This window comes from Eretmochelys imbricata, chromosome 21 (assembly GCF_965152235.1).
Source record: "Eretmochelys imbricata isolate rEreImb1 chromosome 21, rEreImb1.hap1, whole genome shotgun sequence".
NCBI classification, from domain to species: Eukaryota; Metazoa; Chordata; order Testudines; family Cheloniidae; genus Eretmochelys; species Eretmochelys imbricata.
The window spans coordinates 2,600,198-2,672,286 of record NC_135592.1 but is presented as its reverse complement, the minus strand read 5'-3'; the positions used below and the strand labels follow the sequence as shown (position 1 = coordinate 2,672,286).

At 42.8% G+C, this 72,089-nt stretch overlaps 1 protein-coding gene across 1 annotated transcript; it reads left to right on the top strand.

Annotated features, from left to right (window-relative positions):
• Positions 1-22,312: 22,312 nt before the first annotated feature.
• On the top strand, positions 22,313-56,608 carry CTTNBP2NL (CTTNBP2 N-terminal like). Its single transcript, XM_077839359.1, has 5 exons — positions 22,313-22,430; positions 33,802-33,909; positions 51,001-51,231; positions 54,126-54,233; positions 55,139-56,608. The coding sequence occupies exons 2-5, from the start codon at positions 33,811-33,813 to the stop codon at positions 56,606-56,608; spliced, it is 1,908 nt and encodes a 635-aa protein (XP_077695485.1). The 5' UTR covers positions 22,313-22,430; positions 33,802-33,810.
• The last annotated feature ends 15,481 nt before the right edge of the window (positions 56,609-72,089 follow it).

Sequence of the window (72,089 nt, the reverse complement as noted above, 5' to 3'; positions counted from 1 at the left end):
TGATTTCTGCCCAGATCGCTGGATAGTCATGGGATAGTCGTGCTTTTTAGTCCCTGCTAAGATGGAGAGGAAGAAAGAGAGGGCTCAGAGATAACTGAGCAACATCAATGTGAGCAGGGAGGGAAGACGAGATGTTCAGGATATGCCATATTTAGCTGAAGGGAGCAATGGATGTTCATGAAGGAGTCATCAGTGCAAAGACATAAGCCAGGGCAGAGAGAGATGCGAGGGCCAACAGCACATGCCTCATGGGAAACTGTGACTGACGTAGGTCATAGGCATGTTTCACACAATGTAGGTTTAAATATTTAAAGCAAAAAATATAAGCCACAAAGAGAAACTATGGCTGACCACGGCAAAGAAACCAATATTGATATTCTGGGGCTGCAGTCAGTTATGTCAATGGTATCTGAGTACACTGGGAAATAAGAAAGAGAAACTTTTTTCCAGGTTACTGGGCAAAATAATGAAATACACATTTGAATAACCTTCAGGTACAGCATCTGTCCTCCAGGTATTTACTCAAGCTAATAAAATCCCTTATTTTAGGTAATGAGATGGCAATAGCTGTTATTCATGCAAACGGGAGCCACTTGGTTTTGAATCATTCAAACAAAAATAGCAAGATGGAAAAGCAGGAATCCAATGTATTTCAAGCAGAAAATCAAAATTATAAATCCCACTGCCTGTGAGCATGTAATAATATAGGCTCTGTATAATTAACTAGCTTAAACTGCAAACCTTAAACTGTTGGTTCTAATCAAGATGTAGACAGCGCCTAACAAAACACAGGTAACTATGAGACTAGTTATTTAATATTTTTAGGGATCAGAATAGCTATAATTTTATCTATAAAGCATGCTCTCCTAGAGCCTGGGACTGTGAGCCTGTGTAATTCTAAACCATGGCATGACTCCTTCTCTCCCTTACATCCATTCTGTTTTACCTTCTGCTCCCAGTCCTCACAATGAAATTCATCCCTGCGCAGTGGGTCAGCATCACAGCCAGCCACCTCTCATGTTAGGGTCTCAGTGAGACACACATGGTGTGCAGGCTATCTGCACAAGGATCAATCACACCCAATAAGTTCAGTCCTGCTTCCATTGGAGTCAATGGCCGGAGAACCAGAACAGGCTCAAGTGTACGAGAACAGTGTTTTGCTTTTGTACAGTATCTTCTGGGCAATTCAATGAATTTTACAAGCATTAAGGAGCCTAATCCTGTTCCCACTGAAATCTACAGGAAACAATTTTGCCATTGGAGCAGGATTGGGTCCTCCTCACAGTCCTATGGGATAGGCATAAAAACATTAAATTTCAGAGATCGAGAAACTGAGATGGGGAGAGGTTAAGTGACTTACCCAAGAACGGGCAGTGATCCGTGACAGAGCTCAGAATGGAACCCAGAGCCCTGACTCCCAGTCCCCTATTCTAACTACTGCCTCACTTGATCTCTTTTACTAACTGCAGTGTCACTCAAAGAAGCAGAGGGGCAGTATGTTTGTTACGACCAACAGACTGGATCCCCAGCCCAACTAAAAACAGCAACACACACAAGGTTAATGTCCAAAATCCACCTCCTTCCTGGGACTTCCTTTGTTCCGAGCTCAGAAATAACAAATGTCAAACCATAGCCACAGCTTACTCTGGAGTTGGCTGCTTGTGGGATTTATCCGTCAAGACCTCCTGTTGCATCCTGAGCTCGACTCTCCACCTTTTATCTACTGGGTTGGAATTTAGGAACCCACTTGGTCTGGTGGCTGAGATGAATCAGCAGAATAGTCCTGCATCTCTGGGCAGGGTGCCAGAAGCTGGCAGTTACCGGCTGCTGACTGCATATAGAGTGAGTCCTCATCTGTCCTAGGTAATGACCCTTATCAGTTCAGTTGCAACTTGGCCATCCCATACTAGTGGCTTGCTATGGTCTTTCAGGCGGTGGTGCTCATCTGTTTGAACTATTGTGGAAAAACACCTCAGGGAGGGTCTGTTCTCTCCAAGATGCCTATGCGCAATTCCCATAAAGAGACCCCTTCAGTCTATAATAGCGCCATTTAATTCAAGAAATACAGAGCAAGTCACAGTCCTGTATTTCTTCTTCTAACTTTGCAGTGTTGGAAACTCCCAGAAACAGCATTCCAAAATGGACCAGTGCAAAAGGGTCTTTTGCCTTTGCCAGCGCTGCAGTACGTGCAAGTGACTGCCTAGAGTCTGGAAAACCAGCAGTCCTTAGTACCATCTGTCCTCTCATAAACTCGGGAGATATAGTATGGCAACATTTAAAAAAACAGATGGAGAAGATGTCATTACAAAGTGTGCATGCTACACCCAAATGATGTCTTCCTGGACGGCAGGTGTTCCACCATCGGCCTGAAAAATGCTACTTATCAAGAAATGGCCTGGAAATTACCACGTTGGACACAATCACACTGTTAACTTTCCGCGTTTTTTATCGTTTTGTGAGTGTGACAGAGTAGTCTGCCCCTTAAATGGAGTAGTGCTTCATGGTCAGCCCATACTGGCAAAGGACCCCTTAAGGGTTTGAAAGTCCAACAGAGATCTACAAAAGGAGCTATGGGGGATACGGAGAGAGAGAAGCCGTCCTGGAAATGAGTGGTGCTTGGGAACAGATCCCATCACTGTGTCCTTAAGGGCCCAGAGCAAGGAGTCTTGCAGAGAGGGTAAGGCTGGCTTCAGAGTCCTTTCCTCTTAAGCTAAAGGGAAATCTCTAGTCATTATTGTTGCATCAGGATTTTAACCTGTTCAGCTTGAGCTGCAAACATTCCCACCGTCACTCCTGACTGGGGTTTGAACAGCATCCATGTCAAGGCAGTGGTTTGTTTGGATTTCGTTTGCATTTACAAACTGCCTTACAGAAGCTTTGTGTACACTTTTTTCTCTCTGAATATCTGCAGGCTTTGTCAGGCTGCTGTCTGTGGGGGGGGGGGGGGTGTTGGGATAGGTTGCAAAGTAGAAGTCAGGGCATTTGTCCAGTTTCCCTGGCTGGCTGAGCCTACACCATCTGGCTTAACTTTGGATCACTGGAGCAGCACAAAGCAGTCGGAGCATACTTAACTCTGGCCTTAGATTTGGACTTTTCAATATCCTACAAGACTAGCAAGCCACACTCACCTGCCTGTGAGATCCAGCAGATGGGCCAGGAGGTGCAGCTCTGACTGAAATATACTTGGGGGTGTCTTCCTTCCAATACCCTTCTCAAGTGAGTTATAGGATAAAGCAGCTACAGGAGCAATTTCTTCCTGAGGCAGCAGCTACTTGGGTTGCCCCTTAATGAAAGAACAGTTTGTTTCTTTGATACACTGCTCTAAATAAATGAATATTTCCGTTTTAATAAGCCTGGACCTCTGCCACAGAGTGTTACCTTATTCATTCTTTTAAAAAATGTATGTAAACAAATCTCAAGTTTCTGTGAAAGTAGGGGAACAACTTAGCATACTGATGCAATTCCAAAGCAGAAGCTTTGTCTGATTTCAAAGCAGAAGAGGGTGCTTGAAATACAACTGAATTAATGCGGAAGGAGATGAGTTTCTGTGGAGTCCCATCAAATAAAATATGCATATTTTATTCCCCTTTCATCATAATGGTAATATACAGGGTGCAGGGAGTATTAATAATTCCAGCAGTATTCTAAGTGGGTGAATGGGGCCTGGACACTGCAAAAGGTGTCTGATTAGCATACTTAGATCAGTGTTGTAATTAGTGTGAGTTCGCTTTCCAGGCTTTAAAACTTCCTAGTTTTACATGGACCATACTATTGAAATCTGAAGCTTACAGGAATAACTCTTGCTGGTTTCCACTCATTCAGGGAATCTCTTTGCTCACTGAGCTGCATTGACTATTTGATTTAGATGGGAAGGTTTACTTCGTGTGCCTTGGATGTGTTCCAGTCCAGGCTGGCATCTACAATGTGCAGAGTTGAACAAGGAGATGAGGGCTAGATCCAAAGTTCACTGACATCAATGGGAGTTTTCCCACTAACTAGGATGAGCCAGTGGTTAGGACTCAGGTGACATGGGTTCACTACCCTGCTCTGACAGACTCCCCATGTGACCTTGGGCAAGTCACTTAGTCTCTTTGTGGTTCAGTTCTCCTATCTGTACAATGGGGACAATAGCACTTCCTTACATCATGGGTTTGTTGTGAAGATAAATACACTCAACATAAGAAAATAAGAATGGCCATACTGGGTCAGACCAATGGTCTGTCTCGCCCAGTATCCTGTCTCTGACAGTGGCCGGTGCCAGATGCTTCAGTGGGAGTGAACAGAACAGGGCAATTATCAACTGATCCAGCCCTTGTCATCCAGTCCCAGGTTCTAACAGTCAGAGGCTTAAGGACACCCAGAGCATGGGGTTCCATCTCTGACCATCTTGGCTATTAGCTATTGATGGACCTAAACCTCACTGAACTTACATAATTCTTTTCTGAACCTAGTTATACTTTTGGCCTTTACCACATCCGCGGTAATGAGTTCCACAGGTTGATTGTGTTGTGTGAAAATATACTTCCTTATTTTTGTTTTGTAACCTACTGCCTATTAATTTATTGGGTGACCCCTAGTTCTTGTGTTATGAGAAGCGGCAAATAACACTTCCTTATTCACTTTCTCCACACCAGTCAGATCTCTGCTCCATTGTTTCTTTTCCAAGTTGAACAATTCCAGTCTTTTTAATTTTGCCTCCTTTGGAAGCTATTCCATACACCTAATCATTTTTGTTGTCCTTCTCTATACTTTTTCCAATTTATCTTTTTTGAGATGGGGTGACCAGAACTGCAAGCAGTATTCAAGGTGTGAGCATACCATGGATTTATAGAGAGGCATTAGGATATTTTCTGTCTTATCTATCCCTTTCCTAATGGTTCCTAACATTCTGTTAGCTTTTTTGGCTACCTCCACATGTTAAGCAGATGATTTCTGAGAACTATTCATGACTCCAAGATCTTTCTTGAGTGGTAACAGTAAATTTAGACCCCATCAATTTGCATGTATAGTTGGGATTTTGTTTGCCAGCGTGCATTACTTTGCATTTAATCAACATTGAATTTCATCTGCCATTTTGTTGCCCAGTCGCCCAGTTTAGTGATATCCCTTTGTCACTCTTCGCAGTTAGCTTTGGATTTAACTATCTTGGGTAATTGTATGTCCTCTGCAAACTTTGCCACCAAACTACTTATCCCTTTTTCCAGATTATTTATGAATATGTTGAACAGCACTGGTCCCAGTGCAAATCCTTGGGGGATCACACTATTTACTTCTCTGTGAGAACTCTGACTATTTATTGCTATCCTTTGTTTCCTATCTTTTAACCAGTTACTGACCCATGAGTGGACCTTCCCTCTTATCCCATGACAGCTCACTTTGCTTAAGAGCCTTTGGTGAGGGACCTTATCAAAGACTTTCTGAAAGTCCAAGAATGCTATCTCCACTGGATTACCCTTTTCCACACATTTGACCTCCTGAAAGAATTCTAATAGATGGGTTGAAACTATAGTAAAGAACAGAATGATCAGACACATAGCTTAATATGATACTTTGGAGAAGAGTTAATATGGCTTTGGTAAAGGGAAATCTTATCAGTTTGCCTTGTACTGAAGTTAGGTTTACTGGCCTGTAATTGCCAAGATCACCTCTGAAGCCTGTTTTAAAAATCAGCATCACATTAGCTATCTGCGAGTCAGCTGGTACAGAGGCTGACTTAAGTGATGGGTTACATACCACAGGTTTTGGCCTGCCTAATTATATTTTTGACTTGGCAGCTTTTTTGCTTTTCTGTTTTCCTCACTAGGATTTGAATTCCAATTTTTAAAAAATGTCTTTGTCTCTAGCTGCCTCTCTTACTCTATTTAGCCAGGGTGGCTTTTTATTTTTGGTCCTCTTACTGGGTTGTTTTTTGTTTTTTTATTTGGTGTATGCATATATTTTGAGCCTCTGTTATGGTGTTTTTAAAAAGTGGTCATGCAGCTTGCAGGCATTTCATTCTTGTGACTATTCCTTTTAATTTCCATTTAACTAGCCTCTTCATTTTTGTGTACTTCCCCTTTTTGAAGTTAAATTATGCTGTGGTGGGTTTCTTTGGCATTTTCTCCCCTTACAAGGATGTATACATTTAACTATATTGTGGTCACTATGACCTAGAGGTTCAGCTATATTTTTGGGCCAGATCCTGTGCGCCACTTAGGACTGAATCAAGAATTGCCTCTACCCTTATGGGTTCCAGGACTAGCTGCTCCAAGAAGCAGTCGTTAATGATGTCTAGAATATTTGTGAATAATCTCTTCCCCAGTTCTGTCACTGAAGAATGGTGGCCTTCCTTTTACTTAGTGTAACCTATGTTAGATCACCCTCAGGCTAGCTCACAAGTAGGCAAGATAATGGCCTCCTACTACTGGGTGCTAATGGAATTTCTCCTTTAGCACAAGTGGTTGAAGTCTGTGTTTTGGTGCAAGTTCAAACCCTGATGGCATCCTATGGCAGGGGGGTTAGGTTAGGATCATATTCCACAGTTTGTTTATCTCATTGTGTATCCCCCCCTTATGAAAGGAACAATCACAGCTGTCAGAGTCCAGTTGTTCACCAATTTCTGTAACAAAAAACAAGTGGTGAAAGGTGAGCTCCAAGCAAGCATTTGCCTGGCTGATGTTTGTAATAGCAACAATGGCTGTCAGGAGGGAAGGTCCTAGCAGGATGGCAGAGGTGTTGGCAGCCCAGTATTGGGGGAAGCTTTCAAAGAGAGAAGAACTAATTTATTTACTGCTTTTGCCTATTGCTATCATCTGAGCTACGGCACAGTTCCCATGTTTCCCTCTTCTCTACTTAGAGAAATGATTAGAAAACGCTTTCAGCAAGCCCACCTTATGGGCAGTAGAGAAATGATTTGTTCTCCAGACTCCCTGCCCCCCTTAGTTTTCATGCTTTCCTCTTACTCTTTTTTCTGATCTTCCAACTGTGGAGGAAAGGAAATCAATCAGGGTCCCAGAGTCTTAGCAAGTGATTGCCCAGCAGTGAAAGCAATTTCCAGCTGTACTGAGCATGGAGTAATTCAATGGGTCTGAGGCCATGGGCTGTTATTAGATGGGGGTCATTTCCTAGCATATTACTGTTCTCTACCACTCTTTGTGCCCCCAATCTGGTTTCAAGCATGTAATATAGTTGTAATAAGAGCCCAGTATGGTGAATAAAGTGGCAAACAAACTCCACTGCCTTATCAAAGCATTCAATCACAATCTGAAATTTGTCCACCAAGCGAACAGCTCACGGAGTTCTTTGTGCATTAAATTACCTAAAAGGACTAGGGAAAGAAAAGAGGCAAAGTGACATTCCTTCCTTCTGTCTGTAATTAATATTGTATTTGTAGCAAGAAGGGGTCTGGCAAGACCACGGTCTGTCTCTGTGCATGTTTCCTATGCAGGCACTCAGCCAGGAAGGGTTGATGTGGGAAAGAATTCAATTCCAAATGCTTACAAGTAAAGAAAATGCAATCCAATACTGCAGACACATCCATTCCCTTGCCTATTCCTTGAGACCTTCGCATTTTTTCTTCTCCCGCTCTGCTTTGAATAGAACAGTGCTCAATCTCCTGGATACATCTTCTCCACGCAACAGCTCCCAGTCATGGCTGTCAGCTGTAGGGCCTTTGTTGTTAATGCATAACTTGAATTAATTGCAGGCTGTTGTGTTTTTGTCTGTATCACTGCAATGTTTATTTAGACATTAATTCTGAGAAAGAAGTTTTTTAAAAGTAGAGATGAATTGCCAAGAAAAATGATAGTCTGATATCAGTCTGAGCACAGAAACAGAGCTGTGTGCTGTACACAGTAAGCTCAGCTGTCTCATCTCCTGCCTTTCTGCAGGGTTAGTCAGAAATATTATGGGTCCCAGATGTATGCCCATGACTGCATCTATCCCATTATTATTACAGTAGCATCTAGAAGTCTCAGCTAAAATCAGAGCTCCATTGTGCGGAACATTGCACAAACAGGTAGCAATAGACAGCCCCTGTCCCAAAGAGCTGGCAGATTAAATAGTCAAAATTAGAGCTGGGTGAAAGGTTTCTTGTTTCACTGGCAAACTGAAAACTGGGGAGAAAAAAAATCTGTTTTTGGATTGAGCAAAATATTTTCTTTCTGACCGAGTAAAATTAAAGGAAATTTATATAGCAAATGTCATTTCAAACTGAAAAATTGAAATGTTTGGAAAATGTCAAAACTCTTTCTATTGATTTAGATTTGTAAGGTTTTTTTCCCCTCCCTAAATGAAAAATTGGGTGAAACTAACATGTATTCACGAAACTTCTCACTGTTAACAAATCTACATTTTTCACCTAAAAAAACCCCCAAAAAATTTATGCAAAATTTTGTGCCCAGGTCGAATGAAGAAAGACGAAGGAAGGAAGGAAGTATTGTCTTCCCGAGGGGCCACAGAGATGTTAGGGCTATGTTTTCAAGAGACTCAGATCCCAATTAGTCACCAGAATTAAATGGCCGGGTTTTCCAAAGTATTCAGCACCTCACAACTTCACTGTCACGTTTATGGTCAAAAGAGCCCAGCCTCCCAGGTGCGTTTCTCTTTGGGAAGCCTGGCCATAGGTGACTTGCTTAAGCTCTCACAGGGAGTCTGTGCTAGAGGCATGGATTGAATCCAGATCACCCGAGTACCAGTCCAGTGACTAACTATAAAACCGTTCTTCCTCTAAACCCTCATAATCTGAGCCAGGTCTGTATTTTAACTCTGAACCCTGAAGCGCTGTAAAAAGGTGAGTTGATATTTCACTCTATGGTCCTCTTCCCTCTCAGTCAGTAAGGACTTGCTGTCCAGCCTGCCATTATGGGTGCTGTACTGTTGGCGATTAGGGTTGCCGATTTTGGTTGGACGTATTCCTGAAGGTTTAATCACATCACATAATCTTTACTCCAGGACAATCGTGGAGGGTTGGCAACTCTAGGAGATGCTGTCTCTTGGATCAAATGTAATACCAAGGTCCTTGCCACGGGCACCATCCGTAAGAATAAGGGGGTGGGTGTTAAACTCTAATGTCCTGGCCAAATTCCAAGTTGGATAGTTATGTTGTTTACCTGTGAAACTGAAGGAGGAATTAATTGGATATGGTATTTTTCTTTACTGCCGAGTCCGAAACTCTTGCTGTGTGCTCTTTTAACCAGCTGCTGTGTTTCACCCCAAATATGGCTGTATTTGAATGATAGGTGAAATAATTCTTCTGTAGAGAAAGTGATCCCCTGGGGTTTGCAACGCTGGACTGAATCCTCAGATGGTATACGCTGGCACTGAAATAAATGGAACTATGTTGAGTGACCCCACATGAGGACCTGGCCGATTATGTGAATGTGAAATAGTATGTGCTGTGAAAACCTGAGTGTCTGAGCAATTATTGAACACATGCTGGAACCAGTTTCTTTAGCTTCCAGAATCAAACTCATTACTGTAATGTGCTGAGGGATATTTAAGTATGAAGAACAACATAGTCTGGGATATGTAAGTATCAAGATACAAAAAGCAAATTCTGTTCTCTCTGTTTCTTTATATTTGTGTGTGTATAAAATATGCATACACTTTAGTTTATACTCTTATGTATCAGAGGTATCAACTTAGTTCTCTGAGATCTTTTATTTTTTTCATATAGAAATATTAGTTATAAGATCAAAGTCGCATTATGTCAAAAACAGTCCTCTGGTAACAACAAAAAGAATCAGTTTCCCAAAGGAGAAATGCTCCATTTTTGTGTCATAAAAATTACAAATAAAGCATTTTCTATATTACTTCAGAATATGATGGCTGTTAAATCTTATACAATATAGATAAGCCTTACTGAAGTGCTGAGAAAGCCTATTCAAATATAGCTAGGATGGTAGAGAGTAAAAGAGGAATGCTTAGCAATTGAAGTTGAAAATTGCCTGATTAGAAAATAGTTTCTCGGAGCATCCTTGGCATTGTACCATTTTTAGCTGCACTAATACAGCACAATCCAAGATTATCAAATAATATTGTGTACCTTTCATCCAGAGATCTCAACGCAATTGGCAAATATGAGTGGCATTATCCTCTGAAGACGGGGACATTCAGTTTCAGTGACTCAAGTTATTAACGGGTCAATTGACTTGCTAATGGTCCGAGGTCTCCTAAATTCAAGTTCCCGGCTGTAATCCCTAGACCACTGTAGCAGACACTAAGAGGAAAATGAAGCAAAAGGTAGAGATCGCATTTGGCCACCTATGTGCATTACATGATATAAGGCAGGTTTTTGATTAATAAAATTAGCGCTGAGAAAAGTGCCAGGCCCCTGGAGGCAGATTTCCTCTACGAACACAGACACAGGGTAGGTGGCAGCAATTTATTTTCCCCCAGCCTGTGTGCTTCAGTCCTGTCCTGGAGTTTGCTCCTTTTGTCCTTTCTGTCCTTGGCCTGGCTGCTGAGGCTGCCAGCTCATTCTAATTAGGGACACCTGTCTATTAGCAACTGGACTGAGATTTTGTCATCCTTCTGTCTCTGACAAACCACACCAATTAATTCACCTTGGCTGCTGAAGGGCCATTAGATTCAAGCCAATGATCTAGAATGAAAAGCTCCACATCCCATTACCCTTCCGCCTCAGCTATCCAATGGCCAGCCAAAGCCTCATGTAATGCAATGTACGAAGGAAGGAGTCACAGGGGTAATTTTGGTACTGTAATGTTCACAGGAGGGGATTTTATTGAAGAAAGAGTGCAGAAAGGATTCACGCTATTTGCACACGCAGTTTAGAAAACAAAATTAAGGCAGTGTGTGTTTACATCCTCTATATTTTTGTATAATGCTTCATGCCTATTTCCTTGGTTGTAAATGGACTCGTCTCAGTAAGCTGCCAAATAAAAAGGGGGTTTATGGCTCCTTTTGAGTATTGACTTGTTTAAAAACAAACAAAATCCCAAACATTAAAATCAAGGATGAATTTTTAAAGGCAAAGTGAGGTTATAACTCCTGCCTGTAAAAAGCCATACAGATTTTATTAGGCTGTTTTACGTTGTTCCCCAGTTTGAAGGGAAAGAAACAACACACAAGCACAAAACAAAATGTTTTCATTGTGGCAAAATTTCTGGAAAAAGACTGACGATCCTGTGCTAATGCAAAGAGCCTTCTGAAGTACACATCCACATAGCAGAAGAAACAACACACAGGTTTAAGGATGGTTGTCATACAGTATTTAAGGAGATAAAATATATAATGCTCATGAGGCAGCTCTGGATATCTTCTCAGCTAGTTTCTTGTTTCAGTGGTGTCACAGCCATGATAAATCAGTTCCTTTCTAATTGTTTGTATTCATGTTTTATTCCCTTTTGTTTGTGACACCTTCTTAGAAGCTGCTTTTTTACCTGTTTTGTCCTCTTCTCTTGGCACCTGATGTATTTTGTTAATTTTTTCAGTGCAAGAAAAGCCTAAACTGTCTGTCCTGTTTCAGGGTGCACTGCACTGTGATCCTCTCTTCTGGTCCCAGCTGAGTGCACCCCTCCAGGTCCTAGGCCTCAAGCCTTCATATCTCTGAGGCAGAATCCTGCGTTTCTCCCACTCCTTGAGAGGACCTGGAGATACAGTACCCTGTGTACCAGCTGGGCTAACCCGTCAGGTCCAAACAGTCTTGGTACTTGTGGTTCTTCCTTGTGGGAGCTAAGACCAATGATGACAGTGACCCAAAACAGCTTTCTTAAAATAAAGTATTGTTTAATCTTAACTGTAGGAACAAGGCCAGGCATAAGAGAAGACATTTTAAAAACAATAAACAGTCTACGTGCATGTCTATCTTATCTAAAGCCTTAGATAGGCCTATCATACCCCTGATCCCCAGCCTCTGGAGTCCAGAAGTCAGTCTGTTCCCCAGTAGTCTCAGCCTCCCATTTAAATCCAGCCAAAATCCTTTGTTGTTTCCTCTGTCTTTACAGCCTGGTTAAACCGGTCCAAGTTGGACTTCAAAGCAAAGGACTCAGCACTTTCTCTTATCCCTTGATGTGTTTGTCAGGAGATGTGAATATCAGAAACCCTCTCCCCCTGCCTGGCTGGCTGCATTTCCTGACAAACCTGCTGATGAATTAATATAATAGATACTTCCCGGTCAAGATACAGTATTCATAAATTACAGGCAGCTCCAAATCAGTCTCATCGTCCCATCTTCTGACATCACCAGTGAGGTCAGCAGAAATGTGCACAATTCAATTATTACAGCAAAATGTATTAATAGAAAGATGGATATGCTTCAAAAGTTTTAGAGGCAGGTTTAGGATGCTTCTCTGATGTATATAAATCCTTAATTAAAAGACATTCCTTTCCATCCTAAGTCATTCTTCCTCTTAGAAGGTTACATTCTAAAACATTAGATGGTTGCATCTAGTGGTTAGAGCTGGGATGTCAGGGACCCAGGCTGCCTGGGTTCTGTTCCTGGTTCTGCCAATTATTCTATTACTTCAAGCAAGTCCCTGAAACACTCTGCATCATTTTAAGCTTTTGTAAAATGGAGAGGATATTTATCTTCCTAAATGACCTTTGAAAACACCATGCATTCCTGGGATGAAAAGGACTTTGGAAATACACAGAATTAATTATCAGAACACTACACTTAAAGAAAACTGTTTATCCTGATCAATTACTCTTACTCCAAAAAAAAAAAAAAAAAACATAACAAGTAGTGTCTGGGCCAGTCCTGTCTCCTAATGTGAACAGTCCAGCAGGAGCCCAATGCATCGGAGCCCCACAAGGAAATTCACTTCTTTTTTCCAGTAGTGTGTCTAGTTCATTGAAAAGTTCCGACACCGACAGAATGAAGTTTAAAATGAAATTTGTGAAAATGCCAAGAAAATCCATTTTTCAAGCAAAATACTGTCAATCTACAGCCCTTAACTAGTAAGATCTGAACTGTTCTCACACTGAGTCTGTTATGTTCGATACCCACAATCAGTGTTCCAATAATGTCCCCCATTTAGGATCTTTATCTTTTGTAGGGTGTATGTGTAATATAGATACAGATATAAAGAATCGAATCCAAATGACATAGCAAAGTTTGTACTAAGTCATTGCATGATCATCCTGCTATAACCCTTGTCCTTCCTTGCCCCATCTCCTCCTTACTGTTTATCACCTTCACTCATTGGGTCACACTTAAAAATCTAATTTGCATGCTCTCTGGGGCAGGTGCCACATCCTTTTAGGTCATCTGTGAAGTGCCCAGGACCCAGCTGGGTAATATACAAGCTAGGTAATAATAGTGTGGCTAGTGCATTCTCTGTACAGCCCTGGGTGGAGAGGTACCTTCCATTTCTGGAAGTCTCTCTGCAAACCCTACTCTTCCTGAACTGCTGGTTTCTTTTCATGAGACTGTGGAGAAGAGAGCAGCTGGATGATTTTCTCTCCTTCCTGCAATACTACCTATTCATGTGGAACACATTGCTGCCTTCTCAGTGGAGCTCAGAGGATGCCTGGAGTTTCACCTGGAAATCATTAAAGTCATACTCCCAAGTTTGCTATGCAGCTCACATGAGAGCCTGTCCTTGAAGAGGTACCTACAGTGTCACCAGCACCGTTCCACATTTTGGGATTTCTGCACATTAACAATCAAACATAGTAAATCTGTAGCAAAATTGACCTCCCTGGTGAGACCCATCCCAACACAGTCCAGGCTCTGGCTTTTTGGCTGCAATATCATACATGTGTGCACAGAAGGATGCTGCTAGAAAACTTTTTTCTTTCATGTGCTTTAGTTTACTAGGTTTTTAGAATAAAATTACACATTTCTCCTTCCCTGAGACCATCTAGGACACTTCAGAGATTATCCCTCTCCAGATGTTTGCTTTTCAGCTGTACTGGCTTCACCAAACCTTCTTTTCAAGTCCCAGAACAGAGAAGCCTTTGGTGCCAGATGTTCTGTGACATAATTCATGCTGATAAGACCTTGTAAGAGCTGAATACATGGCTAGTCAATTATCAGCTGCACATAAGGCCATTCTGAACAAAGGTTGCTTTTCTCATTCTGTTGCTGAGAATTGGATTGGACGCTAAGGAGAACATGTTTGCAGCATCAGGGAAAAAACAAGGAACCAGCAGGAGCTGCCACCCAGAAAACATCTGCCAATTTTGAAAGCAAAGCAATTCCTCCATGTCATTTGCGCATTCAGATATAGTCCGTTTATTGTTTGACTTGTTTACTGTTTGTACTATGGTAGCACCGAGGAACCCCGTTCAAAGAGCAGGTCCTATTGTGCTAGGCTCCATACAGACAGGTAACAAGGCAGCCAATCTGAGATTGCTCTGGGATTCCCCTTTGCTTCCCTCATGTCTACCTAGGGAGGCCTAGACATGATGTCACCCAGGCACCTGCACAAAAGCTTACAGCATACCGTGAGAGATGCATCCTCCCTCACACTTGCACTGAGACCAATTCTCCCTTCCTCATCACTAGGAACCCAGGTTGGGATCTCAACTCCAACCATCATATACCGGCTCCTGACGCTGTACACAGATCTCTGTGTTGGCCCAAATCTATGGTGTGTAATTAGCACAGTAATACACAATGGATAGTTGCAAAGGGCATAGTGTTTTGGCTGGACACAAAGAACAGGGAGACTAGCCTGGAAGCAAGTTAATAATATACTTTGCACCTCTATGGTGCTTTCCATCTGAGAGTCTCGCTTCACCCCACTCCACTGCCTGGAGGAACAGATAAGTGTGATTGTGCCCATTCTGGTGCTAAGGAAATCAAGACAGAGAGGTCAGGTGATTTGTCCCAAGTCACCCACAATGAGGCAGTGACAGCGGTAAGATTAGAACCCAGGAGCCCTGGCTCAGTCCCTGCTCAAACTACTAGACCACATTCCCTCTTAACATACAACACCAAGAGTGAACTTAAAATAAGTCACAGGTTTCAGAATAACAGCCGTGTTAGTCTGTATTCGCAAAAAGAAAAGGAGTACTTGTGGCACCTTAGAGACTAACCAATTTATTTGAGCATAAGCTTTCGTGAGCTACAGCTCACAAAAGCTTATGCTCAAATAAACTGGTTAGTCTATAAAAGAAATCATGTTACCTCCTGCAGATACAATGTACATCAAAATCCTCTCAGTCATAAATGCCCTGTAACTAATTTGGGTTTCAACAACCATTGATTCTGTGAATGTTTTTGTGAGGCAGTTTTAAGGACAATGAAAATAGCAATACAGAGCCTCAGCTCCCTCCAGAGAGTGCTAACAACATGACCAGAAAAGAGCAGGTGGGGAACTTTATTTGAAGCTGATGAGTGCCCTTAAAACTCTACAACAAGGGTGGATAGATGGATGCTGTCCATGCAGCAAGCACTCTTCACACTGCCATCCTTCACCATCATAAAAAACAATTTTCTGGAGGTTATAACGTGGGCCAGAAAAAATGATCTAATATGAAAGATGATGGTATTGCAGGACACTGCTCAGTAAACCACATAATATCAAACCAAGGTGATACTCCACAAGTTTGCTTTCCTTCTAGTGTGACGTTGGCTAGAACAGGTGATACAGTAATCAGGGTCACATAACTACACCAAATAAATAAATACAAGCTTCTAGGACTAAAAAGCATTGGAGTGTACAGGACACTCACTGCCTATCTCATGCCCTCTAGTGGCTTGTAACTTCTTGGGAAAATATGTTAACCTTTCTCCTTTTAATGTTTTATTTTTCTTTTTGCCAGTGACTTTCTGGTGAAAGCTGTTGGATTGACAGTCCAGGAAAATCAATGCCTCTGTTTACCCACCTGGCTTCCAGAGACACCTGGGCATAAGAGTGGAAGCTTCCCCGTCCTGCACCGTTAGTAGGGACATTTCGGCATGCACTATGGTAGTGTGAATAAGGTGCAATACAAGCTTTCTGACACAGGATGGAGCTGCATTCACACAAACAGGGCCAAGGCCTCAGAAGTGGCTCATAGTTTTGTAAGTTGATGAAATACAAACCTGCCATGACCGAACCCAGAAGCTGGCCAATCAATTAACCAAAATTAGCTTCATAATGAGCTTTGAAACATCTAATGGACACCCTCTTCTAGCTATGTTCACTTCTAGGGATGTTGGCTTCCTTTTCCAAAAGCCTTGGGAATGCTTTTCTCCTTAATGCCTCCTGGAGCTGCCCACCTTCTGCACCTCCACGCTGGCTTTGAGTGAACCTCAATAATACACACTCAGAGCACATTAACCATTTAAAGAGGAAGCTGCTCCTTTCTCCAGCCATCCGTCTTGCTGCTGCTTGGTCTTTCAGCTGAGAACTGAGTTGTGTCACTTTCATAGACGACATCTCCTTTGTCAGGCTCCATCCTGCACTTACAGGAAGTGGTGGTCTAACGTAGTCAGTCTTTTCTAGCTCGAACTTCCTTAATTTATGCTGCTCCAATACCAAACTTCTTTCTCTTCCCCCTTTTTGTCTCTGCAGGGGATGGCAGACTTCCGTCCCCCTACTAACACAGCCTGCCTACACCTCATTGATTTCTCCTCTGCAAATCCTCCCTCACAACCCACCTGTTCTCCCTGGCCTATAAATCCTCCTATCCATCTCATTAGTTGGAAACAGTCAGCACTCACTTCCACATGGACTGAGTCTTTGTTTCCCAACTCTAGCATCCTTCCACCTACTCTAGCACGTCACAGCACATGTGAGAGGCCATGTGGTTTTGTGATTCAAGACAGAACTGTGAGGCAGGAGACTTGAGACCAAATTCTCAGCTGCTGTATATGAGTGCAGCTCCATTGCCTTCAATGAATCGACACCTGTGTACACCTGCTGAGGATCTGACTCATGGGTTCTGATCCCAGGTTAGATACTGACTTGTTTATGTGACCTTGGGCAAGTCACTTATCCCACTCAGTGCCACAATTTCTCCTTCTTTAGAATGGGAATTATTATAATTGTTGTTTATTTGTATTGCAGTAATGCCTAAAGGCCCCAGTGCCATTGTGCTAGGCTGTACACACACAACAGAAGGATGATCTTTGTCCCCAGAAGTTGACAATCCTAAGACAAGAGCCAACAGATGGATACTGACAGACAGACAGCACCAGATTGCTGTGAGATTATGATCAGTGTGATAAGCAGTGGTCTTAGTGTACCATTATAATAGTAGTAGAAATAGGTGAAATATTTTTACAAATAGTTTATTTGCCGAAAAATTGCAGGTGCGGGTCAACTGAAACTATTTGTGAATGCAGGTCACTGAACCAAAAAATCAATTATTTGCTCAGCTCTAAATAGTGGAAACACCAATACCTACTTCCTGGGAGAGGTCATGAGTCTTAATCAGTGTGTGTTTCTGAAGGGCTCTGAGATCGCTGACTGGAAGGCACTATAGACGTGTGAAGTGTTATCTTCACTGATACCTCTTACCAGACAGGACAGCCTGAGCAGTAGGGCTGCCCATTTTGGTTGGATGTATTCCAGAGGTTTCATCACATGACAATCTTTAATTAAAGATTAATCTTTAATTCCTGGAGACTTCAGGACAATCCTGGAGGGTTGGCAACCCTATAGCAGTATTCGGTAATACTTGCGCATGAACAACTCTGTTCAGAAATAAACACATTGTACTTCATGAGTTATAAGGGAGAGGAGTCTAGAATGGCTGAGGATATATGTTGTTGCTAACACTGTCACTGTATAATTGAGCACTTCTCTGTCTGTCACTTTTATCACCGAAGAATTATCATTCTGAGCTGCTGTTTTCACTAGCCTTCCCTGTACTCTGCACCTTCTGTTTAAAGATGCTGCTGCTCTTTCTTAGGAAATGCCTCAACAGAATTTATGTTCATAGGCAATCACAAGCTCCATGTTCTAATGTCATCAGTGTAATAGTAACAGTAAGGATAGCCATTAAGATTTATTCTCTGACTTCCAGAATCTAGTGAGTAACCAATTCCTCAGCACATCTTACTGGAATATCAGAGACCATGCAGCACTCTCCATAGAAAGGCTCAGTTCTAATTCTGATGACTGTGTGGGAATCAGCACTGATGGCAGTAACCCCCGTTCCTCAGAGAACAAGGAGTTGAGACAATCAACTCATAAATCAAGGAGACCACCACTCTCACTAGGAAGGCAATAGGGTCTATGTGCTAAAATAGCAATCCAGAAGCACTCATGGGTTCTGGTTTTCGTGTTGTACTGGCTAAGAAAACTCAAAAAAATGCTTTGTCTCCTATTACCCATCTGCAAAAGGGGGACAGCAATATTCGCTTCTTTGAGCGGTCAGTGCTGCATGGTCAATTAGTGCTTGTAAAGGATATTGAGATCTTCAAACAGATAGCATCAAGAATCATGAGCATTTTTTCCACTGAATGCATCCAATGAAGTGAGCTGTAGCTCACGAAAGCTTGTGCTCAGATAAATTTGTTAGTCTCTAAGGTGCCACAAGTTCTCCTTTTCTTTTTATGAGAAGTTGAGTCATCATGAGATTTATCAAGTCACACTGCACAGCAGGATATACACCACCACCCTTTTCCAAGTAAAATCTCAGTGCACCAATAGCATTAAATACCATAGTATGATTTGATGTGACTGTAGAAAATAAGAGACAAACTTAAGATTCTGTAGTTTTTCAAAGAAGCTGACGTAAAACCCCAGACTGGGGTTTTATGTCAGCTTCTTTGTAAAACTACAGAGTCCTTCTTTTCAGATGCCCCCATCACAAGAAAACCCGATTAGTGATAACTGGGTTTTTGTTGGGAGTCTGAGCAGAAGTGCAAATGACTAAATGGGCTGCAGAAACTGACCTCCTATTTCACCTCTACAGGTGGACCTTCTATATCAGTCTTGAGGTTCACTGTGTAAGGGAAGTTCATGCTGACAAAAAGAATGGCCTGTAATTAAAGTGCTGGACTTGGGACCAAGGAAATTCCCAGCTCTGCCACAGATTCCCTGTGCAACCTGGGCCAACACAATTCATCTCTCTGTGCCTCAGTTCCCCATCTGTAAAATGGTGATAATATTCTTTTCTCCCACCCTTTGTCTCGAAGGGGCTGTAAGGCAGGGCCAGGACTCTTTTATCCTGTGAACGTACAGCATTTAGCACAACAGTGCCCTGATCCCAGCTGGGTCTAAGCACTAATGTAATATAAATAATAATACAATTGTTTCCCTCTTGGGTTAACAAAGAGAAGCTAAAAGTCCACAATCCTTGGGTAGTGTAAATAAGCATAGTTCCATCAACTTTGGCTGAGCTACACTGCTTTACAGCAGCTGACGATCTGTCCCTTTCTCCCTAAGAGCTGTTTACCTGAACACAATTCTCATTAAAAATAAAAGGATCAGTCACTGGTTTACTACAGTTCTTCACTACAAAGGAATTGCTGCTTAGGACGATTTAGAAATTGCTTTGTTTTAGACAAAAGCTTTGTTTCTTTTGTTCTAATTTTGAGCTTTCAGGTAGGGATTGTCTTGTACAGTGCCCAAGTGGTAAATAATAATAATAAATACTACAACTAGAAAACCAGCCCAGCTACAAAGTGGCTCATGGAGCATGTGATTTCATCAGAACAAGTTTCTTATCATGGACTAAAACCATTCTGGAGTACTTCTAAAACAACAACAACAAAATAATCCATGTGAACACTCTCTCTCTTGGGAATCAATTAATGTGATAGAAAGAAAGGCTTAAACTCCAATGAGTGAGTGGTTTGCTCCAGGAACTGAGCTGACAGATGACTAAATTCTCATCTTATTTACCTTTCAATTTGTCCTGTACTCTTCCTATTAGAATTAGGTTTGGCAAAAATACAGAATTTTTTCTGCAGACAACACCTGCTCTACATTGCTTTCTTATTAGAGAGGTAGTATTTGCATAACCGACGTTTTAAAAAAAAAAAAAACAACCCAGGAAAGATGCTGCTCAGTGTGAAGGCAATTTCTCTGTTGTCACTGTCATCACTCATTTTCTTCACTTCAGAAATAGTTACGTTATTCTGTCTAAGCAGCAAAGGAAAATTGTATCTTTCCAGTAATAATGCATTACAATAACAACACATTTAATTAGAGGTTTGTGAAATGCTTTAAAGATTATAAGGTCTGGGAATGTAAATTATTACTTTTAATTTTTCCTGGTGTCTTATTTAGGATCTCAAAGCACTTTTCAAACATGAATTAAGCCTCAAAACTCTTCTGCAGCAGGTATTATGACTCTGTGAAAAGCACTATAAAAGAGTGCAGTAGCATCATTATTATTTTACTAATGAGAAAACTGAGGCACAGAAATTTTGACTTGCCCAGCATCACAAAGTGAAGCCCTGGAAGAGGTAGAATTTTAACCAACATGTCTAAGATCAATCCACTAGGGGCTGCAAAGTAATAAAATTCCATCTTATTTTTGTATTATGGTAGTACCAAACAGATCTCACCATTGCCGGACAACCAACAAGGGTATTATATATAAAAGCCTCCTTGATTTATCTCATCTGTATCAAAGCAAGGAGGCTTTTCCAAAGAAGCTGGAAGACAACTAGGGACGGCTTGCTCAAGTATGGCCTCTCAAGAAAGTGTGGAAAAAACATGGCATTTCAAAATGTACGCAGGTATGACTAGCGAAAAGCATAATTTTTTCCATAATGATTCAGGGATGTGAATCATGGTAAATTAATGCTGCTGACAAGAAGAAAACTGAAGCTTTTGAAATGTGGTGTTGGCAACAACTCTTGCTATCTCCTGTATGGGGTGGGGGGCGGAGGAAGACAAATGCCTATATTAGAAATATTATTTGAGAGAAGCAGATCCTGATGTCAGAAAGAAAAAGATGCAAACTTATGTATTTTGGTCACAACAGCTGCAGAGATTGAAACTTGCAAAAGTTATTATGGAAGAAATGATAGAGGATCACCCTAGTAGGGGACAACCAGCAAGGAGATGGATGGATGATGGTGTGCAGCAGATCAGTGAGGGGACAGCTGCTGAGCGCTGTAAATTAGTGATGGATCATGAAGGCTTCTGAAAATTCTGCTATGATGTCACCACCAGTCAGACATGACTACGTGATTTACTTAGTCCATAGAGGGCCCAACCATGACTGAGATCCTATTTTGCTTTGCACTGCACAAAACCAAGATGCTACCTGTCCTAAAAAGCTTACAGTCTAAATATGTGCTCAGAATGCAAAATCAGATGATGTCTTAGCACTGTGATAGAAGTGACAAAACCTTGGGGAGGGGGCTGACCTCTCGTTTGAGGCTGCAAGAAGAGTGCCTGCCTGGAAGAGAGAGGAGCCATCCTGCCTTGGTGCTTCACTTGCGCCATCTGACACCGGCCAGGCTTCCTCCCTGTACTGGCCTGAAGGAACCAAACAAGCAGAGCCAGCCTGAGGACTACGCCAGCAGTGGGCTGCATTATTGATATGGCACACGGTCAGCACCCAAGAGGACCAGGGACAGCTGCCCCCCTTCCCTACCCCAGGCTGGGGGCAGCAATGGGGAAGTTCCTACTCCCGTCCTTTCCCACCCCCAGCCTGGGGGCAGAGACAGGGAAGTTCCTCCCCCCTTCCCTGCCCCCCCCCGTCCTTTCCCACCCCCAGCCTGGGGGCAGAGACGGGGAAGTTCCTCCCCCCTTCCCTGCCCCCCCCCGTCCTTTCCCACCCCCAGCCTGGGGGCAGAGACGGGGAAGTTCCTCCCCCCTTCCCTACCCCCCCCCGCCCTTTCCCACCCCGGCTGGGGGCAGAGACGGGGAAGTTCCTCCCCCCTTCCCTGCCCCCCCCGCCCTTTCCCACCCCCGGCTGGGGGCAGAGACGGCGAAGTTCCTCCCCCCTTCCCTGCCCCCCCCCGCCCTTTCCCACCCCCGGCTGGGGGCAGAGACGGCGAAGTTCCTCCCCCCTTTCCCTGCTCCCCCCCGCCCTTTCCCACCCCCAGCTGGGGGCAGAGACGGGGAAGTTCCTCCCCCCTTCCCTACCCCCCCCCCCGCCCTTTCCCACCCCGGCTGGGGGCAGAGACGGGGAAGTTCCTCCCCCGCGCCCTTTCCCACCCCCGGCTGCGGGGGGGGGGCTCCGAGCCGCCCCGCCCCGGGCACTGCACGGCCTGCGAACAGCGCCCCCCCAGGGCCAGGGCCTCCGCCTGCAAGCCCAGCCTCAGACTCCGCCCCCGGAAGTGACGCGTCAATCACAGCCCCGCGCTCTCCTTCCAGGGCCGCGAACAAAAGGGATTTTCAGCCCCGCGCCCCGCCCCTCTGCTCCCAGCGCCGCGCCCTGGTTGGCTGGCGGCGGCCCCGGCGGCCGGCTCCCCGCTCCGCCCCGCTCTTCCGCTCGCTGATTGGCTGTGGGTCCCGGGCGGTGGGGTCGGCGATTGGCCGGCGCGATGTCAGTCGCAGCGGGGCCGGGCGGAGGCGCCTGGATGGGGCGCGCGGCCGGCTGGTAGCGGCGGCGGGTGCGGAGCTGGACGGGGCCCCGGTCAGGTCAGTGTGTCGCCTGGGGGGCGCTGCCTTCGCCCCCAGGTCCGCGCGCGCCCGGGGAGCCGTTGGGGGGCGCGTGACCCCCCCCCTCCGGCACGCTCCGCCGGTTGGGGGCGGGCGCCGGGCTCCGAGGCGGGGGCGGGCGCCGGGCTCGCGCCAGGTGCCCCGGGGGGGAGGGGAGTTAGCAGCTGCTCCTGGCGCGTGGGGGCCGCTGCGGGGGCGGGACCCTGCGCCGTGGGAGCCGCTAGCGTGCCCCAGGGTAGCGCAGCGGTCCCGCTTTGAGCCCGTGTCCGAGCCTTGGGCGGGGGTTGTGCCGCTCCCCCCCCCCCCAGAGCAGGGGCGGGCAGGACAGCCCCCCGCGCGTCCAGCGCCGGGCACGGGGCTGATGCCTCCGGCGTTGCCGGCCAGAGGGTATCGACTGTCTGCTGGTTTTGCAGGGGTGAAGCGGGCAGCCGGGTGCGTCGGTACACAGAGCTCCTGGGGGAGCTTGCGCACGCACCTCTGTGAAAATTATCTCCTGCACGGTGTACCAAGCCAGGGTCCCTTCGTTGTGTGATTGCTGTGCTTTCGTTGTGTGTCACGCGGAAACAGTCCTCGCGGCGTGACGGTTTCTGGAGTTCGTTCACTCATCTCTCCTCCATGCAAACACAAACACTTTTGCAGTGGGAAAAGAGAACGGAATAGAGGACGGTCCATAAGTATCTGAAGGACGGATACACCGTGGGGTGGGGGAGAACTGCATTTGTGCAAAAGGGTTTCCCGTGGACTGCCATGAAGAAAGGAGTTCTTCAGGCTGAAGTGTGCGCCTCTCCCCTCTTCCCCAAGTTCAAAACAATGAGAGGGACATGGAGTGGACTTCCAGAGGAAGTAATGTTGCTATTGTTTTGGCCCATCTTAAACTAGACTAGACAGAACACTAGAGAATGTAGAGAAAAATATCTCTCATCAAGGCTGGATATAGTCTTTGGAATCCTGAATGTTATAACCCAGAGTATGCAGAGAGGTAGCTGAGTTGGTCCCAGGGTGTTAGAGAGAGAAGGTGGGTGAGGTTCAATAAAAGATATTACCTCATCCACCTTGTGTCTTTAATAACTCAGAGTAAAAGTTCTTGACATCTGTAGGAGGAAGTGGGTTCTTACCTGGAAGATGGAGCAGAAGCTAAAAGTGAAAATCATAAAAGGTTGCATAGTGGCATCCTATGGAGAGAAATGATAAGCAAACTAATAAGAGAGCAAACAAAGGCAGCAGGTTCCTATCTTCAGATACTGAAGATGTTGAACTGGAACTGGCCTCTCTATGTTACAGGAAAGAGGCAGAGACAACTTAACAACTATTGGCAAAGCAAAGATAGGGGCAAACTGGTAGCAGACGTGCATAGGCACATGTCATTCTGAGGTATGCATCTGATGAAGTGAGCTGTAGCTCACGAAAGCTTATGCTCTAATAAATTTGTTAGTCTCTAAGGTACCACAAGTACTCCTGTTCTTTTTATCATTCTGAATAGAGATGCTAAAATGGCCATCACAAATCCCTCACCCTGCAGTAAAGCCATTAACAGGGTTATCAGGGCTTTAAAACGGTGAAATTGACTATTCTTTCTCTGTGTAAAACAACAAAAACAACACCCAACTTAAAGCTGTTATCTTCCAAGCCTTTTCTAAATAATCTGTCTCTAATTTATTATGTAGATATTTAATAATCTTTGGTAAGAAAACTTAAGGTTTTTGCCTTTTTTCTTATCTACAATTTGGACTGTGAAGCGAAAGTTAAAAGGTTGATAACTTATGTGTGTTTTAAAAAAAAGCTATATTTTTGTGGATTCTCCTAGCAATTCTTTGTTTGCGTGTTGCTGAAACATGAATTTGGGGAGATAAATAGGCAACAGGCCACCTATCCTTATGAACCAGTTTTGGGGCGTCTAGATTTGACAAACAATCCGGTCATCTTTTTTAAAATTTAGATCAGTCATTTTGGATAGTTCCTTTTTAGGTGTCTCCAAGTTACACAATCTGGTCTGTGTGCACAGTATTCATGAACCAGTGTTTGACATCTCCGAGAACAGACTCTGACTCAGAGGCACAGTAGATGTCATGAAATTTTACATCTTTGGTGTGTAATGGATGGAGTGCTGGCTGAGGCTCTAGCTGACACCATTGCTGGCTATTTCACAGACCAGTATTGGAATTAGCTCTGAAAATCCTCTCTTCTCTAAGTGAAGGACAGATAGAGTCATGAAGAGTATCGGTCAGGGAATTGCTGACAGAATAAAGTAAGGAACAGAAATGTATCTAATTAAGTCTCAAAAATTTACCAGACGTTTACTAGCCTTAGAACTAAGCCTAATAGTGAGAGGTTTATACAAAAGGCAAGGGTGGGGAAGCGCCCTCTACGGGCCAAGCCCTGGAGTAGTGCCTCCATGAGAAACCCAGAACTCCTGCTCATGAGGAAGGGGAGGATATTGCTTCAGGATCTTGGCTATTGCAAGAAAGTGAGGAAAAAATTCTCTGCCACTCTACTCTTTACTAGTCTGCTTTTATGTGTGGATCCTCTTCTGTGAGGAACACACGGCCTACTTCTCTTTCCTTGCTTAGTAGGTTTTATGCTACAGGTATGACATCCTACATCCAGTTAAACTTTCCCCAAGCATGAAATTGACATGAATCTTGAATTTCTCCCTGCTATTCAGAACCATCAGGGCTTCAGTGAAAATGGCTTTGGTTTATTAACTACTCTGCTGTTGCTCAGCAAGGCTTCCAGCAGCAATAGAGTCACTGGAGCTGTCTGTGCACAGACTCAGGAAGACAAAATTTTATCTACCAACCTCTGAAATGTAAACCACATGTATCTTTGCAAACATTCGGGCTAGAAACATAGTGCCCCATGCTATAAGGTGCTGAACGCATCTGAATTCAGTTGGTGTTAAAGGTATTTAGGACTTAACAGTGTCAGGCCATATATGTATGTAGCGGCAAGAAGACGTGGATTTTTCAGGCTCTTTATCTAAACATTCGTTTTTAGAAGAAAGCTCTCTAACCTGAGATGATTGACCCCAGAAATGTCTGGTCAGTCCATCCTTAACACAAACATGCTTCCGTTGTGCATTTTAAAAAAGTTTTGGTCTTAACTGGCTCCCAGCCAGAAAAAAGTTTTCATGTGTTTGTGCAAAGCATCTTAGTTTGAAGGTGGCTTATTTTGTGTTTGTATTTGACTTAAAGATATGTATTATTTGGCTTTTAGTCTTGAGTCCTCTTCCAGAGCTTTTGTCTGCAGAGCATTACCACAGCACAGGACAGAGATTAGGGGATAGTGGAAATGAATAGGTGATTTCCTTTTTCTTAAATGAAGAGATTTGCCACCCAGTGATGTAGCTGGAGGATTTCATATACAGGGGTTTTGTGTGTGATATTTGTAGTCTGTAGTTCTAGAAAACAGAAGCATATAGTTCAGGGGGATTTTAGGGATGAGTTTGTCATCACAGTTTAAAGAATATTTTAAGAATAACTTGGTGTGGGGAACTTGTTATTTTGGGAGAGGGGTTGCTTTGTTTTTCTTTTCGTTTAAATCTTTCACCATCCCCCCCAAATAACCCTAAATACTACTCATTTTAACTTAAAATTCTGTTGTGGTTTTGGCTTACTGCCTAATACATTTGAGGAAAGACAAGAAATTAGAGAGAGTGGTATGCCTGTTCTTGAATAGTTAGCTGAAAGCACAGATGCAATATTCTATATACAACAGCATATTTTTATTTTGCTGATTTACAAACTATCCTTTCAGGTTCTTGCATGGCCTCTATCGCTGAGGTATCTGAACGCCTGTGAACTTCTGAAAATATCAGCCCTTTTTCAGTTATGAGGAGTTAAAATGAGGCTTATTCAGAGTTGTAGACACAGAAGCATTGTTGAAAAACCAGCATATTTGTAGCTATAGCGTATGAAAGGACAGGAAGTATCCCCAGTCATTAGAGGAAAATGCCCACTTCTGTTCTGTGTAAGATATTGCAAGGAAAAGCACAAGACACATGAGTCAAATCCTTTAGAGTATGTGGACTGTCTGACAGATCTCTATTACATACTCGGCTGTGGTGTGGTTAGGTTCTTGTCTGATTAGAACACTGGTCCCTTGGAAGTCATGGAGTATGTCATCAAGCTCTGTTGGAGTCAGTGGACCAGATTCTTCTGTTAGGCTAGGGACTTCAGATTTACACTCATGACTACAAACAGAATGTAGTAATAATAATCTGTGCAGGTATTATGCATGATTAAATATATTGAAATACTCCTATTATTTGGTAGCGTACCTCATCCTTTCCTCCAACAGTGTATGCTCAGAATAATTAGATTGAATATAAAACCAGTTTCAGATACATCTGTAAGATTATGTTTAAGTATTTATATTTAAAATTTCTTTTAATATTTATTTTTTGTCTATTTCATGTTAAATTCTGGAAAGTAGGTTATTTTAAGGGAAATATTGACCGGCTCAGAAGAAAATGTGCCATAAGAAATGTTGCTTTCAAGTATTAAAAATTATGTTTCTGCTGAAAAAAGCATAGCACAGCTAAAAGGAAGTTTACCTTTAGACAAACAATAAGCAGTTCTGTTTGTTTAAGCTCTGAAGTTTTGATTACTGTCTTAAAAGTAAAGGAGTACTTGTGGCACCTTAGAGACTAACCAATTTATTTGAGCATGAGCTTTCGTGAGCTACAGCTCACTTCATCAGATACTTAAAAGTGTAGCAGACCTCAGACTCAATAAAAATATTTATTCTGTAAGACTAAATACTATGTAGTTTTTGTGGTTTGATCTCTGTGTGTTCACACAGGTTAACATATTGCACTGGATGTGAACTGTAATGTTCTAATTGTTATTCCTAAGTATTGTTTTTAAAGTTGTAACTGGAGCTTTTTATTTAGGAATATAGAGGTACTCGGTCAATTCTCACCAGTTGCACATGAAAATCTACTTGGCAGGATGAATGTGTGTGTGGTATTAACAGGGGGAAATTGTGCAGGGATAGAGAGGGAACAGTCCTCTGAATAGCATTTAGAGGGAGGAAAATTAGAGAACTTAACAATATAAAGGACATGCCTAGAGTGACCCAGGATAGGATTCAGATAGACAACGGAATTTATTGGTGTAATGGCCTCTGAGTTATTTTTTTGATTCAGAGACATCTGGTGTTCTTGTGAAATTGGGCACTAAAATAAATGGGGTTGACTTTTAGTTCTTTCTCCTTCCCCCCACCAGCATCCCTCAAGATAAAAGGGCTAGATAGGTTCCATTTCTAAATGTGCATGGGTTCAGCGATGTGGGATCTGCAGGGTGTCATAAGTGACCTTTCCCAGTGTCTTAAAACCATAGTAGTACAAGTGCATTTTTTTCAAAATACTGTTTTAATTATGTCTGTCTTGTGAGATTTTCATTATTAAGACATACAGCATGGCTGGGTGAACTGTGCTCTGAGTACAGTTATCGCTTGCTTGTATGTGACTTGTTGCTGTTAGGCTGTATGTGTGTGTCCACCATCTCAAAGTATCTTGAGCTTCATGAAGTTGAAAATTAAAGTGCAAGCCAGTATACATACTGACTAGTTTATATAGCTTGTACTTTTGGTTTCTGTAAATAGTCTTACAGGAGTGTTATGAAGTGCTTATTTAGAATAATATCTTTGGGGGCAGGGACTCGGTTCTTTAGCACTTTGTAAGTGTATGGTGTTATAGAAATAGGACATGCTTTGGTCAAAGTATTACCATTTTGAATTATAAAGGTTAGCTCTGTGTTCTGATAACTTAGAACATATTGGATAGCCACCGTGCTTATGGCTGCAGGCAGTGTGAACTCCCCTCTTATTTGTACTTAAATCCAGTTTGTGAGCAGTGGTGGCAAGCAAATGCACCATAGTAGGAAACTCTCACAGCTTTGCAGAGGATGTGCTGATTGTGAGCTAATGCAGAAATAGGCATAATTCTCCATGTACTGCTGATAAAACAGATGCTGGGTTTCCATTTTTTCAGCGTGAAAATTGATGTTCAGAATAGTGCTAAATGTAGTAGTGTTAGTGCAGTTAGTTTTGTCACCTTTAGGACCTCGAAAATTACAGGGGAAAATATCAGCTTTCTTCAGTGATAAAAGAAAATATTTGTCTTATTTTAAATTTACATCTTCTCTTCACTGAACGAATACAACTTAATAGTGAACGTCTCTCAAAATATGATTTGATACTATTTCCTGTAAATATTGATTCAGTCTTAACCTTCATAAATTAGTCTGTGCAAGAACTGACTCACTGTTAAAATTAAGTCATGCATTTCCTGGGCAGATAGGATGTTGAGATTTAAAATCTGTCCATGGCAGTCATGCAGTTCATAAACTTAAAAGTGCCTACTTAAGCATGGTAAATTTTAAAAACTGAAAACAAAGCCAAATTCCCTGCTCTGGTCCCAACCTGTAAAATTAATTCTAGATAGTGATGGGAGTTGCTTTTTGGATGTTATGATTCTGTTCTCTGCTTCCGTTTATAAATGGCACTACACATTTTCTTTCTTCCCTGTACAAAATAGCTATTATAACTAGGCAGCTATTTCATAGACTAGAAGTGACATAATTGTCAACCAAACAATTCCAGGCATGAAAGAGGTGTCTTGTTTCTGGTCTTGCACAACTATCTCTCTAGAAAAGTATATTGATCAGTTTACAATTCTCCAGCAATTGTCTACTTACAGAATAGTCGTTAAGAATGCAATGTCTTATTGAAATGGGAATCTAATCAAGTTCATACAAATATGAGTCTCCTAAACTGGAAAAGCAGTAGAAATTTTAAGTGTAGATAATGAGATAAAATTGAGTACAAGAGGCTGCATGGCTGGTGGTTGAAGCAGAAGACTGAGAATGTGGATTTCTGGGTTGTCTTTCTGATTCTGCCACTGTTTGAGGGATGTTGGGAAAACACTTGATGCCTCTTCTGTAAAATGGAGGTGAGGCATACCTCACAGATGAGCTGAGGCTTTCTATGAGCAAGATTCACTGGGCTCCTTTGATGACTACAGAAAGGGAAAATATTAATTATATTATGATAAAATACACTAGATCACTAATGAACTTATTTGCTTTTTTTTAAAAAAAACGTTTTAAAAAAAATTAGATCAGTTTTTAGGTTTCTACTGATTCTTCTGTCAAAGGCATTTCTTTTCCAGCCTTGGCAGACCCTAGAATATTCCAGATTCTGGCTTCATGGCCAGCCAGCCTATACAGCAGAAGGAATGGTACATGTTGGAAGCCTGTCCTAGGGTGGGGGAACATCCAGGTTCCTGTGCAAAAGTTTATAGTTAAATTCTAAACTCCATGAACTCTCTTATACTAAAGAAAGAATACATTAAATGATTTAGTCTCTGCAAAATATCATGCAAAGAAACCTGGATGTATTACGGATGTTCAGACCATAGAAAAAGAACATGTCTACAAGTGGTTCCTGTGTCTGATTTATAGGGTGGAGTATGCCTCAGACAATAGCACCTGAATATGACCTCCCAGCAAAGTCTATCTGAAGCAATTGGAATAAATGTGGTTGAAAACTGTCTTGTATTTTTGAAGCCACTTAATGCAAGATGACAATGCCAAGTAACACTAAGCTTAGAAAGAGACCAGGGAACAAGTATGTCTCCTAACATGTGCCAAACTTAGTCTCAAGAATGTGCTCAAATGTCTGAAAATGGGCATATAAGCAGTCTAATTTCATTGGGAATCCACAGACGTTACTGATTAAGGATTAAAACTGCATGGGAACAGATTAGTTTTTGTAAAGGTATATTCAAAATGATTTGAGTAATTTCCTGACGATAACTTGGTCTGTAACTTGTTTGGAAGTAGTTTTCCCTTTTTCAATATTTTAATTTTGGGATGTTTGTTTGGATGCACAGCTCAAGTGGATGGTGTGGTGTTACTTGAGTGTGTGAGAATAACATTAATTTCAAATTTGCTTCCTTCAAATGTTGGTTCAAAATCTACTGTTTTGGTGATCATCCCTGCAAAGTAATTTAATTTCTTCGAATACTTGTGGAAAACAAATATGCAGAGGAATGAACTCAAAGCATATTTGTTTAAATATTCAAACAGATATTTAGAGAAAAATTGTACTAGTCTCCCAGCTCTAGTGGTAATGAAGATAGAGCAAATATATTGTTCGTTGAAGAAATCCGTTTTTCAGTACTACAACCAATCCTCTGATTCCCCCCCCCCCCTTTCCTGAATATAGCTGGGTTTTTTTACTTCAAGGCATTGGTTGGGATATAGCATTTTTTTTTCTAAAATGCTGTAATATGCTATACACTACATGTGCTGACTTTAAAACTCTGTTTTGAAATGAAAATGCCAAAATAATTCAGGTGTTTCATCTTAAAAAAGCTGGGCCAAATTAAATTCTTCTTAAATGTCCTCCCTTGTTTAAAGAAGTCTTCCCTTTACCCTTCTGGCAAGTCTCAACAATTCTTATAAAACTCTAATTAAAACTTTGAATGTGGGGACTGTGTTCCAGAACCCATGGATGTTCAATGTATTTGCCGGTTCAGAAAGCCCTCTTCCGAAATAACGAACATTTGCAGCAGAGATCAAAGCATCTAAAGCCAAACTGCGACTGTAAAATGTTCTGAATCTGATTATTATCTCAGTGCTTTTAGTTCTGCAAAGATGACCCAGAGTAGAAAGAATTTTTGTCTGTGAACAGTAGTGGCCTCAACTTTTGCCCTTCAGGGGAATTATTCTCCTGAAAAGAAATGTGTTCTTCTTTAGTTTCCTTATTGTTTGTATTTGCTTGCTCTTCAAGAAAAAAGGCTGCTTTAAATCCAGTTGTCTTCCCTTTGCTGTAAGAGTGGCATTAAATATAAATTTCAAAATTTTAATCACTTATCAGCTTTGAAAATGTTTGACTATTTTTCGTTTGTGTTTTAACATCAGTGTAGTATCTGGAAGCAAATAATCCTGGGCAGTTCACCAACTTGCATGAACAAAGCGGGAAGATGGGATTTTGTTGTTGAGAATTTCCAGGCACTTATTTGGCAGTTTCAAGACTTCTCCTATAGCTGTAATTTTTGTTTGTTTTTGTTTTGTTTTTTTAGGAATAGGTCATGCCTCCTTTTTTTTTTTTTTAAATACACATAAAACATGTGTTTCAGTGAGTCAAACAAAAGTGGGTTTGTTAATACACAGCAGTAGAGTTCATATTGATTTGTTTACTCATAACTAAATTAAGAGGTGGTCTCTAACTCAGTCACTGTCCAGTGTAGAAATGGAACTCAATATCTTGTTGGAATTGCCTAGAAGTATTCACAGCTTTTAAGTAGGGTAGCAACTTGTCAGAAGGGAATTCCCTCCCTGTAGGAGGGAATTTAAACTTTCTACTGCATCATGCTGCTGCTACTTGGAGAACCACTTACTTCCTCCTCTGTCTTGAAGGCCCCAACTTATGGCTGGCTGGTCTTGTTGGAAATCATGAAACCAGACATTTAGAGGTTTACCAAACTGTTTATTATACAGTCACACTTCTTTCCCTCAGACAGTAAATTCATTTATCCGCAGTACTGAACACATGCTATGTTGACAGCTCTTTAATGACTAGCTACATTGCATTTTAACAACCACAGTACCATAAACAGCCGTAGCTATGCTTTCATTTAAGAAGACTCTCTAGACATGCCAATGTAAGTCTACCCAGAAAATCCCTATAAAAAAGCTGTACTGCTCTGCGGAAACTTTGCTGCTTTAATACTTCACACTGGACTTTGAGTGAAACAAGAATATTAATTCCTACATGGAGTGCCCTCTGATTAATGCTGAGGGGAGGAATAGATCATTACTTTAAATTCCTCTTAAAGTGTATAGAGGATACTTTAAGGTTGTTACTCTTCTGGGTGAGCAAGACAATGTTCCTTTTCCAGCAGCTGGAAAACTTCATCTGCATAAATAATCCATATTTGTTTGCAATGCTGTAGCTTTGTTGGCCCCAGCATATTAGGGAGACAAGGTGGGTGAGGTAATATCTTTTATTGGACCAACTTCTGCTGGCGAAGGACACAAGCTTTCAAGCTACACAGAGCTCTTCTTCTGGTCAGAAGAGCTCTGTATAGCTTGAAAGCTTGTCTCTATTATCAACAGAAGTTGGTCCATAAAAAGATATTACCTCACCCACCTTGTGTCTGCTTAAACAAGACTGAACATGGCTTTATTTGCTTAGCTCTACACAAGACAATTATGCAAAGTAGTAGTGACTTTAGAGTAATAGGTTTCACTGGATTCCATTCTGCTGCACATATCTAAACAAAGATTACAAATTAATCATCCAGTGGGTAAATCCATCTTTTGCTAGCACAGTTGAGCACCATATTCGTTCATGCCTCCCATGACGTTTTTGACTTTTAGCAAGTGTTAAGAGTGGCAAAAGATTGCTGAATTAGACACATTTAGCTGCTGGTGTTGCCTTACAGTGAAGGATATGTGCAAGAATGTGTTGTAATTTTAGGACTTTTCACAGCCTATACATGTTGGATGCAGAGTATTTTAGGCTTCCACTATAGAGACATAGACTTGTTAAAACATATGAAGTGACTATTGTTGCTCTTAATTAAAATCCAGTATCCAGAATATTGGATCTGCATTCTAATGTGTATCACTTAAAATTGTAGTTCACAAGCTGCTATGGTCTGAAGAAATTCCAGAGAGAGAACAGAAACCAGAGTTCTGCGTGTGTGTATGTTTCTGTGGCATTAACCTTGTGGAGTGACTTGAGTCTGTGCCCCAGGAGATGTCATTAGGGATGGCTCAAAAGGTACAATGTAGCTTTGAAATGCTAATTTATAAACTTAATATTTATCTTATGGTAGATGGATCAATTTGGACTGCAAAGGTATTTTTCTTAAGCAGCCATTTTTAACCTACAAGTTATATGTCTGAAGTATGGGTCCATGATTAAGTCCTTAGTGGGACATTTGCAGCTATATGGTTCAGATTCACAATCCAGAGTAGCATGATTTTAAAAAAAATCACTTCTCCCTCCTATTAATTTTGGCTGCTGCTCAGTGAATATTGTGCATTAGCACTTATTTTCTGCCCACACCATCTGGGTATGCATATGCTTGTGAACCCCTGGGAAAAGGTGAAAAATCAATCTTCTGCAACTAGTTATGGAGGTCATAAAGAAAACACTGGTGTGTATGTTTTCTCCTTTGTTTGACAATACAGCTTGCAATTTGAAAAACTAAAAGGTCTGAAGTTTCCAAGTTCAATGAAGGTTGTGCATTCCTGGGTCTTAGAATATCACAGTTGGTTTTGTTCACAGCAACATCTAGTGAATTAATTCTTTTCTAATTACTTTTGTTTTTCAGGTATTCAGAATGAATCTGGAAAAGCTCAGCAAACCAGAACTACTGACACTATTTAGTATTCTTGAAGGAGAACTAGAAGCAAGAGATCTTGTCATAGACGCCTTAAAGGTATGTTATAAGTAAGTTAATTGGGTCAGAAATGCTACCATGTTCCTGTAGGTTCTGCCAAAGGCCTGTATCGCAACGTGGGGTTTAGCAGCAATGATTTATTACTTTTTAAAAATTCAGACTGGATTTCAGTGGCATGTGTTAGTCAGTGCTGTATATTGATCTGTATCTTGGAATTCATTATCAAAAAGTTGGCTGCAAAAGCAAGCAGTTCACTGTTTAAGTGCAGAGAGCATTTTAAATGTCAGTACTTCCTTTTTGATAACAAAACTGCTCCTGATTCTTTATCAGGAAGAATTAAAAGGGTTAGTTTTAAACTTCTTTAATTAAATGTGTCATATGTTCCTGTTTCTTCATTAAGAAAACTCTTCAGAGCAGCAGAGAAGATCAGCTCTCAAAATCTCTCTGGCAAGGGTGACTATTCTGCTGCTTCCTAAGAAGCAGATGCCAGTTCCACGCTAAGAATAACATAGCCCCAATGGGATAGTAAGGCTGCATCTACAGTTCAGGCGGGGGTTGTGATTCCTTTGCTTGTTTACACACATTCGCACTGGTTCTCATCAAGTTAGCGGGAGTATAAATAGCAGTTTGCCCATGGTAGCACTGCTAGTGGACGCAGAGGCACAGCTGCTGCTAGCATTGCTAACGTAGCTATAGTGCATTTATGTCCACGCTAGTTCTCTTCAAGAGCTCACAGTGTAGACATAGCCCGCATGGTGTTCTTGTACCCTCCTTTCATGTAATATGTGTATTAAGTTGCTAGAAAAGAAAGAGAGCACCAGAGCCTTCGCTGCCTGTGTGAACGATGCACAGAGCTGTTTTGTTGGAGCTGGGCAGCGTGGTTGAGAAACGTGTAGCTGATGTTGGGGCTTGCATCCACGCTGACTAGCTGAAACTCAACTCTGACAAGATGGAACTAATGCTCCTGGAGAGAGGCAGGCCACCAGATGAAATTGCAAAACTGCATCTGCCCCTTCGGTGGGGTAATTGATTCATCTCTTGTTACTCTGTCATGGACTGAAGTCCTGATATCTCTCTAGAAGCATCTGCATGGCCTATACCGGTAGTAGTGTTTTCTCCATCTGCAATTGGCTAGAAAATTGCATCCCTTTCTTTCAGATTCAGGACCTTGTCATCCTTATCTATGCCTTTATCCCCTTGTAGTTTGTCAGCTGCAATGCACTCGACATGTGTTGAGGAAACCATACCTTAAGACCAGTCAAACTTCAGCTGGCCCTTGTAGGGATCACATTATGTCTGTTCTTCATTATTTGCACTGGTTTTCTGTTTGTCTCTGGGCAGTGATTGAAGGTGCTGATTTTGACATGTTGTTTACCCGATATAACTGAAATTTCCTTTCTCTGTGTATCGGGGAGCTACAATTATCCAAGGCATTCAGGTTTAAATGAGAGAGTGCAGAGAACAGTGTGTTCTCAATGAGGTGTTCTTAGCTGTGGCGCTGACTCCTCCATTTTATCTGGCAATCTTGATCTGTTGTTCTTCAGGGAATGTTTTCAAATGCAGCTCTTCACTAAGGTGTCTTCTGAGAGGGAATATTAAATGGGAGAGTGGGTGTGTGGGAATAATGAGGCAAAAGTATTGTGGGGAAAAAATTAGAAGTTTTGTGAGGGTTGACTATCTGGTAACTTGTGTACAGTGACACAGAATTTATAGCTAGGTTCATAATTCCTGTCCTGGGTCATGCTAAAATTCCAATTACAGTCATTTTGCATGGTCTGTACTTTGTATGTATGTATCTTGTAGCTAGTGCAAGTGGTTTATCTCTTTCTGGCTGGGTGGCAAAGATTAACCACATCTATCTCAAATCTAAAGGTGGGATAGATAGTCATGTGGGCCTGCTGTCTGAACACAGTTTTATTGCAAAATGCTGTCCTCCGTTGACTTGTATGTGTAAAAAGCTGCTCTGGGTTGCTTCTCCGCATGCTGTGTTTTCTATGGTAACTGCAAAATTCCATGCAACAGTTCTGACATTGACTCTTGGTGTTCATAGAAGGATTAGGGTTGGAAGAGACCTCAGGAGGTCATCTAGTCCAGCCCCCTGCACAAAGCAGGACCAATCCCAACTAAATCATCCTAGCCAGGTCTTTGTCATGCTGGACCTTAAAAAGCCTCTAAGGATGGAGATTCCACCACCTCCCAAGGTAACCCATTCCAGTACTTCACCACCCTCTTAGTGAAATAGTTTTCTCCGGTATCCAATCTAGAGCTCCCCCAGCATTCTATCCACCTTATAGTCCATTCATCCAATCCATACTTTTTTAACTTGCTGGCAAGAATACTGTGGGAGACCGTATCAAAAGCTTTGCTAAACTCAAGATATATCACGTTCATCGCTTTCCCCATATCCACATAGCTAGTTATCTCATCATGGAAGGCAGTCGGGTTGGTCAGGCATGACTTGCCCTTGGTGAATCCATGTTGACTGTTCCTGATCGCCTTGCTCTCCTCCAAGTTCTTCAAAATGGATTCCTTGAGGATCTGCTCCATGATTTTTCCAGGGACGGAGGTGAGGCTGACCAGTCTGTAGTTCCCTGGATTCTCCTTCTTCCCTTTTTTTTAAAAGATGGGCACTATATTTGCTGTTTTCGAGTCATCTGGGACCTCCCCCGATCGACACGAATTTTCAGAGATAATGTGATATGTTGTAGTCTCACGATGTCCGTGTTCTGTTCTCCCTTTGTTAACTTCCACCCTTTTATGCTGCTTCCCCATTTCTTTTCCCTTTTATTTTTCATCGTATGGGCTTGTATATGTTTATATGTATTTTTAAGGAACTAACCACTATAATGCCTAGATACCATTATTAAAAGTCTGTATAGTATTATAGTCACACAATAGTTCTCTTGCATCACACGTTAGGAGGAGGTTTACGGTGGATACCAATGGGACAGTCCTGCAGCCTAACATGGACTCTGCATGTTTGCTGGCAAATAAAAGCAGTTTCCATGTGTAGTACCTTGAAAGCTTTACCTTCAGTTCCTCTGCATTTGATCCAGTCTAAAACATCCAGAACTAAATGCCAAAGCCAACTGACTGTAGCTCTGCCCGCTTTTGAAGGTTACCAATATGCTTCAAAGAGAGAACCCCATGAATGGTTGGTTTTACAGCCTATTCTTGCTATGCTGTGCATTATAACGTCTTCTGTTTCTATTGGTAACAGATGTTTAGGTAGTTATTACACATGTTTTCATAAAAGATGGCTTTTGTTGCACTAGTCTAGTTTTATTTACTGCAAGCAGCTTTTGTCTTGTGTAAAGCTCTTCCCCCAAATAGGGAGAACACCCAGAGAAACCACAGCTATAATTAAGAAAGCATTTTGATAAGAAAGTGCCGGATGCTATCAAGTATAAGTGTTGTGTTTAGTCTGCACATGTTGTGTTTAGGTAAGTGTTATCTTTCTAGGCTTCAGCACTGGGCAGCATGGATGAAGTGAGAGGAAGCTAGCAACGTTGCAGTCCACTCTGTATTCCATTAGATGACTGGAAATTGGATTTAAATTTGTATACAAAAGAAAGGTGCCTATTCGACTCCATTCACCGGATCCTTTGGTTTGAAATAAGATCTGGCTTGATTCAAGATTTGGGATCTGCCTTGTATGTCAAGCCATCACCTCATTAGTTTTGCACAACCTGATCTTGCTGTCAGTGATGATTATTCTGTAGCTGACACATCATGGTTTTTGTCTTCATTATTTTTTCTCCTCCTCAGTTGTGCAGGTGTAAATCTCTGGGATTGTTTGGAGGAGTTTTCCCATGTACAAAAAGATCACTCTCTCTTTGTGAGGGAACTTCCACTTCAACACCCATTTTATTCCCTGGGGGATTTAATTTTTCACAAAGATACTGTGACCTGAAGCAGTTACCAAGTGTAGAAAATTCTCCTTAAACTCCCTGTTTGGGGCGGCCATCTTATTCAAGCCATCTGGCTAAAGATATTTGAAGAGGGAAAACACCAAGGAAGGACAGAAGTAATTGTTTGGGGTAGTACAAGGGGATATACCTTGGTGTAATAGGAGAATTCAGGTTTCCCTCCCCCCACAATGCAACGAAAATGCTAAGTTTCTACTCAGCTTTGAGCCCTGTGTACCTGTGGTGGTGTGGCCAAGAGAATAGTGCTATTTGGAAAGACCTTTTCAGAAACACACGCAGCAAACAGTATGTTAAGGTGAAAGGATAAACTAAGTAATGCATATTGTGAAATCTCATGGTTCCAGTGGCTAAAAAATTGAGCAAACATTAGCTTTCTGCGTTTGAGATATGGTGGGAAAAGGCTTTTTATTATTCGATGAAATGTGCTTTATCTGTTCAATAATTTTGAAGTTAGAGAAACTGGAACATTAGAAAGGAGGAAATGGAACTGGCAGGTTATTGAAGTAAATCGTAAAATGTGACTGTGTTCAATATTAAAGGTTACTTCAAGTTGGGTTGTCATTACTTGTAATGTTATCATTTCAGATATCTCAAAACTGGAATGGCAGGTTGCTTGCCTTCCTACAGTGCTGACTTAGCTAGCCTTCTTTCAGATGCCCTTCTAGCCTCAATCCAATTCAGAGCAGACAAAAATACTGTGTGCTGAAAAAACCTTGTATCTTAAGGCCTTTATTGAACTTTCTTCTTGCATCCAGACAGTGTCTTGTTTTTTCAGGACACCCGTTACTCTCTCACAGGCTTTGTGTAATGGTCTACAAACACACTTAGTTTGTACTTTAGTGTAGATCTGCATTCCTGCAATTTTTTTGATAGGGTGCAAGGGAGAGGCTGACCCAAAGTAAGATGGCTTCAGTGTATGTACATTGAAATAATGGCATGAGCAACAATAATTAAAATGGAGATTTAACCAGCAGTGAAGTGTTTGTGACCAATTCATACAGCATAAAACCAACCAAAAAAGAATTTCACAAGTACATTTGAATAATTAACAAATTAGATGAAATTATGGTCTGCTCATGGCGATCACCTAAATTTAAGTGGCTAAGTAATCAAATTAATTACTCTCCTAGCTCTAGTAAAGAATCAATTGTAATGTGATTCACAGCCTCCTACCTTCCCCCCTCCTCAAAATAAAAATATAGAGAAAACTGAAGTTAGTGGAAAAAGAGAAGTAAAAACTTTGCTTCAAAAGTAGTTCTCACTGTGATTCCCCCAGAGTACTACCCATTTGGCCTACAGGGTGGCAGAGAGAACTTGTATCTTCATTTCCTCTACAGAGCAGTCTAAAATACATGTGTAACAAACCATACGGTCAGAAATCAGGATTGTTTTAATATTTAGGTAAGGTATAACTTAATAAACAATAGTATTTTTCTACAATATTTACATTATGTAAATACATGTTAACATCTAGCAAAAAATCCTGAAGCTTGCTCAAATCATGTGATGGTTATTCAGCAAGATGAGGAGGATTGCATTAGACTAGCACATGGTAGGATGTACAAGTTCTACATCTGATTCAATAAACTCTTGAAATCTCTGGAGTTATATGGCATAATAATTTTTTACTTATATTGCAACAAGGAGCACGCACCAGAGGATGTTTATGTGCCTTCTGTTAAAATATCACTGCAGTCCTCTAAGGGGTAACAAAAATGATGCACCCAGGCAGACTAATTAAAAAAATTAAAAGCTGCCCCTTTGTACGGAAAGAATACACAAACACACCTGTATACATTGCAGCCACTAAAAAAGCCTTCCTTCCCTGTCACTCTGGCCATATCATGCCCTTTTTTGTTTCTTTGTATTGGCTCCCTGTTTCTCACCCTATCAGATTCAAGCTCCTTGCCCTAAGAACATAAGAACGTCCATACTGGGTCAGGCCAAAGGTCCATCTAGCCCAGTATCCTGTCTTCTGACAGTGGCCAATGCCAGGTGCCCCAGAGGGAATGAACAGAACAGGTAATGATCAAGTGACCCATCCCCTGTCACCCGTTCCCAGCTTCTGGCAAACAGAGGCTAGTGACACCATCCCTGCCCATCCTGACTAATAGCCATTGATGGACGTATCCTCCAGTTTATCTAGTTCTTTTTTGAACCCTTTTATAGTCTTGGCCTTCACAACATCCTCTGGCAAGGAGTTCCACAGGTTGACTCTGCATTGTGTGAAAAAATACTTGCTTTTGTTTGCTTTAAACCTGCTGCCTATTAATTTCATTTGGTGACCCCTAGTTCTTGTGTTATGAGTAAGACTAAATAAAACTTCCTTATTTACTTTCTCCACACCAGTCATTATTTTATAAACCTGTATCATATCTTCCCCCCCTTAGTCGTCTCTTTTCCAAGCTGAAAAGTCCAAGTCTTATTAATCTCTCCTTATATGGCAGCCATTCCATACCCCTAATCATTTTTGTTGCCCTTTTCTGAATCTTTTCCAATTCCAAAATATCTTTTTTGAGGTCTCTTTCTCGAGTGGTAACCGCTAATTTAGACTCCATCATTTTACATGTATAGTTGGGATTATGTTTTTCAATGTGCATTACTGTGCATTTATCAACATTGAATTTCATCTGCCATTTTGTTGCCCAGTCACCCAATTTTGTGAGATCATTTTGTAGCTCTTCACATTCTGCTTGAGACTTAACTATCTTAAGTAGTTTTGTATCACCTGCAAATTTTGCCTCCTCATTGTTTATCCCTTTTTCCAGATCAGTTATTAATATGTTGAATAGAACTGGTCCCAGTACAAACCCCTGGGGGACACCACTGTTTACCTCTCTCCATTCTGAAAACTGATAATTTATTCCTACCCTTGGTTTCCTATCTTTTAACCAGTTACCAATCCATGAGAAGACCTTTCCTCTTATCCCATGACAGCTTTGCTTTGCTTAGCTTAAGAGCCTTTGGTGAGGGACCTTGTCAAAGGCTTTCTGAAAATCTGAGTACGCTATATCCATTGGATCCCCCTTGTCCACATGCTTGTTGACCCCTCAAAGAATTTTAGTAGATTGGTGAGGCATGATTTCCCTTTACAAAAAACATGTTGACTCGTCCCCAACAAATTATGTTAATCTGTGTGTCTGACTGAAGTCAGGCTTACCTGCCTGTAATTGCTGGGATCGCCTCTGGAGCCCTTTTTAAAAATTGGTGTCACATTAGCTATCCTCCAATCATTTGATACAGAAGCTGATTTAAATGATAGGTTACAAACCACAGTTAGTAGTTCTGCAATTTCACTTTTCAGTTCCTTCAGAACTCTTGGGTGAATACCATATGGTCCTGGTGACTTATTACTGTTTATCAATTTGTTCCAAAAATCTAATGACACCTCAATCTAGGACAGTCCCTCAGATTTGTCACCTAAAAAGAATGGCTCAGGTTTGGGAATCTCCCTCACATCCTCAGCTGTGAAGACCGATGCAAAGAATTAATTTAGTTTCTCCTCAATGGCCTTATCTTGAAGTTCCTACTTACCTTTGTCCCTCTGCGCATCTCCCAAATGTGCTTTTGCACGTTCTTCCATCTTGCTCTCTACATGTGGGGAGCCTCACCAAACTAGTTCAAGAGGCTACCACCCTCCTTTTCTAAGGATCACTTTCTGCTAGAACTCTTGCAAGAAAACAGCCAGGACTAAATTGAATGCTGATTAGGATGAGATGATCCTATTTTAAATATATTCAAATGAGTCAGAACAGTCAATTTATGCATGCCAGTTAGGTGAGCTAGTGTGACTTTATTACTATCACTCTTGCCTTTGCTTTCGCCATCTGCCTCTTCCCTCCATATTATTCCTTAATCTCGCTTGTTGCATCTTGTTCCAAATTAGACTGTAATCTCTTGGTGGCAGGGACTCTGTCTTCCTATGTCTCACTATGGGACCCCGATCCTGACTTAATACAAATAATACAGCGATTTGAAGTTGACTCCAATCGGAACATATCAGTTAGAAAGGGCTAAACTAACAAATTATTTTTATCAATAGTATTCACTGAGGGCTTCAGTAAGACACTCACCCCCTTTCCCACTTGTGGCTGCACGCATCCCAAGCTGTCCCCCTCCTATTCACTCTACAAACCACTTCTCAAAAGTCCTTCTCAAAGTTAACCAATCCATCTCACCTTCATTTCCAGGACGCTCTGCTCCCTCTTCCACCTGATTATATTTAAAGCACACAACAAGGTTGCAGCTATTTTGGGGATGAGAAATGTTTAGAATCACTTGACACAATTTAAACATTAAGGGCCCATTTCTGTGGTCCTTACTTGTGCAAGACTGTCATGTAGAAAGGACTGCATGAGTGGGCCCCAAATTATCCTTCTCAGATCCAACAAATCATATGAGTGAAAGGAATCCATTAAAATAAACTAGATCAATCATTCTTGACATTTATAGAGTGCTTTGTTCCCTTTCTCTTTTTTGAGAACAGAATTCTCCATTCATTAAAACTGAAGTTTGGTTGCTTTTAGATCAGAAAACAGGAAGCCGCTTTCAGGCTTGTTCTTGCTTGAGGCTGAAGCTCTTTCATAGCAGAGTAGAACCTGGCTAATTAGCATTAATGACTGGGAGACTCTGAATTACTGAATTTTGCAAGTGAACAAACAGATGAACAAACAATAAACAATAAAGTGAGGATAATGCATTCCAAAACAAACTGTTCAGTTGTCAATTGAGTTATAGTTCCTAGTTTTCTGTTCAGTACCATAAGGCCTTGCTACAGCAGCTACTAAATCTTTGAGAGAAGGGGCAAGACAACTGATATTGTTTCTTTTTTGTGCCGATTATAAAGTGCTTGGATTTAGCAGGCTTCTGCTGTACTCTGTCCTCTTTAATTACAATATTTGATGCAGCTTTTTCTGTATATATTTAGGATACTTTCACTTTCACTAATGTTTCAGTTAAGAAGTTGACCCTGCTCCCCAGTAAATCATGATAAAATGTGCTGCCCCCCACCTGTCCAGTAACTGGGCGACTTCTGCGCAACAAATACGATTAGGTGACTATTTTCTCCCCTCTGTGTTATTACTTGAATATATTTTTTGTGTGATAGTCTCAACTTCACATTCTGTTTTCATTAATATAGAGATGGCCAAAGTGAAGCTTGTGAGCCCAGTTCAGCCCATGAGGGCCCTCATCTTCAGTTTAGGGAGTCCAAGCCTACTGTGATCCATCTTGATCAATTGGAAGGCCAGGATCATGCCGGGATTTGTAGTCTCTAGGCTACACTTCAGTTTTACACACAAGAGAAGCTGTAGTCTGTTCCGTTTCATGTACATTTGGAGCATCCCTTAGGTTTCTTGCAAACTGCAACATAACCTTTATGTGAGCAAAGTCTGAGCTACCTTAACTCGCTGGCTTTTTCATTTAATATCGATAATGCTATTATGTTGGTTCAATATTTACTGACTAGCCAAATACATCAATAGGTAAAAGCCTTGTTATTTTGGGTCTGTCTTAAAATATCTACTAGTAACCACATTTTGGTCCAAATCATGTTCAGTATTTAGATACAGAGTTGCTGTGGGACTAATGATAGGGAGTTGATTCTTTATGGTATTTCTTCCTGGAAGCGTAGTGCAGTCAGTAATCCCCACCCCGATTACTGTGACCTCAGCTTATCTTTATTTTCTAACATCTGTCTCTGGGGAAAGAAGTAATAAGGAAGTTCAAGAATGCAGGGGAAGCTATTTAAAGAATATGCCATTCTCCATATCTAAAGGAGGAACTTCAGGACAGATTAAACTGCTGGGGAATTGTAGGTCCAGATTAATACAATGAAATTAAAACAGTTTAAAAAACTTATTCCTGTTTTCCCTAATGTGAAAATAACTAAAATCTAAGTGCTATATATACATTCCCCTTTTTCTGTCCAAACAATAAAGGTTGTGTTGGAAATTCCCACTAATTTATACCTTGTGGTTCAGTAAAGGAAGTTGAGGAGGGTTGAGAGGCCATGATGCAATGTTCTGTCTCAGCCAGATCTTCAGTAAAAAGAACATTAAGAAAGAAACCCGAAGGATATTGTGTGGGAAACATTCGGCCCTGAGTAGCCTGGAAATCCCCAGATAAAACAATAGTGTTTTCCTAGCAGAGTAGAGCCATCAGTGTGCTTATCTCCACACTAAACATCTCGTAACTGTTCCAAATATTGCTTCTGCTCCATAAAACCAGAATGATCCTTTTTCAGAATAGACTAGCAGTGGTCAGTTACCCTACTTCAAACTGGACAAAGCCAGCCAGTTACCGCAGCACCCAGTGTGCATCAACATCTTCATTAACAGAATCTGAGATATTATTTTTGAGTAGCTGTTAGTCTTCCAGTTAGCTGAATTTTGTTGTGCTACTTCAAATATTTTCTCCTCTTCTGCCTAAGAATCTTGTATTTCCTCTAAGAATAGTTAACTTAGTCGGCTGTCCAAGCTATTCATTTTTTGAGTTTGCATATTGATTTAACATAAATATGCAAACCCCAGTAACAACTTCCACACTGAAAGGAGACAGTCACTGGGAAGTAAGTACATTATATTCAGTTGTCCAGATGAATGGCTGTGCCCTTAAACTAGAAGACCAGATGGATTCAGTGGCCTAAGCCACCAGTATTTAGATAAAATGTCATTTAATGCACATAGCCTGCATCACAGTTTCATTTCAGAGGGACTCGGTTGAAAATTTTCAGTGCAAGATTTATCTGTTCAGCCACGTCTCCAGTGGTGTCACCTGTGTAACAGACTGCAAGTAGTAGTTAGAATAATCTCTCTACAGACTTTCTATTTGCTAGTGCATCCTTCTGAAACAATTGACACGTTTTGTAAACTCATAAATGTATTGTATATTTCTTGAGAGTGGGTGGGTGTTGTATCTTTCCAGGTATGGTATATTTAGCTATGGTTTTTGTGTTGTCTAGATATATATGGTTAAATATTTATGCTCAGCTGACTTGTATTTATTTGTATGAGGATAGTTAGATTTGAGAGAACTGTTGAAATGTAGCTTAGTTTCATTTGGTTATTTCAGTTCAGGAAAATCATTAATGGCTCACAAAGTAACAAGGAGGAACTTCTTGTTCTTTCCCACACAGGAAATAAACCACCCTAGCTTGATTCAACAAAGTGTACAATATGATGCCTGAAAGCAGGAGAAAAATGTGGCTTTGTGGATAGTTTCAGGCCTCACAAAAATCATATATAAAGAACACACCATGTGTGTGTGTGTTTTGGTTTTTGATTTTGGTTGTTTCCACATAAGTGGACTGGGTGTTAAGTTACACTGACAGAGGAGGGAGGGACCCTTCTTAATGCCTTATGGAGCCAGATCAAAACTTTCTGGAAAGCTTTTCCCGGAGAGAAATGAGCTAGGAGTAAATTTTTTCAGAAGTGCTGATAATATTAGAAGTGCTAATACCATTTTGAAGCTGGAATTTATTTCTGAGTTTCTGTTGTGGTAGTGTGTAACCACTACAGGGTTGGATTCAATTTAAAAAGAGAAAACAGCTTGTCCATCAAAGCAACTGGGCCAGCTGGACTTACACTTTTTTTAATTTATTGAAAGGCTTTCCAGTCCTTGGATCATTTAAATGTTCCCACACAACTGTAGTTGGATTTGGTTTGCTCATGTTTTGTATTGCTTCAGAAACAATTGAGGATTTTTCCCCTTTATCTATTAAAAAAATCAATCCATTAGTTTTTTCCTGTGATTCATTTAAACCACTGGCAGCGTATTTATCCAAGACAGCACTCCCTTTTCCTTCCTCTTCCTCACAGCAGTCTCTTAAGCTCTGATCATACATATTTGGATACAAAAAGTATATACACTTTTGAACGTTTATAAACAGAGTGGAGTATTTATTGTGTATATGTGGTGGGGGGGAGAAAGAGAGGGGTGGTGGGGACAGGACATAATGCTATTGATTGCAGCTACAAGATAGAAAAGGAGTACTTGTGGCACCTTAGAGACTAACAAATTTATTTGAGCATAAGCTTTCGTGAGCTACAGCTCACTTATATTTGTTAGTCTTTAAGGTGCCACAAGTACTCCTTTTCTTTGTGCGAATACAGACTAACATGGCTGCTACTCTGAAACTCATGGAAATGTTATCCATATTGAGTTTTGAAAGTCTCACTCCCTTTGTTTTTAACCAACCCTAACTTTTCTACCTAAAATATGTCCTGAAAATAGTTATTCTGTGCCACTTACTAGTCATGTCTTACTTCTCTTTAGTAAGTGAAAGGGCTGAAACAATAGATTGTTAGGGTGACGTTTCATTCTGTATTCTGTGTAGGTATCTTGTTTTTCCCTATCCTCCAGCAGCTGTATGTCATTTAACAGGATCAACAGAGTCATTGCTGTGTGGAATGAGTGTTAAGAACTCTATTAATTCTGAAAAGGCTACCGTATTTAATTTGGTATGGCTTACTTATGTGTTTATGTTCATAAAGATACCCAGATGTGTGCATGCTTATGTATAAAATTATAAAACACACTAATACACAGAAGGCAGTGTTAGGCCTCATCTCTCAAGTGGCAAAGCCATATGTTATGCATGCTCTCCCTGAGTCTAGAAAACTGTAACAATCTTATTTTTATGTAGTGACTTCTCTTTGTGGATCCCACAGTTCTTTGCAAACGATGTACAGAACAGTACCAGTGAAATTCAATCACTTCTGGGATGGTGGACAGCAACCAACAAGCTCTCAACACACTGCAGAATCCTCTGGGGAGGGAAAATTTTGGCCAAGTGCACCGGGGCAGACCCTTACTCTTAAAATTGCCCATATGACTTTTTAACTGTTTGCAAAAAACGGGCAAGATTTTTTTGTTTAAAGGTATGCTTAACACCCTATACCCAGGAAAATGCATGATACTCTACTAACCTTGGCAGGATGAAGGGCTGAGTTATCCCTGAGTCAGGGTTAGTACCTGTGGTTCTAGGGAGTCTAGATCAGTGTATCTCAACCTTTTTGATACCACGGACCAGCTTGCTGCCTTCCTAACCTGTGTCAGGACGATCTCAGGGATGGCGCCAGTCCACGGACCAGTCCTTGAGAAACACTAGTCTAAATGTATCCAGTCTGAAACTGATACCCCTAAGGCATCTCCTCTGATTGGTATGTTTGCTACACTGAATGCCAGATTTGTGTTTTTAATCACTTACATCATAGCATTGTACCTTGAGATGGGAGCATTTGGGGTGAGATTTTCAAAAATGCTCAACATTGGCCTGTTTACTGTTGAAGTCAATGGTGAAACTCCCATGGGCTTCAGTCAGAGCAAAGTTAGGCCAAGGAGTGCTTTTGAAAAGCTCAGCTCTGGGTGTTCTTCCCTTACCACCATCACACACACCTTTTCTTTTATTCTGCAATTGAAACCATGTGCCTTTGATTCTAATTCTTAACAGAGGAGGAAGGTGTTTGTGTATATGTAACTTTTAATTTTTTTAATCTTGTTTCTTGTGTGTTATTTATTTTCTTCTGAACTTTTTTAGTAAATGTTCAAAGCAGTGGGAAGAGGCAACGTTGTTTGACAGGTGCCCAACAAACACATTCTGTAGTGCAACGGTTGGTTCGAAATTTTACTTTTTATAGGATACCAAGTGTGCTGGGTTTTTTAATTCTTGTCTGTCATTGAAAGAAATGAGTGTTGGATGATTAGCTGTTTGTGATGCTTTGTTTCGTTTAGTCTGTACCTGGGTGAAAGAATTTCACTTGTTTGCTCACCAGCTATATAGATTTATAGGTTATTGTTGGAGTGAAATTCTGTAATGCCTAGTGTGAATGTCATTATGATATTACAGCCAGGAGGATGCACAAAATTGCTCTTCCAGTGAAACATCACTAAATTATTAAATCTCTCTGTCAGGGAGACTGAGTATTTACTGTTTTTCCTTTTAAGAGGTTACGGGACACCAGAGACTTGGGGCTTGCTGGCTCTACTTATCTACACACCAATTACTGAGTTTCTGTAGTGTGCTGTATGTATTGTGTAGTGGCTCTGATACTTTTTAGTGGTGTTTAGCTAATGTGCTCATTCCAGTACAGTGCAGACAGCAGCTGTGAAAGGTATTTGTGGTTTGTGTATAGGAGGTTGGGAGTTTAACAGAGGATGAGTTCAGAGCACTGAGCCAAGTGGCTAGTTAGTCCCACTGAACAAGCTCTTCTAAATCTTTGTTGTGGTAGAGGAAATGCTTGTGAGGACATTTACTGAATTAAAAGCCTTCTTTTAGATTTAAGAACCTTTGAAAAATCTAATTAAGCGAGACATTGAGTTACTTGTAATGACCTTGTAAGCGCCTTCAAGAGACACTGGAAGTCCTATTGGATCTTTGTTGTTATCAGAGCTTAAAATCAGATGCTTTTAAGTTATAAACAGTAACATAATGATGCTTACTGACTCCTTTTACTGGGTAATTTTTGTGTATAAAGAAGTTGTCATCTTTGAGATTAATGTTCCTACACACTTCAGCCCTCAGATGGATAAATCTTCAATATGTCAATTGTCCAAATGCTGTCTGTAATATGCAACCTTTTCAAGCTGGTGCTTGAACTTTAGTAGTTAAGCAAATGCATGGCCACCAGAGTTTGTTACAAAGTTGAAAAAAATATTTCCTTCCTTTGTCCTCGGATGCAGAAACTGTTCATAAAAGGCCTCCTTGTTTACATTTTCTCCACTGAGCTCTGTGTTTCTTGGAATAGTGATTCTTTCGGTATCTCTGACCCAGAGTGAGCAAATGGTGTTGATTATGAGTCAAAACATGACATAATTGGTGAAGTGGAATTTCCTCTATGTAGAGAGCTTTTGTGTTCTCTGAATCTGTGCTTGGATATACTTCACTTTTTTCCCATATATATAACACAATGTAGGGACAGAAAAGCATGCACATTTGTTGAAACTCAGGCTATGAAACCTTTCCTTTTTGCATCCTTTCCCCATGGAGCAGGGGAAGGGTTCGGAGTATCAGTATAGTACATGAATGTTAGAAAAGGGCACATCTTTCCTTGCCAGTGGTTGCATTCTGGAAGTGATAAAGCAATAGTTTCTTTTCAGCACCTCTGATACGTTGCATCTGAGGACTTTTGAGACTTTATGAATGCTAGTGAAACCTCCGCCCCTCTTTGTCAGGGTAGGTTTCAAAGTCTGCAGTTGTCCCACTTTTTATTCTTTGTCACTGGTGGAGCACACTCTCACTTGGATAAACTTAGGAGACAAACCTTATTTTGTATATGAGGGGAAGCTAAGACACAGTGAGGTGAAGAGACTTGTTCAAAGTTACACAGCACTTCAGTGGCAGAGCCAGGAATGGAACCTAAGAGTTCAGATTCCTGATCTCCTGTTCCACCACGTGGTTCAAGTGAATTTAACAAAACAAGCAGCTTTGACTTCAATCTGGTTTCAGTTAACATGAGTAAACTTTGGGGGTCATTTTGGGGAGAGGAGGCCCTTGGTACTTCAGTTGAAAAGAATCCTTTTATTGATCATCTTCTTGTTTCTTTGGCATTTTAATTAAGTACAGTCAAAAGACATGGGCATTTGGAGCTGGATTTCCTTTTCTTGCATGTAGCTTCCTGTTGGGGAAAGCAAAAATGGAAATCAATAGTTTCAACTGAAATGATTCTAGCAGGAAGGACAATAGAGATGGAAATTTCATGCTTTTGGGTCTGCACTTTGGCTCACTTACATACGGTTTGCAGTGTGACAGAGTTTTGTGCTTAATTTGTACTTTCAGACCCTATCCCCATGCCGCCTCCCCTCTCCCCCCACCCCTGGTACCACGTTGCCATGTATCTTGTGAAACTAGCTTTTCTTCCTATATCTTGTGGTAGAGGTCAGTTTTGATCTTTTAAAATGATTTGCTAGGCATGGTAATTGGTAAAATAAACATCTTCATAAATCTACACTTCATGTAAGCCACGCAGCACTCAAAAAGAAAACAAACAAAAAAACCCCCCTAAAAGACTCCTCACCCCATTCCTGCTCTGTATTAACTTCAAACTATACCATGATGGATGGCATATACTGGTCGTCACCACACTTAGTGACGAGCAGGTGGTCCCCTTTATGTAAAATTCCTGTTAAAGAACTGATGGCTCCTCATTCAGGGCATGTCTTCATTCGCCATGTTGAAGCACTGCTGTGGCACCTGCCTGGCACCAGCACGGGGAGAGGGCTCTCCCACAAGGGCAGTGGCTCCAGCGCTGGGGCACTGTCTACGCTGCGCTTTGCAGCGCTCGGAGGGGTGGCTTTTCGCACCCCTGAGCGAGAAAGTTGCAGCGCTGTAAAGTGCCAGTGTAGACAAGGCATCAGTTAGAAGAGGATGTGCTGGATGCTGTCTAGCCCTGGGACACTGGCGTCTCTTCTATACTGTAGGTGTAAATCCAACCCAGGTTCTAGAACGGGTTGAAACTTTCAGATAAATTTTTGTGTTTTGACGGTGGGGGGAACCTAAATTTTTCAACAAAATATTGTGCTGTGCTTGGGGTTGGTTTAAAAAAAAAAATGAAAAAATTCTGATGCAATTTCAAGCAACAATTAAAAATAAGAAAAAAACCCTCATGACATTTGACTGTTTTGGGGGAGGATTTTTTGACCCAGGTCTACCAGCTGCATAAGGATGTAAAGTTGTTTAAGCATTGACCGTGTGCGCTGTGGCCATTTGATAGCTTTTCATGGGTTGTGAAATAAGTTACTTCGACTATGTCCAGGTCTCAAAGGACTAGTCATTCGCCACAAAAACCATGATCTGTATGGGCCCCCTTGTTATCAGCATCAGCAGAGATGGCAAGGACTAAATGGGCCATGGAGGCTGCACTAAATGCCCATTTAGATGTCGGTGTGCGGTCATTGTGAAGAAGCTTGCTGTATTGCTTGCCCCAGCTTCTAGTCTATCTGTCCTATGGATTAGTAGAGCTCTTTAGTCTCTGTTAACCCAGCACCTTTCATCAGGAAAAAACGTGCAATGCTAGATACTTTTATCCCTCCAGCGGATAACTAGGTCGGTATCACATCTTGCTGCCACGCAGCAGGGACATCTGCGTCTCAGAGATAAAATACGATGGGGTATTTGTTCTATCTGGAAACTGACAAATCATTTCTGTATGATTCTTCAGTTACCACCTTTTACTAAATTGAAATACATATTTATATATTTCAGGCCCAGCACAGAAACACTTTCATTGAAGAACGCTATGGAAAATACAACATCAGTGACCCGTTAATGGCTCTGCAGAGAGATTTTGAGATGCTGAAGGTGGGAAATCATGGCGAAAAGCAACCAGTTTGCTCCAATCCTTTGTCTATCCTTAAAGTAGTGATGAAACATTGCAAAAATATGCAGGAAAGAATGCTCTCTCAACTAGCTGCTGCAGAAAGCAGGCACAGAAAGGTAGGTTTTAATTTCTATAGAACTCACTATAAATAATGTACTTTTAGGAATATGTTGTTGGCTTTAGTGTGGTAAAGAGTGAAAGTTAAATGTAAAAGGAGTTCCTGTAGTTGCTAAACAGTCCTACTTTGTAGCTTTAAAAAGATTTAATTGGTCAATATTGTACAGTTAGTAAAGATTGTGTATTGTAAATACAAAGGTAAATATGCTGCTGTTCTGTTAATGGGAGATCTGTGGAAAATGTAGGGAGGAAATAGCTTACTCAGATTGGGGAAGTATAGTACGAACTAAACTTAGGGGGAACTTTCATTTACATGTCATCACACAAAAAGCTTTGCCAATTCACAGCAGCACTGAGCTCTCCGAGCAAACACAGCATTGAACTATGCCTGTGGGTTAACTGAATGGTCTATATTTGATTATTTAAAAGAGAAATATAATTGGTTGGTATGCAGCTTCTCCTTATAGACTTTATTACATGTACACATTTTTTCCTCCAAAAATATTGTTTAACAAGGGCTATTTTTCATGCCTGTTAGGTATTTTTAATATTGCTTTAACCGTCTCCCAAATTGGCATGAATGCATAGTAAAGGCACACTCAGTAAAAGCTCTGGCCACACTCTCTTTGGAGGCCCCACCTCTCCAGAGCTGTGCTTATCTGGCTTACAGTGGAAAGCTGCACCTAAGTATGAAGACAAACAAGAACTTCCACTGACCTGGACTCATTGGAATCTCACAACTCTTTAATTTATTTGCCCTTCAGTGTACTTAGTTTGCAGAGTTCAGGTTTTTGAAGGGTGTCAACCAGTTTTGTTTTGTTTTTTTTTGTTCCTCTCCAAACAGAGTCAAACCAATATTTGCTACCAGTGTAGACACTGCAACCAGTAAAGTAAGGGAAGCAGCAACAAATTAGTAGATATGAATTTCGTCATCTGGTGGCTTGTCTGAACTAAAAGCCATTATCCAAAAATGACTCCTTCTCAGCAAAGTCACTTCTTGCTGTGGCCTGATTCTGTAAATCTTGCTTATAGCACTCATGTAAATAGGTCTATTCCCTTTAGAAGTAAGAGAGCGAGAGAAAAAATGGGCTCATTGTGTCTAGTTAATGATGTTGGCCAATAAGATTCAAAATAAGCTTTTACTCCTGTATTGGCTATGAGACAGCGAGCTGGATTCTATTCTGCCTTTTACATTAATGCCACCACTGTCTAAAGCAGTTCTGATTGCAGCATATTTACTACATCAATGTGAGAGGCAGAAAGCAACTTGACTTTTAGATCTGAGGCAGTGCGTGTAGAGAAGACATTTGGAAGTTATCTTTGCTCAATTTACTAAGTAATTTGACATGTAAGTCATTGAAAGAATAAATACGAAACATTACTTCACATTTTCAGCTGTGTATTTGGCTATAATCACTTCTTAAATGCAAATTAGCCCTCCCCATAAGGTGCACTGATATGTTTGTGCAAGATATCTAGAAAATGACTTTGTCAGAAGGATTGAGTAGATGCTGAGTTCTTGGTGAATTTGTTTGGGAGAACTGGAATTTTGGTCATGACATACTGCAGAGTTGCAGTATCTGACTGGAAAGTTTGTATGTTGACTCTTCTTCTGAGTTAATGGAATCTGTTATTTTAATTAAGGGTAGAATTTGAAGGAGCTTCTTGAGTGGGCCTTATAGCAGGCAGTTTTGTTTCAAGTGTTAGAACAAATTAGAGTTATTTTTAAATACATTTGTTTTGTCAAATCAGGCTTAAATATTTGTGCTGCAAGCTTCAAATCTCTCCCAGGACACAGCAAAGGTATTCCTGAGGGCACTTTGTGCCGTAAAAATTCTGCACACAATATTTTAAAACTCTGCAAATTTTATTTGTAAAATTAATATGGAGGCTCCAGCATGGCATTGGGGAAGCACAGGCTCCTGGCTGTAGGGAGGTTGGGAGATCACTTTTCAGCTACTCTCCTGGAGGACAGACTCAGCAGTGAGGCTGCACACAACCCTGACACAGCGCAAGGACCAATCCTGCCCCTCCATGCCAGGTGCACCAGGTTTGGGCAGGATATAAGTGTGCAGGAGATCTGGATGCACTGGGGCTTGTTAGGGGGCTCTGGGTGCAACAGGAATGGGACTCTGTGGGGGGCAGGGGGTGTTGTCTGGGTGCAGGTGGATAGAGCTCAGCAGGGGGGTCTGGGGCTCATTGAGGGGGTTCTGAGAGTGAGCATCTGGCTGCATGGGCATTGGGTGGATGGTGGAGCAGCTCCCTATACAGGGATCCCTCCCCCCCTGCAGCTGAGGAGCAGGAGATTGCAGAGCTTTCTGCAGTGGGGGAAGAACTCTGGGGGTGGGTCTGATGAAGTCCTGTCCTCCCCAGCCCAAGCTGCTGAGCCTGGCCCAGGGTAGGGGCCACCAGCCAGGTGGTCCCCTGCCCCACCTCTCTGCTGACTGCCCTGGGCATCTAAAACATACTGCTGGGTTGGGTCACATGACCACTCTTGTGGCTTCCCTTTGTTTCCCTGTCAGAAAATAATTTTTCTGCAGGGGATATAAATTCTGCACATGCACAGTGATGCAGAATTTCCCCAGGAGTAAAAGAGAACTGCATATCATAATGCAAATTTCCCTTGAACCAATATCTAAAAACATACTCATGAGGCTGTATATATGCTCCTGGTTTTTATCTTAATGACCTCGTTAGTAAATCCTATCTCAGGCACCAGCTAAAACTGAAATTCTGTGAGGAAAATATATTTTTAAAGCTGCCCTACAAACTGGAGACAAACATACAAATTATTTATTGAAGGCTAAAATAAGGGCACATGGAGAGTGGGTTTCTGAGCATGTATGTAAATGCTTTTCCATAAAAAGATGACTGAAGTGTCTGTGTTTGGAAGGTGATACTGGATCTTGAGGAAGAGAGGCAGCGGCATGCCCAGGACACTGCTGAAGGAGATGATGTCACCTACATGTTGGAGAAGGAGCGGGAGCGGCTGACTCAGCAGGTGTGTCTTGGGAGTTGTTAATTACCTTCCCCACAGAAAGCTGAATGCTGTCAGAACATACAGATCTGCTTCATCACCCAGATTTAGTATAACATTTGTCTAATTGTACCTGAATTGTAAATAAATATTAAGGATCTGAGACTCTACATTTCATGGCTTTTGTTAACCTGATATAAAATACCAGCTTTGTCCTGCCCAGTTTTCCATGTGTGAAATGAGTTACAATGTTCACAGGTTAAGAAAGCTTGTTTCAGCCTTAAAATGGAAAAACTCATGAAGCAGGCTGAACTTAAAGGCAAAACAATCCGAGTCCTACCCTGTGGCTTTCTGATACTTTGCAGTACTGGTGCCGAACTCCCGAACTAGTAGGGGAAGAATTGGTATACTTTTGTTCAGAGAGCCATAATAATGCAGATGCATGTTACTGCTTGATCTGTAACACAAGAACAATAAAAAGCTATAGTGTTAGACTTTAGACTTCCATAAACATTTCTAAATGGCATTGTAAAGCAGATTAAGGGGGCTGGGGGGGGGTAGGGAGGTGGAACCAGTAAGAGAAACTTCTGTATGCTAGACCATTGGTGTATATTACGCTCAAGGTAAACATCTGAAAATTTCCCATCAGTGACTATATAAAGTGGTACGTTAATGCTAATGTTACATACATGCCAAGAACGGATTTGAGTTATTAGCCATACAAGAGTTGGTGACCTCACAGACACCTAAAGTGGAACAGGGAACCATGTGTCTTCGTGTGTGGTGGTAATGAGACCCTCTGTTGCTGAAAAATATAGGATCGTGAGCTCAGGTAGATGAGGAAAGCTTCTTATCTGCAGCTCTACCACATTAGTTTTTTGGGGTATTGAAAGTTTAGTTTCTTCTGAGAACTCTGTCTTCTTTTCCAGCTGGAATTTGAAAGGACCCAAGTGAAAAAATTTGAAAAAGAGCAGAAGAAGCTGTCAAGCCAGTTGGAGGAAGAGAGGGCACGCCACAAGCAGCTGTCCTCCATGCTTGTGCTGGAGTGCAAGAAAGCCACAGCCAAGGTAGTGGAAGAGGGACAGAAGGCAGGGGAGCTGAGCTTGAAACTGGAGAAAGAGAGGAGCAAAGTGAGCAAGCTAGAGGAAGAGCTGGCCTCCAAGAAGAAGCGGGGTTTGCAGATGGAGGCACAGGTGGAAAAGCAGCTCTCTGAGTTCGACATCGAAAGAGAACAGCTGAGAGCCAAGCTGAATCGAGAAGAGAACCGGACAAAGGCACTCAAGGAAGAGTTGGAGAGCCTGAAGAAAGCCCTGAAAGAACTGGAGGTTCCTTGCCAGGGCACCAGCCCTGCTGAGCACTCAGAGCAAAACCCCTCAGCAATGTCCAGAGCTGTAGCAACAGAGAGCCCACTGGTGAGGTGTGTGTCTTGCCAGACAGAAAGCTCCCAGGCAGACAGAATCAATCTGGGCAGTGCGGGCATAACTGCACACATGGCCTTGCCCAGCCCTGCCACACCTGCCCATCCCTATGCTAAAGCAAATGGGCACTGTGACACAGACATGCAAACAAGCGGTGAGCTAGAGCAGACAGACATAGAGAACCAGGCACCACTGAGAGAGAAGCCCGTTGGGCCAGTCCCAGAAAGTGCAGTTGAGAATGGAAGTTCCCCTGTAAGAACAGAATCTCCTGTGTATATGATCCCACAGCTTCCTTCTGGTGGGACATCTCTCTCTCCCAGCAGTACAGCTGCCTCATCTCTGACATCTTCTCCATGCTCGTCCCCAGTTCTGACTAAACGTTTGGTAGGAGCTTCAGGAAACAGCCCTGGTTACCAGTCATCCTATCAGGTGGGGATCAACCAACGTTTCCATGCTGCCAGGCACAAATTTCAGTCCCAAGCTGATCAGGACCATCAGTCGAGTGGCCTGCAGAGCCCACCATCGAGGGATTTGTCCCCTACCCTTGCAGACAACTCCGCTGCCAAACAGCTAGCCCGCAACACAGTCACTCAGGTGCTTTCCAGATTCACCAGTCAGCAAGGACCTATGAAGCCAGTCTCTGCGAATAGTTCGCCCTTTGGCACGGACTATCGGAATCTGGCAAACACGGGGAGTCCAAAAAGCGAGTCCAGCCCGGGCAAAGTTTCTAGCCCGCTGAGCCCATTGTCTCCTGGAATTAAGTCCCCAACAATCCCTCGAGCAGAAAGGGGGAACCCTCCACCTATTCCTCCAAAGAAACCTGGCCTGGCTCAGTCCCCAGCAACTCCTACCCCACTAACCAAAACCCCTTCCCAGGCATCCTCAGTTGGTGCTACCATGGACTTGGCAAGTAGCTGCTCTAACAATGCTGTAGTAGCAAACGGTAAAGACATTGAGATACTGTTGCCGACTAAGAGCTAGTCTTTAGAAAACGTGAACGTAGCATTCCATGGCTTAGCTTCCTGGAGCTGAGACACTGTTTTATCCACTCCATGTTATTTATTTGGGTAGTAGCAGAATGTGTCTGTAGAATACATCTAGCATACTTTCTTTTTAAAAAATAGGTAGGAAATAATTTGTTGATGTATAAACCTGAACTATAGAGCTCTAAGGTAGCCTCTTAAAGGTGTCTCATGCCAGCGGTCAAATGAAACGGGGAGGGAAGAAAAGTGTGCTGGGAGCAAACTATAATGGGGCTGAAGCATTCATTTTAAATTGTGCAGAAATCACTTGTGCAAATTTTTATTCCAGATGAACACTGTATAAAAAGTGCCTGAACTAAGCCTAAGATATGAATGTGGTTTTCTGTACAAAACAAAAAAGGGACCATCTAACAGCAGAAATAACAGCTCTTCTGTGAATCATGGATGTTTAAATCACTTTTTTAATCCTTCCCCATTGTTGTTAAATCAAGTTTGTAAATAACATGCTACAGAATGAACATCTTTCAAAAGGTGACCACAGAGTGACCCCAGTTTTGCCCTGTCATGTTAGGATGTATCTCCTGTTGACAGTAGAGGAGATGCACGAGTGCATTAGGGTAGATTTTGGTCCTACTGTTTAGCTCTGTGCAGCCCAATCCCCTTTCTTTTCCACTGGAGTTGTCCAAAAACAGTGGCAGCATTAAACAGTCAGGGTGCTAGTTTCTTGCAGTTCATTAATTTCCCACATAGTCTCACTGTAGGTTAAATTGCTAAAGATTCATTCCTGGTGCTTCACCTTTGATTTTAAACTTCTTCAAGCAATCTACTGGTATGTCGGTTTCAGAGTAGCAGCTGTGTTAGTCTGTATTCGCAAAAAGAAAAGGAGGACTTGTGGCACCTTAGAGACTAACCAATTTATTTGAGCATAAGCTTTTGTGAGCTACAGCTCACTTCATCGGATGGTATGTGTAGAACTTGTGAGATAAGGATCTTGCTATTACTTGAAAAGAGAAATTGCTAGTCATTCTATACAGTAAGATAGGATCTTTACTAATAATCAAAAGCAATAACTTAAATTGCTCACTTTGTAACAATACTGTATGTCAGACTGACAAATTTTACTGATCAGTTTGCTAAAGGATCCTGCTAGCCTCATTGGCTGCAGCTATGGAACCAAATTAACTTTTATATAGATATGCATATATGTATAGATAGATGCACCGATGTACATGTTACACACAATGCATATATAAATCTTAGTGTGGTTATGTTATTGAAGTTCTCCATAATTCATAAAGAAAAGGTAGAAATACACTTTTAAGATTATAGAACAAGAGCAGGGGGTTTTTTAAATTAGAAAGTCTGCCTAACTTTTGGAGGAAGACGTTAAGTTCAATTTGCAACAAACAGATTCAATTTTTGCCTGTGCTGTGAAGTGAATGGCAAACTTATGCTACTCACCTTCAAATAGGACAGCAATATATCTATAATCTATAATCTAGTGTGTGGAGATACTACAAGAATGGACACTAAATGTAACAAGATAGATACAACAGAGATCAGGGTTAGTCTGGAGACTGGAATCTAACCCAACTGAGTGTGTATCCCAAATGCCAAGTGGCACAGATTGTAAGACTCTGATCTGAAACTTAAAGATCAGTTTTGCTGCTTGATGTCGGGCCATTTTTAACCATTCTGCCTATAGCAACATGGGGCCCACATCTGGAGAAGAGTTTCCCCACAGTTGGGTGCTTGCTCCTCTGTTTTAGTTATTCAGCACATAACTGAACAAAGCACTTGATACTTTATTGTAAGAAAGATTCCTGCAGTGGTTAGAAAGATGCATTCTTATATATGCTAATAGGTCTCTTCCAGCTCAGTCTTAATTTATAGGACAGAATTCTTGAACTGTTTTAATAGATGGTGTCATAGCCAACCCCTTTCTCCCCCACCCTCCCAACAACAGCCATACTGGGTCAGACCAAAGGCCCATCTAGCCCTGTGTTCTGACAGGTGCCCCAGAGGGAATGAACAGAACAGGTAATCACCAAGTGATCCATTCCCAGCTTCTGGCAAACAGGAGGCTAGGAACACCATGCCTGTCCATCCTGGCTAATAGCCCTTGAGGGACCTATTTTCCATGAACTTATCTAGCTCTTTTTTGAACCCTGTTATAGTCTTGGCCTTCACAGCATCCTCTGGCAAGGAGTTCCACAGGTTGATAGTGTGTTGTGTGAAAAAAAACTTGTTTTAAACCTGCCACCTATTAGTGACCCCTAATTCTTGTATTATGAGAAGGAGTCAATACCACTTTACTCCTCACCAGCCATGATTTTATATAGAGCTCTATCATATCCCCCCACTTAGTCATCTCTTTTCCAAGCTGAAAAATGACCCATATGATAGTCTTTGGTATAACGCAGTGGAGATGGTTAGATATATTTTTACAGACTTCTAAATAATAAAGTTATATACTTTAAGAAAAATAGTAGTACCCTATAGCAAAATAGGTAGAGACTCTTAGGAAAGCACATTTAAAATTTGATCTTTCCCCAGCAAATTTTTCTCCTGATAAGAGTAACAGCTGAAAACTGAGGAGTGACTGGATTTTAGCTAGAGTATCATTCCAGCAACTGCTCTGACCTGTTTTCTTGCTTTTACCCTAATCTTAAGTGGCAATACCATTTCTTTATGATATGACTCTAGAGCGAGATATACACTATAGTGAAGTTTATTTCTTAGGAAATACACTGAATACTGTATTTCTTCTGCAATGTAATATGGGGAGGGGGAATGCAAGAGAAAAGTGTATTTTTGCTAGTAGCCTTTCTTCAACAAAGCACAACTATTAAAATGGATTCAGCTAATCAAGAAATTTAGGGTTAGTATTTAAATTTTTGATGTAGATTCTGTGTGGAAGCAACTAAAACTATGATTCATGTCTGAGTTATAAGCAGACATTGCTGCAGAGCTGTGTCACTGGCTGAGGGGGTTATAACGAAGTGCAAAATGTATACACTAGTACTCATTAACATTTGTAAATTTGTAAAGCCAAATGTACCAAGCCGAAGTCTTTAATCATTTTTATAGCTGACAGCATTAAACATGTTAAACGTTCATACTATCAATAAAGTATTTTATTTTTAAGATCTGACTGTTGTGCAAGGACATTTTAAAAATTTGTTCTGAGCTCTCATGGCCTATGTATCTGTAAATGCCACCTGGGGATAATCAAGCTGTCTCTTACCAATGCCTGTTTTGGTTTTTTTTTTGGTTTTTTTAAACACATTACACAGTAACAAAAGGAAGGTGTCCTGGAGCCTCCTGCTTGTGCAGCAGGGACACTTGGAAGAGTATGGCTCCCCAAACTAAAGGTATTTTGTTGCCTAATGTACACACTACAGCAGTGTTAGATCATCTGAAGACACTGAGCATGTAATCTTTGTATCTATTAGGCTGGCTTGATCTATATGGGTTTCATTTCTGTTCAATTCTATTAACAAATGACTAGCATATTGAATATTTCTATACTTAATGCTTGCCTTAAATGCAAAAAAGTTACTGTGAACTATGCTAATTAGACAGGTGCAAAATCTATGGTTTTTCTTAGGTCATTTTGGAAAGTTACACCTGGGGAAAATTGTCCCTCACTATTCATAAGTCTGTTCTGCAGGCTTTGGATGCTTTAGCATCCATTTAAGTTTTACATGAAGTTGCAAGTGCCTTTTGAAATGGCAAGTTGTAAACAGGACCTTATTCAAAAGGCTAGAGTGATGCTAGGCATTATTTAATAATGGGCTTTTACATGATACACACTGTTGGCTTGGAGGGCAACTTTTGTTTAAAATAAAGAGCAGGAATTAGAGGGTAGTCAGCTGTTCAGTGTTGTCTAAACACTGAGTCTATGCAAAGCTGTGCTCTGTATCTGGCACACTACAGCACCCTACATCACAATAACCTCTCTCCTCCCCACACAAAATACACAGCTCTGTATTGGCCAGGAATTGAACCCAGGAGTCTCCTTACATGCTCCTCTACCATTGTCATTCCTGTCAGTGTTTGTTTTTTATGCTGGCTTATTAAAAGCCATATTTTATCATCACTTGCCTAGTGATTAAACTCTTCTCTTACAGGCTGTTGGTTCATAGCTATTTCTGCTATGACTAACTCCCAGGATTCTGGGATTTAAAGTATTGTAGCTATGTATGTCCTCTAGCAACAGGCTCTTCTGGGTGGGTTATTTTTATTAAAACTGAGGGACAAGCACACAGCTAAAGACAGTCCCTGTCCTGAACAGCTTACAACAGACAATGTGTTGGATCAGTAAGTCACACAGCTGGTCAATGGCAGAACTGGGATGCCAGCCCAGTGCCCTATCCCCTGGGCAATGTGGTCTTAGCAGGGGTGGAATACTGCTGCTCTTATAAAGTGTACCCTTGTGTAAGATAGAAAGGGGTTCTAGATTCAGGGAGCTGGAATTGCCAGTTACTAATGGCTCACAGGTGCAAGATGAACACAGTAGCATGATCACCATTGACCAGCTGGCACCCGCTCTGCTAGATCTCCTTTCCTTGTGATCCCATTAGTTCAACAGCTTCTGGCCAGAGTGTGCTTGGGAATGATCCTGGTGGCTGGACAGGCCAGCAATGGCCTGGTATAAATACAGCTGGGAAGCAGCAGGAATTCTGCAGGCAGCCCTCCCACTGTACTATTGCAGTGGGTTACATTAGGATGCCCTCTGCTCCTGGAGGGGGTGTCCGTCAGGTGAGATTTAAAATTAAATCCACACCCCTCATCCCTTGTGCTAGCCCTCTAGCATTTTAGAGAAGCCCTAGAAACACTAGATCTCTTGCTACCTCACTGCTCCTGCATCTTGTAGGATGGGCAGGGTGTGAACCCAGCCTCCTGGTAAGGTTCCAGATAGAGTATTTGCATTCTGGTGACCTAAATTCCCTCTGCAGCTTCCACTGGATGAAGGATTCCTTGATGCACTGAAATACAGCCCCCAGAGCAACACTCCACACCAATGACACACTGCTTTCCTTTGGAATGAAAGGGGCCATTCCAGGTAACCTTTTGATATTTACAGATCACAGGTGCTAAGTAATGCTTCTTGCTAGGCAAGTAACTGGGAGGCTGTACTGAGCCAAAGGGGAGCTATTTCTCCATCAAAGCTGCAGTGCAAACTCCTCTCTCCTGTCCCCGGTTTCATTTAACCTGGTGACTAGTGAAGCACTAGTCCCTATCCCCAAACAGGGATTGGGCTTGACTGCATATGTACAGCTCCCAGCACAACAAAAAGATGGCCTCTGCTCCAAAGAGCTTGTGTGTTTGGGCCTTCCCTGCTACAGCTGCCCCTAGCCCAGCCTTCAGGAGTGCTCTAGAGATGCTCCTCATGTTCCCTTAGTCACTTTATCTTTGTATCAGGCCCCACTGAGCAGGTCTTGCAGCATGGGAAGCAGCTCTGTGCTCTCTCACTGTAGGCTTGGGAAACAGTTGCTCATAAGGAGTCTCCTCACATTGGCCCTGCCCCAGTACAGTTGGGCAGCAACCACTCAACCAGGGCTATTTCCTCCCTGTAATGAGCCCCATCCTTCATGCCAAGGCCTGGGAGGGGAGAGCCCTGCCCATTCACCAGTGAGTTGCTTAATGAGTGTTTGAAACTCTCCCTCGTGAGGATGCTCAGGGCCCTCACCCAAGCCTGGCATGCCCACAAACCCTTTAAGCATCAAAAGCATATTGGAGTTTCATCCGCCTCCTGACATCACATGGCTTTAACCCTAACTGTGGAAATCAACTTAACCCAACCTACCTTTCCTGCTGCAACACTGAGGGTGGCTCCCAGGATCCAGACCCAGTCCTCAGTTCCTGCTTGCAGCCATTTTCTGCAAGGGAAAAGCAATGAGTCAGTTTCTCTGACACACAAGGCTCCTATTCATCTCCCATTTTAACTCACCCCGAGTAGCTCTGAATGGCACTGGCAGTTTCTCACATGCAGCCACAGCCTCCTGGGTCATGATTGGGAGGGGGGGAAAGCAGCAGGCCTCCCCTGGGCCACCAGCAGAGCCTGGTCCCTGCCACCTTCTGGCACCACACTGCAGGAGAGTTCCCAAATCCCCACCTTCCTGGGGGAAGTGGGGCTCAGGCTTCAGTGGGCTCCATCCCCCAGTCACAGGGTTGGGGCTCTGCCCCCCCCACCCCCATCCAGGGCTTGCTTTGTCCCCCAGCTTGCCGGGGCTGAGTAAATCTGCTACTGTGAGAAGTGATATTAACAAATATACAAGTATCACTTCTTACAGAAGCAGATTTACTAGCTAGCAAGTCTTAAAATGCTTTGCATGTTTTATGGGTGTGTCTGTTTAGGTGCAGTAAAGAACAGAGACACAACTGTCCATTTTTATTATTGAGTCTGCAAAAACCTAAATAAATGACAATGATTTGAATGTGTCTAGAGTAAATTTGTTTTTCCTAAAGCTAATTAAGTATTTTAAGAAAAAGAGCGGCCACCAGCAAGAGTTGGTACGTTTCTACCTTTGAAGGAATTCTTAGTGTCCACACCTCAGAAAGGGTCACAGTTGTGACAGTTGTTGGCAGCCTCCCTCGAGCGAGCTCTGATCAAAGAGGGGGAATTCAGACCTTCTGTGGCCTGTGCTTTACCTGCTGTGTGGCTCAAGAAAGCCCATCTGGCATGGTTACCCCCATGTTGCAGTCCAGCGAGAGTTGGTGACCTACAGTGAGTGGCGCATGAAATCAGGCTTTCTAGCTAGTTTGGAAAACATGATTGCCCAGCAGTGAGTTTTCCTGGCAAACTCCTCCCTAAATATGTGAGACTAGCTTAGCTCCCAGCCCTGCCTGAAACCTTCTGGCTTGTAGCTGAGTTTGTATCAGGTTTAACAGGTCTCCAGCAGGAGTTTGTAACTTGTTGCATGTCTGCAAATAAAGAACTTTTCTCCTTCCCTCTATACAGGTAACTGCATGTAGCACCAGCAGAAGCGCAGCTCGCTTGGACCACCTTCTGGTCGAGAGAGGTAGGTCCATGTGCCTCACACACGGCAAGCAACACGAATGGGAGAGCTTTACCTTTTCAGAGGTGTTGTCCTGTCTCTCACTGATCCTCCTCCAGCTACATGGTCATACGTTTACTAGGAAAATGGTGCTCTTCTGGTTCAGCACAGGCCTGGAACTCAAGACCTGGGTTCAATTTCCAATTCTGCCACTGACTCCATGTGGGACTCTGGGCAGGTCACTTAGTTTCTCTGTTGCAGCTCCCCATCTGAAAAAGAAAAAGCACGTTGTAATTTGTCTGTCTTGTCTATTTAGAGTTTAGGCTTTTTAGGACAGGAAGTCTTCATATGAGTTGCCCAGCACTTAGCATAATGGGCCCAGACCTTCTACTAGAACACAATAACGGTTACCAAATGCAAGTCTGAATTAACTCTTCACAGTTGCAAAGCTTTCCATCTTAAAGTACTTACTGATGCAGACTGAACCTGGGTTTATAAAGTGGGATTAAGGGAGATAATAAGTGGGCTCAGCTTTGAGGCTTAAATATTTGTTTTAAGTAGTCTGATCCAGTGTCTAACTGGGTTACTTGTTTCAGAGTAACAGCCGTGTTAGTCTGTATCTGCAAAAAAAAGGAGGACTTGTGGCACCTTAGAAACTAACAAATTTGAGCATAAGCTTTCATGAGCTACAGCTCACTTCATCGGCTGAATGCATCCAATGAAGTGAGCTGTAGCTCACGAAAGCTTATGTTCAAATAAATTTGTTAGTCTAAGGTGCCACAAGTCCTCCTGTTCTTTTTGGGTTACTTGTGTATGTTGAAGTTCACAAGGTACCTGTAGTATTACCCGGGGCGGTTTGCTCCCCTCCCTTGCTAGTCTAGGGCTGGGAATTAGAGGGTGAATGTTGATTGCCCACATCAAAGCACCAGGCCCTTGGAGCTGACTGCAGCGTGTCAGTGGGCAGCATGCAGGGGTTACAAGGTTTTGTGTCAGGCCATCAGTGGAGTTGGAGAGAAGTGAGGAATACAAAGGACACATGGCAGGGGGATGACGGGTGAGGCAAAGAGGAGATGCCCCCTTCCCATCCAAAAAGCTAAAGGGAGACTGATTTCTCCTCCAGCTATTGGTGATTACCACTGGATTTCCTCACACAGGCTGTGCTCTTATGCTCAGTGACTGCTCCCACCAACTGGGGCGGGTGCGGGAGAGGAGCAGCTCCAGGTTCTCAGAGAGGATCTCTGCATGGCCAGCCACCATTGTCTGGACCCTCCCCACACAGCAGTGGCTTTGCTAGCCCCATGCAGAATTGGCCTCATATCACTTGTATGTGACAATGTTGTGCTGTTGCAGAGCTGCTGACTGGCATGGTACAAGGGGGGTGCTCCAGGAGCACAGGGAGGGAGCGCTCATGGAAAGCGGCCAGGGCCAAGGGCAGCTTGCCTGAGGGCCTCCTGTACCCTCACTGAAGGCAACGGAGCCTTTCCACTGTCTTTAATAGGAGATGGTTTGGACCCACTGGGCCTGCAAGTGGCTTTGTAATTGGTTGCTTTACCAGCACAGTCAATGAGATCACTCTGGAAAAGCCCTATAGCAATGAAACCCATGGAGTAACAGGAGACAGAGGATCCTCTTGTCTGATAGGAGGCTACAGGAGGGCTGGTTAGGCTGCCTAGGGAAAGTGACCTTTCTCTAATAGAGGACTTTTCCAGAAGGCCAGAATTGAAGGGCCATGGAAAGAGGGCTCCCTCCTGCTCGGAGTCTGGCCAAGTGGAGACCTACAGGAGCGCCCAGGCACTCAGCACAGAGGCTGCCCTCCAGTGTCCCTGGCTCCCAGGTGGGCGCTGTTTCAGGAAGGACCCCATGAGAGGGACAGTGAGGTTTCTGTAATGCAGGGTCTTTCCCTCCCTCTAGGAGGCCTGCACAGCTGGACTGCTTCCATCAATGGACTCTTTGAGAGGAAACATCAAGAAAAGTTTTTCTTGAAACTCTCCAAACCTTCCCACATAGACAGGTCATTCTGGGGTGAGATCAAAGGTTTGTTAGCCCACATAGGGCTGTAGTGGTCACCCTATCACAAAGGTAGGGAAACAGGCCACTCCCAATGAGTGCCAGTCAAATCTATTCTCTAGCACCTTCTTGGGACTTGTCTATAGATCTTGGTGTAGACATAACTAATCCTGCCCAGCATATACATTGTTAATACCACATCATCCCTGCATCTCACAGCATTTCCCACAGGAGCTTAGGTGGCATCACAGAACGCACCCCACAGTTCATTCAAGACAGGAAGTGCCACATACCAGACTCAACTGAAACACCAAGTGGAACTTAGATGAGGAGAACGCAGTCACTCCAGTGGTCAACACCACTTAGATTATTTGTAATCACTGAATAACCTACTAGCTTGTCGGCAAAAGTTCTCATTTTAACTAGCTGAGTCAGCAGCCTCCAGTGCTCCTGGCTGTCGTCCTACAGCATGGACTTAAATCTGTATTGGACGTTCAGTCAATGACCCTCTGCCACACCCCTCCTCCTCTTCTCTTTCGAGATCTCCCATCCTAGTGCTGACCAGGGCAGATGCTGCTTAGCTTCTGTGAGCTGATGTGCTCATGGAGTGATGGTTCAAACCATGTTAATGATGCTGCTAGTAACAACATATGGTTCCCCCCCAATAACACAGTTCATTTATTTTTGTTGTGTCCTGACATGTTCCCTAGAGTCTCCACTAGAGGACAGCATTTCCATAAGGAATAACAGTCCTGACGCTAATGGTCCATCCTTTTGGGAATGGTGCCTGGTCAGGATGTCCTGCAGCACAAACTGCACCGTGCTCTTTTGGGGACAAAAAGACCAAACTTTAAAAGAGGATTTTGTTACACTGAGCCTTGGTTCTAGGCTGGGTTCAGCTGCCACCATGGTGTTTGGAACCAACTGGTGCACAGAATGGACTGGTCCCAGCCTGCCTGCTACATACACCAGCCCAGCCCGTGCATCTCCAGTGCGATCTGGTTGGACTAGGATATGAAATGCTACTGCAGAGGATTAACTACCCTGGATCAAATGGCTTCCTCTCCAATGTAATAGTTTGGAGCCAGGCCCCTTAGCTAGGCTGGTCCCCTGCTCCCTCAACAAGTGCAGGATTGGGCCCCAAGTGCTGTTTCCCAGTTATTGGCTCAGTCTTGTTTGATATACAACTTCCCCTACTTCAGGGGATCAGGCCATATTCTAACACAGTGGTTCTCAAACTTTTGTACTGGTGACCCCTTTCACACAGCAAGCCTCTGAGCACAACCCCCATTCTAAGTTAAAAACACTTTTTTATATTGAACACTATTATAAATGCTGGAGGCAAAGCAGGGTTTGGGGTGGAGGCTGACAGCTCGCAAACCCCCCGTAATAACCTCATGAGCCCCTGAGGACTCCCAACCCCCAGTTTGGGAACCCCTGTTCTAACACCAAACACTGGTTGGACACCCTGGTTCTGCTCCCCTTAACCTTCCTATAGGAGACATACTGGACCTTATTCTCCTTGTTGGCCTACCCTGGAAGCCACATTGGCTGCTTTGTGCCCTGCAGACTCATTTTAGGAGAGGAGATACACTGAAATGGCTGTAATGGAAGCCAAGCAACAGAGCACAAAGCAGCCACAGCTCTGGGGAGAAAAATCCCAGCAACCCAGTGCTGCTTGTTAAAGTTTGCATTCAGGCTTTATAGCACAATAGCTCTTTACTGCTTCCTAACCTCCATTCCTGATCTGTTGTGGCAAATGGCTGATGCTATTGGAGGAGTCCCACACTTTTGCTTGCTATGGTGGGTCAGGGCACTGCCCATTGCCCCTATTCTTGGGCATTGACAGCTCTGCAAGTGCCCTAGTAGGGGAGAAAAGGGACCTGGATCCACCCCCTATTCCAGTCCCAGTCCCTTCAGCTTTACAGTCTTCTTACCCTCTTTCCCCTTGAGCAGGGTTTCCTTCCCCTAGTACTCCATTCCTCCAGTCAATAACACTGCTCCTCCAAACTACAGTCAGCTCTCCTTCCCTTCTCTGGGCTGACTGAAGCAGGGGGTTTTTATCACGTCTCTGGCAGGGCCTTAATTGGCTCCAGGTGCTCTAATTAACCTGTAGTCAGTAACCTCTCCTCAGTCCACAGTGATTAAGGTTCTGATTATCCTGGGGCTTGCACCCACCCACCTCTCAGGCTTTCCAATAAGGCCCACTTCCCAGTACCCAATAGGATCACTCTCCTGCTGCCCTCTGGCCCTGCTGTATTACACTGTGCTTGTGTATGCACCTTCAGAGAGGGTCCCTGTCCACTCTGCAAAGTGCCCTGCAAACCACTAGCTCTGGATCAGTGTTACTGATAACGAAAGCAGAACTGCGTTCATTCGCTTTGTGCGTGCCAGTCTCCAAATACATATTGACAAACACCATGGAGAAGCAAAAATTGAGGTCCCTGCTTTCACCTCCCACAAGGCAACAGACACAACTGTTCCTTTAGCTCCATGGTTCTAAAGCAGGGGTACGCAGAGGTCTTTCTGGGGATACATCAACTCATCTAGATATTTATCTAGTTTTACAACAGGCGACAAAAAAAGCACTAGCGAAGTCAGTACAAACTACAATTTCATACAGACAATGACTTGTTTATCCTGCTCTGGATACTGTCCACTGAAATGTAAGTACAATACTTATATTCCACTTGATTTATTTTATAATTACATGGTCCAAATGAGAAAGTCAGCAATTTGTCTGTAATAGTGTGTTGTGAGTGTTTGTATTTTTATGTCTGGTTTTGTAAGCAAGTCGTTTTTAAGTGAGGTGAAACTTGGGGTACGCAAGACAAATCCGACTCCTGAAAGGGGTACAGCAGCCTGGAAAGGTGGAGAGCTGCTGCCTTAGCTCACCCTACAGAGGGCACTAATAATACATTAGTCAGAATATTATATCTGTATGAATATGTGGGCTTGTGTGCAAAATATTCAGGCCAGCAGAGGGCAGACTTGCACAGCCACACACATCTGCTTGTTCTTGTTTCACAGGAGTGTCGGGTCCCAAATCCATGTGGCAGTGATTATTGCGGTTGTGTTTATGGGGAAGCTAAACAACTACAGACCATGATTTATCTGCAAGTGTTAGATGCTGTGTGATGGATCAATGGGAGCGAGGTGAAATCCTGAGCTCTGGCAGAGATGGATTTATTACTGTATAAAAAGTGCAATACTCAAATGACGCAGCAGATATTTCACTGCAAATATCTTGCCAGGGGCTTCCTTCTGGCGTTGGCATTTTGGGTCTGAGTCCAGATCTCAGGCTAGAATTGAGGGGTCTGGTACCCAGCACCCTTTCTAGAGAGAAATGTGCTGGTTTCCCTGGCCTGTGTACGTACATACGTATGTACTTACACACACACACGCATGCGCATCCCTCCCTCTTCTCCTCTCCTGGCTCAGCACTCTCTGCGGATTTGGAGGAACAGTTTCAGCACTGATTGCCAGTACGAATGACTTCACACTTACTGCCCTTCCCACCAGCTAATTGACTTCCTGGTCTGGGACCAGGAGAGATCCTTGTCCCACCCCAGCCTGGTTCTCTTTATCCTGTCTCCAAATCTCTCTGTGTTAGGCTCTTCTTGGTTTGGAAAGAGAGACGTCCCCTCCACTCTGACTAATCCCCATCCTTCTTCCTAACGTCTGTACAAGTGAACTTGGCTTGCTCTGAACTATTCAGAAGGGGGTAAAACATTTAGACCCTTTCTTTTCCCTTTTCAATCATGCCTGGAGCCAGAATTGCTGGAGGAAGCTCCTGAACAGATGGCTCCAACTGCACAGTACAATTCCCAATCTGAACTCCAAAGTCCAGGGGCACCTGGGTTCAGGCCTGTCCTTTGATCTCCACTCTAGTTCACAGACCGCTGATCAGGTTGTGTTGAAGTGCAAGTCTCCTGAGTAAGGATCAGGGTGTTTGGAGTCGGTGTTATTTCCCCATGATACTTTCTTCTGTGAGTAGATTCCAAGGTGTTGTGGTGCCATTTTCCTCTAGGTACCACGCTTGGGAAACCTCTTTAGGGCTGGGACTTCATGCTTCTCTTTTTCTAGGCAGTGCTCTGCACACCTGTCGCCCTATAACATAGCGGGGCGAGTGGGTGTTCTATTAGTCACTCTCCGTTCTTTACACCTGGCCGCTTTCCTCCATGGGGAAGGGAATTCTCTAATCAGCTGCTGTAGTTGGCTCTATTGTCAGCAAAATAATCATTACAGTTCTAAGAGAAACTGTAACCAGATCAGCAGAACCACGTCCTCCCCAGCACAGCCCTGTTACCAAACGCCAGGGCCTTTTGTCTGATAACTCAATTGACAAAACTAATTACACGGGCCCAGGCAAAATCTAACCGTAATATTTCCAAATGAGGCTGGGGGTCAGTAACTTCACTCCCAGCGGGCTGGAAAAGGAGGCAGGAGAATTAGGGACTGATTTACTTGCTGTTGCAATGAATAGGAAGTGGATTCGTTCAGGTCCAACAGTGACCTGCTCTAGCCAGCTCGGGTTTCATGCACCTCGGTCCCAGTTGGGGAGGTGACAGTACCAGGATCAGTGAACAGCTAAGGCAGGGTGAATTGCTCAATATAACTCAGTCCTTGCTAGCAGGAGGGTGATGCACAGGCTGGGCTTGGGGGAAGGAGAAGGGACTCTCCTTGCTGTTTCCTTACCCACAAGACAGAGGCAGCAGAAGTGAGGAGAAACTCGTATTTCCAGCCCACAACTCAGTCCAATTATTGGAGTTCCTGGGAGGCAAATGCTACCCAGGCTGGCACCAAAGGGCATTCTGAGATCGACCGCCTGTGAGCTGAGCCACCCTAGTTCTGTACAGCTTGGGGCTGAAAGAGGTGGAGCTCCCTACAAGTAGCTTGCCATAAAGATGACCTATTCTAACCCATTATGGGAGGGCCATCGTGACTCCATCATCATGGTTGTAAAAAAGGGTTTTCGTTTCCTTTACAAACCGCTCCAAAATCCACATACAATGTCAGCTTGTTTGGAAAATTTGGCATGCCAGCTAGGGCCCTGCGTGGAGTTTGGGGTGTAGATTTGAGGTCATTTGGACAAGGTCATTTCCTGGGACACTGTCCCTTCAAAATGACCCATTTGACCTGGGAGCCTCCCTCCCAAAAGGCAGATCCCTGTCGCAGACATGACTGAGCCCAGGAGCTTAGTTGGAGCTAAACATGGATTGGACATTGCTTTCGATCCCTTCTAATGTGCGTGTTCTCATATTATCCCATATGTGCCCCTTGCAGGGTTCTTGCATCTCCCTCGGAAGCAGCTGGTGCTGCCCATGGGGCAGACAGGACGCTGGGCTCGATGGCCCCCGGGTCTGATCAAATCAGGCAATGGCTCTGTTCACAGACAGCATCCACAAAGGGGCTGTTGCAACTACTTTGTATTTGAAATTCATATAGAACTTGAATGAGCGTGAAGGACAACAGAACAGCTCCCCCTCCATTCATCCCTGGGCATTGGCGTGGGTCGTGCGCTGGGCACGCAGTCTTGCTAAGATGTATGTTTAGGAAAAACTGCAGCTCCTCAAGATGAACAAGCAGGGAAGCTGTCAGCCCATTTGTCTTAACAGCTCCTCGGTTCAGCCGGAGACTGTGGCCGAGAGGGAGGAGCTTTTTTCCCCTACTCTGTAGCGTCCTGCTCTCACTGAAAAGGTTTTGGTGCCTGTGTACCAGGCTTGTTTTTACAACCCCCCAGTGAGTCGGGCCTGGGTTGCCCCCACCATAAACACACTTGGCCCTTGAAGTCTGCAAACACCGAGCGGTGGTGTAAAAAGTTTCCATGCTGTGATGTTTAGCACAAACAATATGCCACAAGGCCAAGTTTTGCTTAAAGCCCTCCCCTCTCTCAGGGGCCTTCGCTAGGTTCCATGCTCTGCTCCTGGGCCTTTTGTCACTTCACCCACTTGCCTCATCATCAGTCGTCAATGCCAGAAAACAGTAACCTCCTGCTATGGCTGAATCAGTGGGGGAGGGTGTGAGCAAATCAGTGCTGATGGGGGGGGGGGGATTTCTTGCAAGCAGAATGGAAAAGGTTGTACTGGGTTTCTTGTGGATGCCATTCTTGCCTATCCATCATGATTCAGGGCCCCCTGTTGCACCAAACATCTGTCTCTTAGGTGACAGGGGCCTTGGCAATAGCCACAGGCCACCCCTCTGGCCGAACAGGGTGCAAGGATTCCACTTGGGACTCCACCCCCATCCCTTTGCTGCCTTCGTCCCTGGGAGCAGTGCTGGGCATGTTCTTGACAGTGAATGCGCAGGTGAGGGCCCGATTCATGGCAGCCAGGGGCAGCTCCTGAGCGAGGAGTTGGTTTGAGATAAACTGCAATAGGCTGATCAATCCAGGGGGTGGAGTGGGGGGTGTATGTGTGGCCATGAATCGTGATTGAAAGCCACTCCAGACCCACCTGTTGAGCAGTG

Bases quoted from the DNA above. Each gene is read 5' to 3' on its own strand.
- CTTNBP2NL (XM_077839359.1), top strand. From the start codon at position 33,811: ATGAATCTGGAAAAGCTCAGCAAACCAGAACTACTGACACTATTTAGT. The intron at 33,910-51,000 runs GTATGTTATAAG...TATATATTTCAG, and splicing joins TTGTCATAGACGCCTTAAAG to GCCCAGCACAGAAACACTTT. The intron at 54,234-55,138 runs GTGTGTCTTGGG...CTTCTTTTCCAG, and splicing joins GGGAGCGGCTGACTCAGCAG to CTGGAATTTGAAAGGACCCA.